General features: G+C 38.1%; 1 long non-coding RNA gene and 1 pseudogene across 1 annotated transcript; one reads left to right on the forward strand and one right to left on the reverse strand.

The window, feature by feature from the left end:
• Positions 1-28,095: 28,095 nt before the first annotated feature.
• LOC123335228 lies at positions 28,096-35,475 on the forward strand. The gene is made up of 3 exons (XR_006553630.2): positions 28,096-28,149; positions 28,972-29,047; positions 34,668-35,475. It is a non-coding gene; the product is annotated as an uncharacterized LOC123335228 (long non-coding RNA).
• Positions 35,476-35,867: 392 nt separating this feature from the next.
• Positions 35,868-37,297, reverse strand: LOC102404695 (annotated as a pseudogene).
• Between the last annotated feature and the right edge of the window lie 24,280 nt (positions 37,298-61,577).

The following is a 61,577-nucleotide window of genomic DNA, read 5'->3' on the forward strand; positions in this document are numbered from 1 at the left end:
GATTTTATTTTTTTGGGCTCCAAAATCACTGCAGATGGTGATTGCAGCCATGAAATTAAAAGACGCTTACTCCTTGGATGGAAAGTTATGACCAACCTAGACAGCATATTCAAAAGCAGAGATACTACTTTGCCAACAAAGGTCCGTCTAGTCAAGGCTATGGTTTTCCCAGTGGTCATGTATGAATGTGAGAGTTGGACTGTGAAGAAAGCTGAGCGCTGAAGAATTGATGCTTTTGAACTGTGGTGTTGGAGAAGACTCTTGGCGGGTCCCTTGGACTGCAAGGAGATCCAACCAGTCCATCCTAAAGGAGATCAGCCCTGGGTGTTCTTTGGAAGGAATGATGCTAAGGCTAAAGCTCCAGTACTTTGGCCACCTGATGCGAAGAGTTGACTCATTGGAAAAGACTCTGATGCTGGGAGGGATTGGGGGCAGGAGGAGAAGGGGATGACAGAGGATGAGATGGCTGGATGGCATCACAGACTCTATGGATGTGAGTCTGAGTGAACTCTGGGAGTTGGTGATAGACAGGGAGGCCTGGCGCGCTGCGATTCATGGGGTCCCAAAGAGTCAGACACGACTGAGTGACTGAACTGAACTGAACTGAACTGATCACTGGCTTGGTATTGAGTAAATGCTAGCCAAATAAGATGAGATTGGAAATGTTGCCCTCTCTTTCATGTTTTGGAAGAGTTTGAGAAGAATTGGCTGACATTACTTCTTATTTAAATGTTTGGTAGAATTTTTTGGGTAAACCATCCTTTGGTTTATTGGGGAAACCATCAATTTGTTGGGAGATTTTTGATTACCAATTTAATACTTACTAATTATTTACTGTTCATATTTTCTATTTCTTCATGATTCAGTTATGGTAGGTTGTACAATTATAGGAATTTATTCATTTTTTCTAGGTTTCCAAATGTTTTGATGTACAATTGTTTACAGTATAGTCTCTTATGATTCTTTGTATTTCAGTGGTATTAGTTGTAATGCCCTTTTATTTCTGATTTTATTTAGTTCTTTTCATTTTTCTTTATTGGTGAACCTAGCTAAAGGTTTTGTTTTTTCAGAAAACCAGCTATTAGTTTCACTGATCTTTTTTGTTGTCATTTTAGTCTATACTTCATTTCTTTTTGCTCTGATCTTTGTTATTCCTTTCTTCTACTAACTTTGGGTTTCATTTGTTCTTCTTTTAGTTCCTTGAGGTATTAAGTTAGTTTGTTTATTTGAAATCTATCTTGCTTCTTCTGTAGGTGTTTGTTACTAAAACCTCTCTTAGCACTGCTTTTGCAGAATTCCATATATTTTGGTATGTTTTGTTGTCATTTTCATTTATTTCATAATTTTTTTATTTTCCTTTTGATCTTATTTTTTTATTCATTGGTTCTTAAGTGTGTTAATTTTCACATATTTGTGAATTTTCCAACTTTCCTTTTTATTGATTTTTAACTTTGTATTATTATGGTTGGGAAACATACTTAGTATGATTTCAGTCTTCTTAAATTTGCTAAGACTTGTTTTGTTACCTATCACATAATATATCCTGAAGAATGCTCCACGTGAGCTTGTGAAGAATGTGTACTCTGCGGCTGTTGGATGCCATGTTTCATATATGCCTGTTAGGTCCACTTGGTTTAAAGTATGCTGTAAGTTTCCTTCTGATTTTCTTTTCCTATTCATTTTTGATGGTGGGGTATTGAGGTCCTCTCTTATTATTGTATATGTCTCCCTTCAGATATATTACTATTTGCTTAATATATTGAAATGTTCGGATGTTGGTGCATATGTTATTTATGATTGTTACATCATCTTGATGAATTGACTTATCATTATATAATGATATTCTTTGTCTCATTATAGTTTTTGGTTTAAAATGTACTTTGCCTGGTACATGTATAGCCATGCCTACTCTTTCAACTTCCACTTTCATGGAATACGTTTTTCTATTCCTTCACTTTGTGCCTAAGTGTGTCCTTAAATCTGAAGCAAACCTTTTACAGGCTGTATATAGTTGGGTCTTGTTTTTTAAATCAATCAGCCACTCTATGCATTTTGTTTGGTGAATTTAATCTTTTTACATTAAGATTAATTATTGATAGATAAGCTTCCCTGGTGGCTCAGACAGTAAAGACTCTGACTGCAATGAGGAGATCCAGGTTCAATCCCTGAGTTTGATAGATAAAGACTTACTAATGTCATCTTATTCATTGTTTTCTGGCTTTTTAATTCTTCCATTGTTCCTTTCTCCCTCCAGCTGCTTTCTTTTTGAATTGATTTTTAACAGATTTTAAAGATAACAAGTTAACTTTTTGCATCAAAACTCAAGTTTTAAAATTCTCCTTTCCATTTATGTCTTCGATGCCATCATTTTCCTCTTTTTATATTGTATGTTTAGTAACAAATTATTGTAGCTGTAGTTATTTTGAATCTTATTGTCCTTTAAGCTTTGTGCTAGAATTAAGTGTCTAACATCACAGTGCAATAGTATTCTGAATTTGACTATATATTTACCTTTACTGGTGTGTTATATATTTTCATATGCTTTCACTTCAATGTGAAGAATTGTTTTCAGTATTTCTTATAAGGCAGGTTTAATGGTGATGAAAGAGGAGAGTGAAAAAGTTGGCTTAAAACTCAACATTCAGAAAACGAAGATCATGGATGGCATCTGGTCCCATCACTTAATGGCAAATAGATGGGGAAACAGTGGAAACAGTGACAGACTTATTTTGGGGGGCTCCAAAATCACTGCAGATGCTGACTGCAGCCATGAAACTAAAAGACACTTGCTCCTTGGAAGAAAAGCTATGACCAACCTAGACAGCATATTGAAAAGCAGAGACATTACTTTGCCAACAAAGGTCCATCTAGTCAAAGCTATGGTTTTCTAGTAGTCAGGTATGGATGTGAGAGTTGGACTATAAATAAAGCTGAGCACCAAAGAATGGATGCTTTTGAACTGTGGTGTTGGAGAAGACTCTTGAGAGTCCTTTGGATGGCAAGAAGATCCAGCTAGTCCATCTTAAAGGATATCAGTCCTGAATATTCATTGGACGGACTGATGCTAAAGCTGAAACTCCAATACTTTGGCCACCTGATGCAAATAACTGACTCATTTGAAAAGACCCTGTTGCTGGGAAAGATTGAAGGCAGGAGGAGAAAGGGACAAGAGAGGATGAGATGCTTGGATGGCATCACTGACTCAATGGACATGAGTTTTAGTAAACTCCAGGAGCTGGTGATCAGGGAGGCCTGGCATGCTGCAGTCTATGGGGTAGCAAAGAGTGGTACATGACCGAGCGACTGAACTGAACTGAATGGTGATTAACTCCCTTCAGTTTTTGTTTGTTTGGAAAGTCTTTATTTCTTCTTCATTTCAGAAGGACAGCTTTTCTGGGAAAAGTATTCTTGTTTGGCAGTTTTTTTTCTTTTAGCACTTTGGATATATTATCCCACTCTCTCCTGGCCTAAATAATTTTTGCTTGATTCATTGATTGCCTGATGGGAGGTTCCCTTGTAAATCACAATTCCTTTTACTATTTTTAAGAAACTCTCTTTTGTCTCTGATATTTGATGGTTATTTTAACATGGTTTAGAGAATATCTCTTGTTCTCCCTTGTAATTCATAGATCACCTTTTCAGCTTGATCTAGTCTGCTGTTGACTCTGTGTATTGCATTTTTTAAAAAAATTTCATTCATTGTATTCTTCAGCTCCAGAATTATTGTTTGGTTCTTTTTATGATTTCAGTCTCTTAAATTTCTCATTTTGTTCATGTATTGATTTCCTAATTTGTCAAAATGTCTTTCCATGTTGCTTATAGCTTTTTGATCTTCCTTCAAACAACTCTTTTCAATTTTTTAACTCTGTGTCTTTTAGGATGGTTGGTGGATGATTATTGTGATATTTTGGTGGTCATGTTATCTTGATTTTTTTTTCCATGTTACTTGTAGTCTTCTGTTACTGTCTCTTTTTTTTAACTTTTTTAAAATTGGAGGATAATTGCTTTACAGTGTTGTGTTAGTTTCTGCCATACAACATGAATCAACCATAGGTATACATATGTCTTTTCCCTCTTGAACCTCCCTCCCATCCCTGGCCCCATCCCACCCTCTAGATTGTCATAGAGACCAAGTTGAGCTCCCTGCGTCATACAGCAAATTCCCACTGGCTCTTTGTTTTACATATGGATGTGTTTATGTTTCAATACTACTTTCTCATTCTGTTGTTGTTTTTTTTATTTACATTTTAGTCATGTCCTCCACCCATCTTTCCTAATAGCCTCTGGGAAATGAATACCTTGCATTAGCTCTACTAAGGAATTATGAGGCTTTCTCAGACCTTCTATGGATATTCCTGCTCCACACTTATTTCCTCTTGTGTCAGAATTCTTAAGCATGTATGGTTTCTGTCCATCCTGAAAAACACCAGGCAAGATGCTGACAGCCTTCCTATTGCCTTCCCAAGGGCCAGACTAAGCTCAGATTTATGGTCTCTCTCTGGCTCACAGATCGAGGTCAGCTTTCTCTGTATGCTCACTAACCATCTTCCAGATCTGCTGCCACCATCTCAGTATTCACAGAGAGTCAGCCTCAGGGTGGGGATGTGTGTTAGTGAGGCACCCAGGACACCAAGGATGCCCATGGCTTAATTGTGGGTTTTTTGTAAATGAGACATCTCCAGTGTCTCATTGGCGAGCTTCCTGATATAGTTTGTGATGTGGTTGGGTAGATGTATATCCATTTAATGCCCTCTGAGAGTTTTATCTGCAGCTCTCTCAGCTTTTTCCCTCCCATAGTTATGCAGCTCATGACTTTGTATTCAGAATGGAGTGAGAGAAAAATGGGCTTTTATGGCAACATCACATGTAACTGGGGAAGCTGGATACTCATCTACATGCTCTCAGTTTTCCTTGTGGGAGAAATCATGGACCTAGCAGGTTTCAGTTGGTACACTGAGCTCTGTCACTCTGGGGGAGGCATGACATGGATAAAGGGGAACTTTTCTTCCAATCTTCTTCAGTGTATCTAAACTCTTTTTTTTTTTTTTTTCCCCTCAAACAGTGTGCTGGAATTCCATTTTTAGAAACTTTGACTTCTGCAAGGCCTCTGTTGTCTGTTCATGTTTGTGCAAGGCAGTGCCCTCCAAGGCCTGTTAGAGAGAAAGGTGGGCGGAGAGGGCAGGAAGTTGATGGCTTTGCAAAGCTAAACTCCATATACGTTAGCCATGATGATTGCTGTCCTTATTGCTATGGTTCTTTTACCATATGATCAGACTATTGACATTCTTCCTTTGGAGTTGGAGCCAGTAGCTTTTCTTTGGTTATATGAATTTGATGATGATAGGAAGCTCTGATTTCTATATGCTTATTCTTTGATGACTGCCATACTTAAGGGAAAGTTTTCACCCAGACCAAAGGTCCATCTGGTAGTCTCTAAGGAGCCCAACAGCAGATCTCAGGTTGTTTCTAGGACCTCAGGATTCTGAGTTTTCCAAAAGAACAGTGTGCCCTTGCCAGGGAGAACAATGGGTCAGTCTGTTGGCCTCCATACCGTCTGTTCTCCTAACCTTGACATGATTAAGGTCCTGATCCCTTATCATTTTTGCTGAAGAAGTGTGAATCTTAAATTTCTCATGTTATCCTGTATTACTTGAAGGGTGACACATTTTATATTCTCTCAGCTGTGAAGCTAAAACTGCTCTTAAAAATAAAGTCTAGTATTAAAAAAATGTATTCCACATAATTGCAATCTGACAGGTGGCTATACTGAGTCTCCACTCTTGAATAACTGGCTCCTTTTAATCCTCATTTTTAGTCCTGACAGTATATGAACTTGGACTCTCTTTTTTCCCCCACTTCTACTGAAGCTTTGGCATTAAAAGATAAAAATACAAGCATCTAGACACTCATAATGATATTTTGAAGTTAAAACATGATATGCATTTTCATAAATATTCAAGTACCAACTATTTATTTATTCAATGAATATTTATTAAGTACACACTAAGTGCTTGGAGATGTTTAGTAATGAAAACACAAAATAGAGCTGTTTTTGTGGTACTTGTGTTCTGATGATACATAGGGTAGGGGTGGGATCTAGACGTAATACTTCTCTAAAGTTCATGTAAGCAGGTCCCTGTCCTGAGCCTTATGTGTAAGAGAATCACATTTAGCCCTATCCAGCACATCCCTCCATACTGGCCATGGTGTCCAAATGGCCCAGAGAGGCTGCTGACATGCTCCTCTTTTGAAATCATAAACCAGATAACTAGCGCCCTAAATTTCCTGACCACACCATGCCCAGCCCACTTCTAGAGAATACACAAGCCTATTTCCTGGATCCCTTCTCATAGATCAGAGTATGACACTGTTGTGCTCCCTTCTCTAAGTGTGAGGAGTGGCCAGGGCATGGCTCTTTGCCTGGGAGGAGGGCCTGGAGATGAGACGTGGCTGAATGGGCTGGTGTGCTTTGTATGTCAATGTGAGGTCTTTTTCTGGGTGGGACAGTGTCAAGGGGTGGGAGGCAGGGCCGTGAGCTCAGGTTTGCTCCCCTCTCCATGCTGTGCTGTACTTGCACAGCACATCAAGCAGTCTGAGCGTTCTGAATTTGAACTTGGTCTTTCATTACTAAACCCTTTTTATGAAAGGTAGGAAGATAGAATATATTTTATCTAGCAGGTTTTTTTCAGCTTGATTTAAAACTTTTAAATATTTCAGCATGCCCATATTCATGGGCATTGCAAATCTTAGGGGTGGACTTGTTGAACAGGCGGCTAATCAATAGGTAAGCAAATACTTGAAAACAATTATTTTAGACAGTGATAAACGTGTGACTGAAGAAAGACAGGGAGTTGAGAGTGAATTCGGGAGTAGCTGCTCCTTTAGACTGGATGTTGATAGTAAGCCTCTTTTGAACATGTGGCAAAGAACTGAGCTGAATAAGAAGGTGCTCATTACAAAAACTCTGGGCAGGCCATTCTCTTAGGAGAAAAAGCAGATTCAAAGGCTCTAAAGAAAAGAGGCACTTGTTTCACCCAAAGAGTAGAAAGGCCAGTGTGGTTCACATACAGTGGACCTGGATGCAAAGCATGAGTTGACATTCGAGAGGTCTGCAGGAATCAGAACCCTGTATAAGGCCTAAAGATCATAGTTTGAAACGTGGATTAATTCTCAGTGCAGTGAAAGCATTGGAATGATTTTTACAAGGGAACAGAACAAATCTGATTTAAATTTTACAATGATAACTCTGGCCATTCTGTGATGAATGAGCTTGTAGAAACAGAGATGGAAGCAGTAAAACCACAGAAAAGGTTATTGCAGTTGTCCAACTTAATATTGATGGCAGCTTAGATAATGTTTCAGACCATGGTAGACATTCAGTGCAAAAATAATTTGGTAGAACATGTACTTAGAACTATTATTTAAAGTTCTATGAAACTTCTAGCAGTTAATCACTTGTTCAGTTCCTTTTGTGACAATTCCTGTTGTGACATCACTCAGCAAACTCATTATTGTTTCAAGAGTCCTCCTCTTTCACATGGAACCACTTGTGATCCTAAGAGCATTGGAAAATCAAAACAAATTATTTTAAACACCTTTTGACAGTGGAACATAGGGAGTTGCAGTAGAGGGTAGGTTCAGTGATGGCTGAAGGGTTAACAGGTAATAATGGGAAATGATTAGGAAAGAACAGGAAAGATTATGAGAAAATGGCACAGTTAAATATATTCTAATTTCCTGTCAGATGGCATGAAAGCTGAAATACTCAGCTCATTATTGAAATTGTGGTGTAACATGCAAGGCCTTTGCATAAGGAATGACTAAGCAATGTTTTCAGCTTATGCTGTTGAATTATTAAAAACAGAGAGAGGAGTTTACAAGGCCACAAATGTTGGTTTACCCAACAAGTAATTCCTGAAAGCTTGCTATGTGCAGATGCTGGACCAAGGAATCCGGAGGAAATTTTAGGTTTTGACTTCCAGAACGCCAGAGTTTAGTGAAGGTTTTGCATTTTAAACTTCTCTAGCCTACTTTTACAATTTTTTAGAAAACTTTACAGTTTAAAAAATTACCCACTCTGTCTTATTTAATATTTTCTGTAGATTGCAAATGTTGAGAAAGGTGAGCCTGTGAATTTTACTAGAATTTTCTTTAACACAGTGCCATTCCATGGATGCCTTTCATAGTCAGTGAAAATGTTGCTAGTCTGGATTCTTTGTCTTTAGAATAAATTGCTCCCTAGGTTATTTTAAGGTTCTGCTGCTGCTGCTAAGTCGCTTCAGTTGTGTCTGACTCTGTGCGACCCCACAGATGGCAGCCCACCAGGCTCCCCCGTCCCTGGGATTCTCCAAGCAAGAACACTGGTCCCCATGAAATGCAGTTAGCCTTCCTCTTGCTTTTATTTGTGCAAAGAAGCCAGTTACCATTAAACTAGATCTTGATTCTATGATTGGATGGCGAAGCACTTAGATAAAAGGAATAATGTCTGCCACAAGTAGGTGTCATTTTAAAATAACAGAGTACTTTTTTTTGTCACAGTGTCAGTTTCATTGTGCTTATGGTATCTTTTTAGAAACTGAGAATCTGCTTGCTTTGAAATCATTCTTGACTTTTTTAGACTTTCACAAAAGTTACATTTGCAAATTACTTTTACAAAAGCAAATTCCTAAAGCCCACAGTATTGCTCATAATATTAAGGATAAATAAGACTTATTCAGTGTTTATTGCTAGGCTGGAGAAGGGATTTATATATCCTATTTTGTGTAATTTTTATGATAACCTATAACATAAGTATAACAAAGATCTTATAAAAAATCTGCATTTTACAAAACTGCATTGTTCACTCCTGTTTTGAAAAATCACCATGTGAATATAAACCCTAGGAAGCCAGAGTTTACATCTGCCTGTTTCTCTATTATACTCCAGTAGCTTCCCAGGTAGCTTATCTGGTAAAGAATCTGCCTGCAATGCAGAAGACCCCAGTTCGATTTCTGGGTTGGGAGGTTCCCCTGGAGAAGGGATAGACTATCCCCTCCAGTGTTGTTGGGCTTCCCTTGGGGCTCAGATGGTAAAGAATCTGCCTGTGATGTGGGAGATGTGGGTTACATCCCTGGGTTGGTAAGATCCCCTGGGGGAAGGGCATGGCCACCCACTCCAGTATTCTTACCTGGAGAATCCCCATGGACCAAGGAGCCTGGCGGGCTAGTCAATGAGTTGCAAAGAGGCAGATACGACTGAATGACTAAGCACAGCACAGCTTGCATGATGCCTGATCCACAGTCAATTATTAATAAACATTTAACTGTCTTCTAAATAAATGGCAACCAGAGTTTAAATAGCTTGCACAAGGTCATAAATCTAGCATAGTCCTGTCTTACTCAAAAAGAGTATGTTCTTAGAGCTCTTGATGAAGTTTCAAGGAGGAATTCATTGGCCTGCTGGGTTGGATATTAGGAATTTCTTATATAATTTAGATTTATCTAATATAATTGTATAGCTAGAGATTGCTGCACTTGGTATTAGTTCATTTGGGAAATTTTATTCTCAGATTAACAGCCTCGGGTGCCTATTAAAACACTAAATGGCTCACTTTGAAGCTTTTCTTTTTCTTATCATAGTAACATTTTCCCATCATGTTCCAATTTAGTTCTAAAGGAAGTTAACTGAATGAGTGTAAAGTCCCTGTTTTTCAGATTACCCATATAAATTTATTAAGTTTTTCTTAGGCTCTCTAATTTGTCTCCTATCCCACCCTCAGTGAGTTTAGAAATAGTAGATTCTCCTTTCTCAGCAAATTATTAATTTTGATATCATTGTTCAAATAGCAAGCTTTGGGTTGATTTCACATGTCCTGCTGAATTGACTTACAGCTTCTCTGCTGGGCATTTAAAATGCTTCCTTTCCTCATACACTTTTCCAAACCTTGAAATCCAATGATATCTTCTGGTAGGACTCCCAGAAAATTCTCCTGATGCTTTCTAATGCAGCAGACTGAAGGCTGGCTCTGTCTTTGCCATAGTCTGGCATCCTTTAGATCTGTACCTTTGTGTGAGCTCCTGTCACATCATCATGCCTTTCTTCCTGCATCTCTATTTATATGAAGCTTGCCCTCTCCTTTGGGCAGAACAAAGGCAAACTCTCCTTTTGCAACTTGTGTCTTCCTTATGACTCTCTTCAGTGGACCAGAACCATAGTGTACAGTATTCTGCCTCAAAGTGTGGGCCTTTTATGACAGGGACCAAGGCTCCATCTTTCTGAGGGCCCAAAGTAATTCCCACTGCATAGACTGAACAGAAGGGTACACAGCAGAGGGTTCTGTTTCCTCCCTCGTTTCCCACACCCCCTTGTTCTTTCTCTGAATCTACTTTCTTTCATAAAAGGTCAGGATCCTGAGTATCAACTGAGGAGGATTTACATTGTTTTGGATTGACACATCAGCATAAAAATGAAATTTCTCTTCCTAATATCAAATATCCTTTAACTCTACCCTAGCAAAGACTTTCCTCCAAGGAAGGGGTGAGGGGGAAGAAGAACGAGTTCTTCAAACGTGAACTCTGATTATGGTTATAATATGTGAAAGGGTGTTGATATAAGTGTTAGTTGCTCAGTTGTATCTGACTCTTTGTGACCCCGTGGACTGTAGCCTGCCAGGCTCCTCTGTCCATGGGATTCTCCAGGCAAGAATACTGAAGCCATTCTCTTCTCCAGGGGATCTTCCTGACCCAGGGATCGAATGAACCTGGGTCTTCTGCGTTGCATGCAGATTCTTTACATCTGAGCCACCAGGGAAGCCCTGTTTATATATTCATTATCCAAAAGAAAAGGGTACACAGCAGTCCTTGACTTATCCATTAAATAGTTTGTCAATCCATCTTGAAGAGGAACCATGGCTTTCCCTTCTTTGTCTGATATCTCCCTCCCTTTTTTCAATTCATTTGTCCTTTTGTTTTCTTCTACTTCGCTGGTGTGTGAGTTTCATATTGGGGAGGTACTTCCAAGTCTTCCCTCCATCCTCCCCTGTGCGTTGCAGGACTGGGTTCTTAATAGTCTTTAGGGTGGAACACAAAGAGAAACACACCTTTCTTTGGGTAATAAAGAATTTTTCATGAAATAATTTTGATGAATCATCTAGAATGTAAAACATGTGTGCTATGTGGGCAGGACTTTATTAACTCACTATGGCATTATCAGTACTTAGTAAGTTCTCAGGAACTAATTGTTAAATGTATGAATAAAAAATGTTATTGTTCTAAGAATCTTTACCCCTTTACTCTGTTTACCAATACTTAATGAGGGATGGTGGAGAAGGCAATGGCACCCCACTCCAGTACTCTTGCCTGGAAAATCCCATGGATGGAGGAGCCTGGTAGGCTGCAGTCCATGGGGTCGCTAAGAGTCGGACACAACTGAGTGACTTCACTTTCACTTTTCATTTTCATACATTGGAGAAGGAAATGGCAACCCACTCCAGTGTTCTTGCCTGGAGAATCCCAGGGACGGGGGAGCCTGGTGGGCTTCCGTCTGTGGGGTCACACAGAGTTGGACACGATTGAAGTGACTTAGCAGCAGCAGTAGCAATGAGGGATGGGGCTTCCTTGGTGGCTCAGTGGTAAAGAACCTGCCTGTAGTAGACACGTGTTTGATCCCTGGGTTGGGAAGATCTCCTGGAGAAGTGAATGACAACCCACTCCAGTATTCTTACCTGGAAAATTCCATGGCCAGAGGAACCTGGCAGGCTATAGTCCATGTGGTTGCAAGAGTTGGATGTGCCTTAAGGACTAAACTACAACAATGAGGGATGAAAGTGGAGTGGGATGCAAAAAAGGAATTCTGAGACAAGGAGAGAAATTCTCATCCTGCTGCAAATAAGAGAGGAACTGAATTTTTAATGTTTCTTTAGTATTGTCAAACCTACCTCTGTTAGGGACCTCTCTTATTTTTCCTTCAAATAGAGCATAAGGAATTTAACCTCTCACAATGTCATTTTGAAAGGCTTTGCTTTTTGAGGACAAGGAGCTCAAGTCTTGTCCCCTGTCTGTTTTGTTTAGGGTGAGTTTAATAGCATGATGGGGCTTTCCTGGTGGCTCAGACAGTAAAGAATCTATCTGCAATGAGGGAGACCTGGGTTCTGTCCTTGGTTTGGCAAGATCCCCTGGAGGAGGGAATGGCTACCCACTCCAGTGTTCTGGCCTGGAGAATTCCATGGACAGAGGAGCATGGCAAGCTGCAGTCCATGGGGTCGCAAAGAGTTGGACATGACTGAGCAGCTTTCACTTTCACTTTAATAGCATGATATAAGAAGTACCACAATTTACTTACCTACCTGCAATTTGAACCTTTTAATGACCATTCCTGGTTAATTTTTTATTCAGAGAACTCTCAGTATAAATTTTCCTTTCTTGTGATGAGATCCATGAAACTTTCTTTGGGCTTCTTGAAATCATAGCTGAATGTTTGGCAGATGTTAAAATATCTCCATTACTTTTGGCATTATCTGATTTGAATATTTCAATACCATTGCAGTTTCCCCACCTGACTTTGCACTAAAGCCATAGCTCACATGTTTTACTGACAAAATATATTGTATTGTACATATGTCTCAGGACAGAAAAGGAAACTGTCAAACTGTTATTAGTACATGTGGAAGGAAACAGAAATTTGGCCTTCACCAGTAGAAGCTAAGATAAACCAGTTCATCTAGCTTCCCATGTATATCTCTGAAGAGCTTTTGTAGATTTTCATAGTACACTTACCTTTTTTTTTTTTTCTGTTGCTGTTGTTAAAGCTATTATATAGTTGGATTGCAGCTAAAATATTCCTTTCAAGAAGTCATATCTGACCTCATTCTATTTTACCTCCTCAAGATCTTATTTTCTTCATCCTTCTGTGATTTCTGGCTTGAACCTGAGAAAATTTGTCCATCTTATCTTCCCTCCTATGTTCCAAGCTACTTAAGAACAGGGAATACTTCTTTTACAGTTTTAAAATTTCTGCAATATATAGATACTCTGCTCTGTACCTGCATTTAAAAGTAAAGGCATGCTCTGATGATAGGCAAGAAGGACTTCCATCATTTGGCTCTTTTTTTTCACTTCACCTGTTCCTTATACCAGTTTCCGTTCTATATATAACACCCCAGAAATACTGCCTTTCTTTGAGTTCTACACCACATCAAATTATTTCCCACTCTGAGTCTTCCCACGGGCCTGTGATCTTTTCCGGTACTGCTTTTCATTCCCTGTTCTCCATCCTGTTTGCACTTTACCTGGCTCACTCCTCTGTCTTTTCGGTCTCAGTTCAAATGTGATTCCTTAGAGAGGATGTCTGCCACCCACATGTAAATCACATAAATTTGATTCTACCCATTATTCCCATTTATAGTTTTCCCTTTATGTTACACTCTCACAGTGTAAAACTATGTCAATTCATTTTAGATAAAATTCCTTATTAAGGTCAAAACTGCAGTTAGCTGCTATGTTGACAAAGCCCTGCATTATGCTTGGTACATAGTAAATGTTACTAAATATTTTTTTAAAGTGTGTGAGCTACCAGAGAAGACTAAGGATAGATTGGAGCCTAAACTATACAAGTCATAGGAAGGGTTTGTTTGTTCTTGGTATAAAATTGAAATGATACATTTGAAAGAAATTTATGCAGAGAGTTTTCTCTTCTCTATGAACATCGATGTATGTTCTTTATAGAGATCAGATGGAGTCGTTTAAAAATGATAAACATGTCCCTAGATTTTTCCCATGCTACTTATTCACTCTGGTCTGCTATCCCTATATTTGCAGCAGCTGGAACAGTGCCTGGCACATGCTATTTGCTGCTGTTTAGTTGCTAAGTCGTGTCTGATTCTTTGCGACCCCATGGACTGTAGCCTGCCAGGCTCCTCTTTCCATAGGATTTTCCAGGCAAGACTACTGGAGCAGGTAGCCATTCCCTTTTCCAGGGGATCTTCCTAACCCAGGGATCAAACCTGGGTCTCCTGCTTGGCAGGCTGATTCTCTGCTGCTGACATCTGGGAAGAGAAACTGCTTGCCAGTACAGGAGACGAAGAGACATGAGTTCAGTCCCTGGCTTAGAAGATCCCCTGGAGGAGGAAATGGCAGCCCACTCCAGTATTCTTGATGGGAGAATCCCATGGATAGAGGAGAGTGGCAGGCAACCACCAGTCTATAGGATCGCAAAAGTCAGACATGACTTAGCGACTAAACAACAACCACTACGATGTTATCCCTACAGCTGCCACTTCCTTTTTCACTCTCTTTTTCACATTCCCCATTTTTTGAGTTGGTCCCTTCCATTTTATCTTCTAGATCACAGTTTAAACTTGCCTTCTCAGGGAGACATTTCCTGTCCCTAAATAAGGCTAAATCTCTTGTTATATACTCTTAAGGTACTCTGCCCTTCTATTTTCATAAAGTTCCTCATATTTTATTCACTGAGTTTTTAGCAGATATTTATGTGCAATAAAGGATTAACTCATTAGAGTTGGGTTGTTCAAGCCCTGCACATTTCAAAGAAAGGACTGGCCCTTGACTGGCTCCTGAGAGATAATATCTAAGCCATTGGAATATACTGACTGATAGGAATATCTTTGCACACCTGGGGCCTTGGGCCACAGCAGAGTTTATGCTAAGAATGTGATTCATGGTGCACCCTTTAGCAGTGTTGTGTTAGCTTGATCTCTAAAGGGGCAGGAGACTGAGTAACCAATGTCAGTGTTTCCTGCCTATGTGATTGACCTCCAGTGATAAACCCTGGACAACAGGCTCAGGCGAGCTACTTGGTTGGAAATATGCAATGCCTGTTGTACATCATTGCTAGGAAAATTAAGTGCTGTTTGTATGACTCCACTGGGAGAGGAAAACTAGAAGCTTGTGCTTAGTCTTTCCTGATCTCTGCTACATGCATCTTTTTCCTTTGTTGATATCAATCTTTATCCTTTTGCTGTAATAAACAATACCATGAACATAGCATTTCTAAATGCTGTGAGTCCTTCTAGTGAATCATTGAAACTAAGGATGGTTTGGGACCACAGACATAGTCTATTACTTAACTAATATGCCAGACATCTGTTAGGCACAAGATTTACCATGAAGAATGAAGTAGACAAGTACTTTCTTTGTGGGTGTATCAGCTGATGTTGGAGAAGCCAGATTACAAACAAGTAAGCAGGCAACTAGAAAAATACAAATAAAAAGTAAGTCCCATGAACAAATGAGCAAAACAGAATAAAAGTGTTGTAGAAGAGTCTGTGTTTTTTGCCACAACCAAATTCTATAAGAGGGACTAAGTATATGCATTTAATTTACCATTTATCTTCAAAATATAACAGGCTCCTGGCAGAAAATACACAGTAAATGCTTGTAAACTTTAGTTGAATGCCAACTCCCTTTCCCACAGCTGTCCGTTTCCTTGTGGAAATTTTCCTGAGCAAAGTGAAAAAAATTTAGGATGTTAAAATGTATGGAACATAGCTAGATTACATATTAAATATGATGTGTGTATGTGTATTTTCTCTAATAATAGAGAAGACTAAACTGACTTTTGAAAATGAAAATCTTCTCTAGTTTGCTGATTTGGGTTTTTAAAATTTTGTTGTTACTTCTGACTAATCATAAGTAACTTTATGTGAGAAATCCATTTACTTGATTTAAGAATAAATTTAATAAGAAGATGTCTGCAAGTGTTTTATTGCATGAGTGTTGCATAATGTTAAACACACAAAATAGTTATTGTGCTTTGAAGACTACATAAGGCCCCAACAGGTTTTCCTTTGGATCCTAATATCTAACATATGCTATATGTTGAGTAATTTCTATCTTAAACTCTGTATTAAGAGATTAAGAGATTTTATGAAATAATTATCTGTAACAGGTTGAAACTTCAGTTCAGTTCAGTCACTCAATCGTGTCTGACTCTGCGATCCTAGGGACCAGAGCACGCCAAGCCTTCCTGTCCATTACCAACTCCCAGAGCCTACCCAAACTCATGTCCATTGAGTCAGTGATGCCATCCAACCATCTCATTCTCTGTCGTCCCCTTCTCATCCACCTTCAGTCTTTCCCAGCATCAGGGTCTTTTCAAAAGAGTCAGTTTTTTGCATCAGGTGGCCCAAGTATTGGAGTTTCAGCTTCAGCATCAGTCCTTCCAATGAATATTCAGGACTGATTTCCTTTAGGATGGACTGGGTGGATCTCCTTGCAGTCCAAGGGACTCTCAAGAGTTTTCTCCAACACCACAGTTCAAAGCATCAATTTGTTGGAACTCAGCTTTCTTTAAGTCTAATTATCACATCCACAAATGACTACTGGAAAAACCATAGCCTTGACTAGCTGGACCTTTGTTTGCAAAGTAACGTCTCTGCTTTTTACTACGCTGTCTAGGTTGGTCATAACTTTTCTTCCAAGGAGCAAGCGTCTTTTAATTTCATGGCTGCAATCACCATCTGCAGTGATTTTAAAGCCCCCCATTTCCCCATCTATTTGCCATGAAAAGATGGGACCAGATGCCATGATCTTAGTTTTCTGAATGTTGAGTTTTAAGCCAACTTTTTCACTCTCCTCTTTCCCTTTCATCAAGAGCCTCTGTAGTTCTTCTTTGCTTTCTGCCATAAGGGTGGTGTCATCTGCATATCTGAGGATATTGATATTTCTCCCGGCAATCTTGATTCCAGCTTTTGCTTCATCCAACCCAGCATTCCTCATGATGTACTTTGCATAAAAGTTAAATAAGAAGGGTGACAGTATATAGCCTTGACATACTCCTTTCCCAATTCGGAACCAGTCTGTTGTTCCATGTCCAGTTCTAACTGTTGTTTTGTGATCTGCAAACAGATTTCTCAAGAGGCAGGTCAGGTGGTCTAATATTCCCATCTCTTGAAGAATTTTCCAGAGTTTGTTGTGGTCCACACAGTCAAAGGCTTTGGCATAGTCAATAAAGTAGAAATAGATATTTTTCTAGAACTCTCTTGCTTTTTCAATGATCCAACGGATGTTGGCAATTTGATCTCTAGTTCCTCTGCCCTTTCTACATCCAGCTTGAACATCTGGAAGTTCATGGGTTCACACACTGTTGAAGCCTGGCTTGGAGAATTTTGAGCATTACTTTACTAGCCTGTGAGATGAGTGCAATTGTGTAGTAGTTTGAATATTCTTTGGCATTGCCTTTCTTAGGGACTGAAATGAAAACTGATTTTTTCCAGTCCTGTGGCCACTGCTGATTTTTCCAAATTTGCTGGCATATTGAGTGCAGCACTTTCACAGCATCATCTTTCAGGATTTGGAATAGCTCAACTGGAATTCCATCACCTCCACTAGCTTTGTTTGTAGTGATGCTTCCTAAGGCCCACTTGACTTCGCATTCCAGGATGTCTGACTCTAGGTTGGTGATCACACCATCGTGATTATCTTGGTTGTGAAGATCATTTTTGTATAGTTCTTCTGTGTATTCTTGCTACCTCTTCTTAATCTCTTCTGCTTCTGTTAGGTCCATACCATTTCTGTCCTTTATTGTGCCCATCTTTGCATGCAATGTTCCCTTGGTATCTCTAATTTTCTTGAAGAGATCTCTAGTCTTTCCCATTCTCTTGTTTTTCTCTATTTCTTTGCATCCATCGCTGAGGAAGGCTTTCTTAGCTGTCCTTGCTATTCTTTGGAACTCTGCATTCAAATGGAAACATATCACTTCTTTATTTCTTTAAGAGTTTTTTTTTTCCCAGCACTGCATTCTGGATATTCCCATCTGTGTTGATTGTGCACATTTCAGAGCTGATGCAAGTGTAGACACTGATTGTGTTTGTTTATTGATCCCTTCTCAAGGAACTAGGCTGAACAGCACTCCTTCAAATCCTGTTCTGTACTTTTTGGTCATGTTAGAAATTACCAAGTAAGTGTTGCCATGTAGACATTATATATGGTAACAGTACTGATATGATGTGTTGTTTTACAGTTGAAGCATTATGATGGAACATTCTCCATGGTTGTGTCGGTTGACCAGACATAAATCTTTCCTTCATAGAAGTGCTAACACTAAATGCAAGGATGTGCAATGGGGGTGGCAGTGGTTATCAAGTGTATCTATGTGTATGTGTGTGTCAAAGAATGTTAGTGATAGATTAACCAGAGATAGCTGAGAACTTTTTTATGAGGTGTTTGCCTAAAATTGTGGGTGGATTTCCTGGGTGTAATATTATCCCTTTTAAGAAAATCACTTATTTGATATTTATATTTTTCTTAAAAGGGAGATATATTAATTATTTTCATTGTATATACTTCCCATTTGAAGGGGGACAAATGTTGCAATATGACATAATAGGAAAAATGAGCTTTGGATTCAGACAACCAAAAGTTTTAAATCTAATGATAAAATTTAGTAATTATATGAACTTGTGAAAGGCAACTTTATTTCTGTAGTCTCAGTTTTCTGCATCGGTAAAATGACAGGGCAATTTGACAGTAGAAAATAAGATTTAGCTTAATTTAAAGGCCTGATTTTATATTTTAAAATAATACCTTTCACAGCATTTTCACAGTTTTTTTTTTTACATGCTGTTTTAATCATATCCTTGTTCATGATGGAAAGATTGTACTATGGGATTGTGAGGATGGCTGAACGCATGACATCCAACATTGGACAGATGAGATTGACAGTAGTGAATTAGTCACATATATTGTTATTTACAGGCTTCCCAGGTGGTGCTAATGGTAAAGAACCTGCCTGCCAATGCAGGAGACTTAAACGATACTGATTGGATCCCTGGGTCAGGAAGAGCCTCTGGAGGAGGGCATGGCAACCCACTCCAGTATTCTTGACTGGAGAATCCCACAGACAGAGGAGCCTGGCGGGCTGCAGTCCATAGGGTTGCAAAGAATCAGACATGACTGAAGGGACTTAGTGTGCACACATTGTTATTTACAGCCTGGGAGGGCAGGGAACTGAAATCTGTTACTTAGGGATAAGCAGATCATCCTCCCTTGATAAGGAAGGATAGTTAGCTAGGGGACCTTACCCTCAGGAGAAAAATCAGGAGGGAAACTTGCCGTTAGGCCAGATGAAGCCCTCCTGATTTCTCTCAGATGTCAGAGTAGCATGTAACATTGTACTTTAATTTTTTAAATTTAATTTTTATAAGGGTATAGTTGATTTACAATGTTGTGTTAGTTTCATGTGTATAGCAAAGTGAATGTGTTCATATATACATATTAACCTTTTTTTTTAAGGTTGTTACTTCATATAGGCCATTACAGAGTATCAAGTAGAGTTCCCTGTGCTGTATGGTAGGTCCTTATTAGTTATCTATTTTATATATAGTAGTGTGTGTATGTCAATCCCAATCCTCCAATTTATCCCTCCCCTCACTCCCTGATACCCATAAGTTTCTTTTCTACATTTGTAATTCTGTTTCTGTTTTGTAAATAAATTTATTTTTGCATGAACTTTAATTAATTTAGACCTTAAACCATACACGCTTTGTTTGTCTGTCATAAGACTGTGAAATAGGAAATGTTGATGCAAAATTTTGAAATGGTGATCATAGAGGTGGTTGCATATTATCATATTTTAAAAAATGGGCTAAAACACGAGAGGTGAGAATATACACGTGTGAAATATCATGGGTGAGTACTTATAAGTTTAAATATCTGTGTGCATGTAAATGCATTGATATTTCAGAAGGAACTCTTCCTTTGTTCATTCAGTAAAATAGGAAAACATTTCTCTTCACAGTTACCTGGGTTTAACGCTTGATAAAGTGAAGTCTTGGTAAAATGAAGATAGACTTTGACCAATAAAACATCTTAACTGCTACAACCCTACATCTTTTCACACCAGACTTTGCTTAAAAATCTTTCGTTGTTTTTCTTTGTTCTCAGGGTAGAGATGAAAACTTTAACAATGTCTGTTGAATCTCATATGATGAAGGCTTCCCTCACTTTCCTCATTCCATTCACACTGATCGTCCTTCAGCCATGTCAGCTCCGCATGCTCACTCCAGTCACAGAGCTTTGTCCGTGTTTTTCCACATGCCTGTGATGCTTTCTCTCTTCTGTTGTTGTTCAGTTGCCAAGTTGTGTCTGACTCTTTGTGACCCCATGGACTGCGGCATGCTAGGCTTCCCTGTCCCTCACCATCTCCCAGAGTTTGCCCAAGTTCATGTCCATTGAATCATTGATGCCATCCAACCATCTCATCCTCTGTCATACTTTTATCTTTCTACCTTCAATCTTTCCCAGCAGCAGGGTCTTTTCCAGTGAGTCATCTCTTCTTATCAGGTGGCCAAGGTATAGGAGCTTCAGCTTCAGCATCAGTCTTTCTAAAGAGTATTCAGGATTGATTTCCTTTAAAATTGACTGGTTTGATCTCTTTGCTTTCCAAGGGATTCTCAAGAGTCTTCTTCAGAACCCACAGTTCAAAAACATAAATTTGTTGATGCTTTACCTTCTTTATTATCCAGCTCTCATATCTGTATATCTATACAGGGGCTTCCTTGGTAGCTCAGCTAATAAAGAATCTGCCTACAATGCAGGAGACCCTGGTTTGATTCCTGGTCAGGAAGATTTCCTGGAGAAGGGATAGACTACCCACTCCAGCATTCTTGAACTTCCTGGTGGTTCAGATGGTAAAGAATCTGCCTGCAATGTGGGAGACCTGGGTTGGGAAGATCCCCTGGAGGAGGACATGGCAACCCACTCCATATTCTTGTCTGGAGAATCCCCATGGACAGTGGAGCCTCATGGGCTATAGTCCATGGGGCCGCATAGAGTAGTCAGACATGACTGAGTGACTAAGCATAGCACATATCCGTATATGACTACTGGAAACACCATAGCCTTGAGTATACAGACTTTTGTTGGCAATGTGATGTCTTAACTTTCCCACTACGTTAGCTTAATCTCATACTTTTGAATGACGTTTTTTCTGGGAATCTTTTCCTGGTATCTAGGTTAAACTGTGTCTTCCTATCTTAAGCTCCTAAAGAACTCTCTGTTTTTCCTTCATAAGACTTATCACAATAATTTGTTTATATGATATTTTAATTAATTACTGATTTCATTACAAGTCAACATTTTTAGGAAGAGAAATGCAAAGTAAAATTAAAGCATCAGGGTTTAATTTGCACTACTGGGTAATGGGTTGCTTCTAGAGGATCACATTAGTCAGCCAATTCAAGAAAAGGAAAAAAAGTCCATTAACAATTTGTAGAAATGGTCAGGTGACTTTTTAAAGTGACTGTTTGCTTCCAGTAGATATTTAGAAGCCCACACCATTAGCCTTCTATCAACTCAGCATGGTTAGGCATGGCGAGTATAATAGTTAAGAGATTATTATCAAATATACTGAATTAGCAATCTCAGGAGTTAATTCCTCTGCACGTTCTGATTATGTTTCTGAAACAAGGAACAGGTTCTGCAGGCATCCCAACCTAGGGTGTTAGAGAAGCTAGGGCAGGAAGTGAGAGGGTCCCAGTCCAGTTTGGAGGCCAAGAGCCATGACTCTAATGATGACTGGATTAAAAGATTAGGCAGAAAATATTTGAAACAATGCCCACCATGTCCGTTTCCAGTTTATAGTAATTTCTGATCTTATAGTAATTTCCGATCATATAGTAATTTTATAGAAAAGAACAGTTAGTTTTCCTTTCTCTGTGTCTTGGTGTCAACTTACCATGAGCAGAGTATCTGCTAATCTTTGACACCTAAGTAGAAATGTGAGTTTTGTATTACAAATTGATATACTGCTTTGTTTCTAGAATTTATTCACTAAGCTTTTAAATACTATGAAAAAGATATTATGTGTTGCTTAGAGGGAGATAAAAAGTAAATGACTGAAAACATTTTCTCATAGTTTTAAGCCAGTAAGTTCAGAGAATACCAGAGTATAGAATTTATTGTAGGCGATTGGGAAAGTTTTAAAATAGGATTAAAAAACCCCCCAACATATAAATGGATAATTTCTGCACTTTACACATCAGAATTCTTTTCATTGCAGGACCCAGAAACCCAGCAATGACTATTTTAAATAAGAAAGATAGATATATTGTGTCATTTATCTGGGATTGGTTTACTCACATTTTAGTCCAAATGCTTAAATAATGTCATTAGCATTTTTTGTTTCCGTCTTCCATCTCTCAATTTTGATACCTTCTATATGGCCACCTTTTGTGCTTTCCAAATGGACTTTATGTAGCCAGGGAAAATGGTGGCCAAAAACTCTAGTTTCATTTTGGCCTTAATGCATTTATTTCATATAACATTCTTTTTATTTCTTAATAAAACAAAATGTTTACTAGTAAAGGTGGACAGATAAGCCCAGCTACAACTTAGTATCTACCAATGAAAATACAGTTCTTAAGAACTCTTCTTCCATGCTATACACCTATGATGTTGAGCATAGTGATTGACAGACATGTCACATGATCGCACTGACTTTACAGTTTCATGAAAATCACATGCACTTAAAGAGGGATGTTGAGGTAATATATATGCATTACAAGGGCTGAGCTTTAAGAAGTTTAGAGGGTATGAGAAGGAGAAGGAGATGGCAACCCACTCCAGTGTTCTTGCCTGGAGAATCCCAGGGTTGGGGGATCCTGGTGGGCTGCTGTCTCTGGGGTCGCGCAGAGTTGGACGCGACTGAAGAGACTTAGCAGCAGCAGCAGAAGGAAAAAATGTATGCCTAGTGACTATGCTTTCTTTGATTAATGAAAAATTAAGTTCATCTAAATGGGAATGAATTTATACATTGAACTAACCAAGGCTTTGAGGGCCATATTAGACATGCTTCCTAAAATATCATAAAAATATTAAGAGTTAAAATATAAAAAGAATCTACTCTAATGCCTTTATTTGACATTGAAGAATGATTGAGATTCAGAGAAAGAAGTAACTTTTTCAAAGGTATACATAAAATGTTATTGGCATGCATGTTGGGGAGGGGTGGGAAAGCATAAACATAGACACCAGTAAACAAATTTGTGCAAGTGAGTGAGATTAACTTTATATTTCATAAAGCTCCTAAAATGGAAGACTAATGAATAAAACACATACTTGAAGCTTAAAAGTTACAAAACTTCAGAATCAAGTTTTTGAATTAAAAAAAAATTTGGTTCAAATAATGTTTTTTTCATTAGGGAAACAGTAAAGACATTACAGAAATTTATAAAATTACATAAATATAAAAAATATAAGCATCTCATACTTACTCATTATTATCACAGTTGCAGTTAATGAATTGTATCAATAGTATATAATATGTATTTGTTGTTGTCGTTCAGTTGCTGAGTTGTGTACGACTTTTTGTGACCCCATGGACTGCAGCATGCCAGGCTTCCCTGTCCTTCACCATCTCTCAGGGCTTGCTCAAACTCATATCCATCAAGTTGGTGATGCCATCCAGCCATCTCATCCTCTGTCATCCCCTTCTTCTCCTTCCTTCAATCTTTTCCAGCATCAGGGTCTTTTCAAATGAGTCAGTTCTTCACATCAGGTGGCCAAAGTATTGGAGCTTCAGCATCAGTCCTGAAAATTCAGGACTGATTTCCTTTGAGACTGACTGCTTTGATCTCTTTGCAGTCCAAGAGACTCTCAAGAGTCTTTTCCAACACCACAGTTCAAAAGCATCAATTCTTCAATGCTTTATGGTGCAACTCTCACATCCACACATGACTACTGGAAAAAGCATAGCTTTGACTGGACAGACCTTTGTTGGCAAAGTAACGTTTCTGCTTATTAATGTACTGTCTAGGTTTGTCACAGCTTTTCTTCCAAGGAGCAAGTGTCTTTGAATTTTGTGGCTGCAGTCACACCATCTGCAGTGATTTTGAAGTCTAAGAAAATAGTCTGTCACTGTTTCCATTGTTTCCCCATCTATTTGCCATAAAGTGATGGGACTGGATGCCATGATCTTTGTTTTTTGAGTGTTGAGTTTTAAGCCAGCTTTTAAAAAGCCAGCCACTCTCCTCTTTCCCCTTCATCAAGAAGCTCTTTAGTTCCTCTTCACTTTATATCATAAGGGTGATATCATCTCCACATCTGAGATTATTGATATTTCTCCTGACAATCTTAATTCCAGCTTGTGCTTCATCCAGCTTGACATTTTGCATGATGTACTCTGTATATAAGTTAAATAAGCAGCGATCAGTCATATCTGACTCTTTGCAACCTCATGGACTGTAACTCAGCTGACTTCTCTATCCATGGAATTTCCTAGGACAGAATACTGGAGTGGATTGCCATTTCTTTCTCCAGGAGATCTTCCCAACCCAGGGATTGAACCCACATCTCCTGTGGCTCCTGCATTGTAGGGGAATAGTTTATCTGCTGAGCCACTGGAGAAGCCCATAATATGTATTAATATTATAATAATGTATTATATATATGTTAAGAGTATATATTTAATATATAGAGAGACACACATATATGCACTATATTTAAATCTATTTTCTGATTTTTTTCTAGTTGTTTTACTATTATAAACAATGTTTCTAACACACTTCTATACATCTATGTGCAAGTTCTTAACTATTGCTTAAGAAAAATTGGTGAAGAATTTGTAAGACAGAGAGAGTCATAATTATTTAAGAATCTTGTTTTTATTTTTAAGTAAAATTGGAAGTAAAGTATCCTTATAGCTTTTTTTTTTTTTTTTGGCAAAAAAACCAAGAAAAAGAAAAGTGAGGTCATTCCAGCCCTCATTATTTTCAAAGCCAGATATCTCTTTAGCAGCAGTGGTCCTGTAACATTTATGTCTTGCTCAAGGGTAATCAGCTGAAATGGATGTCTTTGAAATTAATATCCCATCGAGAGCACATTTCATAGCAAGTCTTAAGAATTTCAGTGCAGTTAATGACCTTTTACATTTGTCAAAATTTATTTATGATTTTGAAAAGTAAAAACATTTAGTGGTACATTCAACCAGTAAAACAGTAAATCCAGTATTTAATAGATATTGAATAAGATACTGAAGTCTTCTATAAACATGGATTTTTCAGATTGTTGTGCAGTAATCGAAATACTATTCGTAGTTACTTCAGTTGATATTTCAAATAATTATATTTAAACAATTGCTGGGTGTTGGAATGTTTTAAAAATTCACTGCCTGGCACATTGCTTTGTACATCATAGGTTTTTAATACTTGTTTGAATGAATGAGTGAGTGAATGAATGTAGTCTTTCCTACTTGTACATGAATGAGTTATATACATTATACATAATTCTTATTAAAATTCATAGGTTGAGAGAGTAGATTCAAATAAAATAGATTTAAAAATTATGAATATTGATTATTCTGATAGCAGATAATCAGAGACAATTGATCTGTGGTATATCCAAATTTGCTGCTTCTTAGCTGCAAATGTATGTGTGTACATATATATATATATATATATATGTATATAAACACTAGACACATAAAATAACCAAATGAAAAGTACAGGATCATTCCTACTGAGTGAAGTAATTGGTAACTCATTTTACATTGTCTTTTTGCATCCCTGTTTGAGATAGTTTTTTGGATGCAATCTTAGCAGAGCCTCTTGCTTGGGAAAACAAGAAGTTTTAAAATAATTTTCTTAGGAACATGGAACTATCAACCACGTAGATTCTGGTGTAAGAGTCTGAGTATGGCATATGGAAAGTAACCTGACTTGTGAGAGTACTCGCACATCATTTCTTACTGTTTGGAAAACAGTAACAGTTACTTTAAGGATAATGAAAGATTTCTTGAGAGGCATTTGAATTTAGTTATTTATTTTTTTCATTTGTGTATGTTTTAGGGTCCAATAACTTGTGTTTAGAGCTGTTTTAAACTCCACTTAGCTTTGTTAAATTGGCAATGGCTTCTGGGAGTCTGAAATGTGAAACAGTTAAAAATATTTACCCAGAGAGCTCTAGTTTCAGGACCATGGACAGCGTGTCCTCCCGCCCCGCCCCAACCAGCCTGCCGCTGTTTTCTCTTTTTGGCAAGAGAAAGCAAGTAAGATTGTGTTGTTGGAGTGGTATCAGTGCTCTAAGTGAAGAGAAATGTTTCATGGATTGTGCTTTGTTCATGAGTGTTGGATTTACACAGAGTCTGCATATCCTTTGGATATAATGCATTTGAATATTTAGAGATTTTTTTTAATACATTTATATTCCACAATGAAACACATCGTGTATTCAACAAGTGTGTGTTAAATACCCATTGAATGAAAGGCATTGCTATAAGCAGAGATGAATGAAGTAGATGTGTCTTCTTTTGTCATTATTGACTGTGGAGTTCTCTGTTACTCATATGTTGTTTCTTCTCCTTTTCTTTCTCAAGATAAATATTATGTTTTTTAAAGGCAGCGAGTTTGCTCTATATTAGTCCTTTATAATATTTTCAATGTTAGAATGCACTGTGTTTTAAAATAGGCTATAAGTATCTGAAAGTAATACTATAGAGTCAAAAGTTCAAGGTTTAGAGCCAGACTTGAGTACAAATTAGCTAATGCTACATGGTAGCTACACAGCTTTGGGAATAAATCTTAGCCTCTCTGGACCTCAATTTCCTCACCTGTAAATTGAGGGTTATGACGCTTATCTTGCAGTGTTATTGTAAGAAATAGAGAGCATACCCGTCTCTTCTCAATATATGATAATTCCTTGAACTAACTATTAATTTGAATGACTGATGTCATATAAGTATTTTTACCTTTCATGGGAGGTCTTTTTCTGGGACTTTTGAAATTTTAACTGTTTTTTAGAGATAACATGTCTTTACTGATGTTATAAAAATTAAAAAGTAAAATACATGCTTTATAATAAGAAAAAATTGCCCATGCCTTTGCAGTCTAGTTTAAGGTTGACAGTTTTATAAATACTTTTTCATACTTTTCTAGTATTAAAAAATGCTGTACATTTATTAGAGAGTGATTTTGTTCATCTCTTAAAATAGGATTATTTTCTAATTTTCTTTCTCACTTACCAGTGTAACTTGGAAAGTTTTCATACTTATATACATAATTTTTTTCATAACTGTATTATGTTCTACAATTTTGGGGCTTGTTCATATATTCCTCTCTTGGAGAATAAAGGGTTTTCCTTTTCTATTTTAAGTGCTGTTGCTATACAGCACTTTAAGATGATCATACAAAGATCATCTTAAATACTTTTCCATTTTTGTCAAAACAAAATCAAGTCACTTAAGCTGGGCTGCTGCTGCTAAGTCACCTCGTGTCCGACTCTGTGCGACCCCTTAGACGGCAGCCCACCAGGCTCCCCCGTCCCTGGGATTCTCCAGGCAAGAACACTGGAGTGGGTTGCCATTTCCTTCTCCACTGCATGAAAGTGAAAAGTCAAAGTGAAGTCGCTCAGTCGTGTCCAACTCTTAGTGACCCCATGGACTGCAGCCCACCAGGCTCCTCCGCAGAGAGGAAGAAAAGTGTCTTTAATGTGCTAATGCCAATGGCCATGATATGAACAATACTCATTTTCAGCAATGACCATCAGAGTTAATGATGTTTCTGAATTACAATGATTTTTTTATACAAATGCATATACAAGTAGATAGCATAATCAGTGCCTAGAGTTTATTAATCAAATTCATAGACACTGCTTTAAAAATTAATGACAGGATTTAGGTTTTTAATTCTTAAGGGTATCATTAAACATGGTTGTTTGGAATGAGTGTTGATGAATGCTATTTATTAATTGAATTTATTTAAAGATACATATGCACAAGTATTTTAGAATTACTGTCATTAAATGATATGTGCCAGTTAATTCACATTTTTATGTATTATATATGCTCTAATATTTTTTATTTCTCTTGTTTCATAATGTGTCAGTAAAATTTTGTCAACTGTGGCAGACATCTGTGTGACAGTCCCATGGATATAAAGATGAGACTAGATTCAAACAGACAGCCTCACTTGAGAATACAAAACTCTGAGTCTTGGTTTCTACAACTTACTCATCCTTTACAACTTTCCAGACCACCAGAAACTTTAGGAATTTTTAAACTGCTTTGTTGAGGTGTAATTGACATATGATAAACTATACTTATTTATAGAGCACAATTTGAGACTGTTATATACACACACACACATATATATCTCCTCTTGTTTCAGGTAATCACTGAAACAAGAGGTTTCCAAGAGGTTACCTTCTGCTCCTCTTAATTCAGGTAACCACTAATCCTCTTTCCTTATTTATAGATTAGTTTTTTCTATGATTTTATATAAGTGGAAAGTGAAAGTGAAAGTTGCTCAGTCATGTCCAACTCTTTTCAACCCCATGGACTGTATAGTCCATGGAATTCTCCAGGCCAGAATACTGGAGTGGGTAGCCTTTCCCTTCTCCAGGGGATCTTCCCAACCCATGGATCAACCCAGGTCTCCCGCACTGCAGGCAGATTCTTTACCAGCTGAGCCACAAGGGGAGCCCATATAAGTGGAATAATACTGTATTATATAAGTGGAATAATACAGTATTTATCATTTCATCTGTTCTTCTAAATCTACATAATTATTTTCAGTTTCTTCATGCTTTTGCATGTATCAAGAATTAATTCCTTTATTTTGCTAAGTAGTATTCCATTGTATGCCTGTATTATAGTTTGTTTATACTTTCATCTTGTGATGGACAATTGTTTGTTTCCACTTTTGACTATAACAATTAAAACTGCTGTGATCATTGGCATACCTATCTTTGCACGGAGAAGGGGACAGCAGAGGATGAGATGGTTGGATGGCATCACTGACTAAATAGACATGAGTTTGAATAAACTCCAGGAGTTGGTGATAGATGGGGAGGCCTGGCGTGCTGCAGTCCATGGGGTCGCAGAGTCGGACACGACTGAGTGACTGAACTGAACTTTGCACGAATATGTTTTCAGTTCTCTTGGATTGAATTGGAATATCTGGACTGTAGGGTAGACATATGTTTCACTTTTCCAAAAACTATCAAATTATTCTGACTCAATTGTTCCATTTTATATTTCCTCCAGTGGTAAATGAGTTCCAGTTTTTCCACATCCTTGCCAGTATTTGATGCTGTCAGTCTTTTAAACTTCAGCCAATTTAGTAAGTGTGTAGTGATATTTACTGTTATTTGTTCACTAAGTTGTGTTTGAGTCTTTGCAACCCCGTGGACTGTAGCATGCCAGACTTCCCTGTCTTTCACCATCTCCCAGAGCTTGCTCACACTCATGTCCATTGGTTCAGTAATGCAATCCAACCATCTCATCCTCTGTCTTCCCTTTCCCCTCCTGCCTTCAATATTTCCCAGCATCAGGGTCTTTTCCAGTGAGTTATCTCTTTGCATCAGATTGCCAAATTATTGGAGTTTCAGCTCTGGCATCAGTCCTTCCAATGAATGTTCAAGGTTAATTTCCTTTAGGATTGATTGGTTTGATCTCCTTGCAGTCCAGAGGACTCTTAAGAGTCTTCTCCAGAACCACAGTTGAAAAGCATCAATTCTTTGGTGCTCAGCCTTCTTTATAGTTCAACTCTCACATCCATACATGACTACTGGAAAAACCATAGCTTTGACTAGATGGACCTTTGTTGGCAAAGTAACATCTCTGTTTTTTAATATGCTGTATAGGCTTGTTATAGCTTTTCTTCCAGGGAGTAAGCGTCTTTCAATTTCATTGCTGCAGTCACCATCTGCAGTGATTTTGGAGTCCAAGAAAATAAAGTCTGTCACTGTTTCCATTGTTTCCACATCTATTTGCCATGAAGTGATGGGACTGGATGCCATGATCTTTGTTTTTTGAATGTTGAGTTTTAAGTCAGCTTTTCACTCTCATCTTTCACTTTCATCAAGAGGCTCTTTTGTTCCTCTTTGCTTTCTGCTGTAAGGTTGGTGTCAGCTGCATATTCGAGGTTATTGATATTTCTTCTGGCAATCTTGATTCCAGCTTGTGAATTTCACATGATGTAATCTGCATTTAATTTAAATAAGCAGGGAACTCTGGTCAACCACTTGTAAAAGAATGAAACTATAACACTTTCTAACACCATACACAAAAATAAACTCAAAATGGATTAAAGATCTAAACGTAAGACCAGAAACTATAAAACTCCTAGAGGAGAACATAGGCAAAACACTCTCTGACATACATCACAGCAGGATCCTCTATGACCCACCTCCCAGAATATTGGAAATAAAAGCAAAAATAAACAAATGGGACCTAATTAACCTTAAAAGCTTCTGCACATCAAAGGAAACTATTAGCAAGGTGAAAAGACAGCCTTCAGAATGGGAGAAGATAATAGCAAATGAAGCAACTGACAAACAACTAATCTCGAGAATATACAAGCAACTCCTACAGCTCAACTCCAGAAAAATAAATGACCCAATCCAAAAATGGGCCAAAGAACTAAATAGACATTTCTCCAAAGAAGACATACAGATGGCTAACAAACACATGAGAAGATGCTCAACATCACTCATTATCAGAGAAATGCAAATCAAAACCACTATGAGGTACCATTTCACACCAGTCAGAATGGCTGCAATCCAAAAGTCTACAAGTAATAAATGCTGGAGAGGGTGTGGAGAAAAGGGAACCCTCTTACACTGTTGGTGGGAATGCAAACTAGTACAGCCACTATGGAGAACAGTGTGGAGATTCCTTAAAAAACTGGAAATAGACATGCCTTATGATCCAGCAATCCCACTGCTGGGCATACACACTGAGAAAACCAGAAGGGAAAGAGACACGAGTACCCCAATGTTCATCGCAGCACTGTTTATAATAGCCAGGACATGGAAGCAACCTAGATGTCCATCAGCAGATGAATGGATAAGAAAGCAGTGGTACATATACACAATGGAGTATTATTCAGCCATTAAAAAGAATACATTTGAATCAGTTCTAATGAGGTGGATGAAACTGGAGCCTATTATACAGAGTGAAGTAAGCCAGAAAGAAAAACACCAATCCAGTATACTAACGCATATGTATGGAATTTAGAAAGATGGTAACAATAACCCTGTGTACGAGACAGCAAAAGAGACACTGATGTATAGAACAGTCTTATGGACTCTGTGGGAGAGGGAGAGGGTGGGAAGATTTGGGAGAATGGCATTGAAACATGTAAAATATCATGTATGAAATGAGTTGCCAGTCCAGGTTCGATGCACGATACTGGATGCTTGGGGCTGGTGTACTGGGACGACCCAGAGGGATGGAATGGGGAGGGAGGAGGGAGGAGGGTTCAGGATGGGGAACACATGTAAACCTGTGGCGGATTCATTTTGATATTTGGCAAATCTAATACAGTTATGTAAAGTTTAAAAATAAAATAAAATTAAAAAAAAATAAAAATCACAGGTCTATTTAGTAAAAAATAAATAAATAAATAAATAAATAAATAAGCAGGGTAACACTATACAACCTTGATGTACTCCTTTCCCAATTTTGAACCTGTCTGCTGTTCCACATCCAGTTCTAACTGTTGCTTCTTGAACTGCATACAGATTTCTCAGGAGGCAAGTAAGGTGGTCTGGTATTCCCATCTCTTTAAAAATTTACCACGGTTTGTTGAGATCCACAAAGTGAGAGGCTTTAGTGTGGTCAATGAAGCAGAAGTAGATGTTTTTCTGTAATTCCCTTGCTTTTTCTATGATCCAGCGGATGTTGGCAATTTTATCACTGGTTCCTCTGTCTTTTCTGAATCCAGCTTGAACATGTGGAAGTTCTCCGTTCATGTACTGTTGAAGTCTAGCTTCTATATGGGTTAAAACTTTAAATTTAAACAATAGAACAAAAAAAATTTTACAAGAATGATAGGAGATAATATCTGTATCTACAGTCTCAGGGTATAAAAACTTTCTGAATCAAGGGCAAAAATGTTAAAGAAAAGAAAAACAGGAAAAAAGGTAAAAGTATTTAAATGTATAAAATAGAAATATTTTCATTGTAAAAATATATAAATATATTATTGTAAATAACAATAAAACTTAAATTTTAAAAATTAGAACATACAAGAACAACTTCCTAAAATCTTAGTAGGGGAATGGATGTGGAAAAAGGATATACTCTTGTTTTGCTGTTGAAATGTAAAGAGCTACAGCTTTTGTTCTTGGTAATATTTATTTAAATTAAAAATGTATAATTTTGACCCTATTATTCTAACTGTTGGCGTCAATCTCATAGAAATATAAATAAATCTTTAGGTACAGACATATATTATACAAGAATATAGCAACATTACTCAAAGTGGCAAAAAGTGAAAAAAAAATTCTATTAATAAGGGTATGACTGAAAATATATTTGAGTTGTTCAGAGCAATATCGTACACAATTGACAAAAAGAAAATAGAGCTTTATCATTTTTTAACCTTTATCATTTGAATAGAAAGAATCCCTCACATCATTGTTGCATGAGGAAAAAAGGTACATAAATATGTTTTTTATGATCTTATTTAAATAGCACAATGATGACCAATGCTTCTCCCTCCCCCATATTGCATGTATACATTTGTATTTATATTTGGGAAACCTGAGTCATTCTTTTTAGAAACATATATTCAGAATCTGCTATACCGCACATTATTCTAAGGGATGGGTTGAAGGTACACTGGCCAGAAAAGTCTTCTCTTTGGGAATTTGTATTCAAAGGAGAGACTGACAGAAAAAAAAAAAAAAAGATCAAAGAATAAGGCAGGGATTAGATGGTAAGTGTAGTATAGGTAGAGTTTGGTCTTGAGTCTCAATACAGTGTGAAGTCACTGTAGGGTTTTGTTCAGCATAGTGGCATGAATTGATACTCTGTTTCAAAAAGATTACTCTGGCAACTACTTGGAAAATGGTTTGGAGAAGGGGCAAGAATAAAAGCAGTGATCTACTGCAGAGACTGCTGCAGTGTGCTGGACAAGAGACGATGGTGGTTTGGACTAGCATGGTAGCAGTGTGGGTGGAGAGAAGTATGTACCTTGGAATTACGTTCTATAGGTAAGACGTACAAGGATTGCATGGAGAGAATGAGGGAAGGCAACGGGTCTGGGACAATTTGTGGATTCTTACACGTATGCCATAGAGTAGATGGTAGCCCTTTTTCACTCCATTGAGGGGGAAAATTATTAGAGAAGTTTATTTGACTTTTGGAGGTATTAATTGACTTTTGGAAATATGAAGTTTAAACTGTTCATTAGATATCTGTCCAAGTGTAAAGTTGAAATTAGCAGTTGAATGAGTGGATATGGAGTCCAGTGGAGAGCACCAACCTTGAGAAATAAACTTGAGAGACAACAGCAGCACACAATTGGTATTCAGAGATTTAGGACTGGATTAGCCGACCCAGAAGGAGAGTGTAGAATAGAAAAGGGCATGAGCCTGAGCTCTCACTGTTGATATCATGTTTAAGTTTATTAAAAACTTTAAACTTTCATGATGTTGAATGTGGATGATTCACTATAAAAAATGAAGCTCAGTTAAAGTGCATTAAGGTAGGCATAATTAATTATTGATAAATTCAATGTAGATGATTACTCGGTCTTCTGAATAATTAAGGACATGCTTCAGGGCATGCCGTTTTTTTTAATGCTAAGACTAATCCTATAGTCCTGTGGTATTGTTCTTGGTGTTTCTCCATCATCAATGTAATAATTACCTTGTGGTGATAAAAAACCTGCATAACATACTGATACTTCCTAGCATAGAGAAGTTTTAGAGGTTGCATTTTTTTTCAGGCCATATGACAATTTAGAGAAATCTGGGGAATTGGAAAAATATTTGAAATTTTAGTGAGAAGATTCTCAAAGGTAGAAGACCTGTTATTTTCAATGGGGAATTGCTCAGAATGAGAAATGAAACATGATTCCCCACCACACCCCAGAATAGCTGGAATGACTTTCTTTTAGTTCAGTTCAGTTGCTCAGTCCTGTCTGACGCTTTGTGACTCTTTGCTACATGGACTGTAGCACACCAGGCTTCCCTGTTCTTCACCAGCTTCCAGAGTTTGCTCAAACTCATGTCTATCAAGTCAGTGATGCCATCCAGCCATCTCATCCTCTGTCGTCCCCTTCTCCTCCTGCCTTCAATCTTTCCCAGCAACAAGGTCTTTTCCAGTGAGTCGTTTCTTTACATCAGGTGGCCAAAGTATTTGAACTTCAGCTTCAGCATCAGTCCTTCCAATGTATATTCAGGACTGATTTCCTTTAGGATTGACTAGTTTGATTTCCTTGTGGTCCAAGGGACTCTTCTCTAACACCACAGTTGAAAAGCATCAATTCTTTGGCTCTTAGCTTTCTTTATGGTCCAACTCTCACATCCATACCTGACTACTGGAAAAACTATAACTTTGACTAGACAGACCTTTGTCAGCAAAGTAATGTCTCGGCTTTTTAATATGCTGTCTAGGTTGGTCATAGCTTTTCTTCCAGGGAGCAAGCGTCTTTTAATTTCATGACTGTAGTCACCATTCACAGTGATTTTGGAGCCCAAGAAATAGTCTGTCACTGTTTCCATTGTTTTCCCATCGATTTGCCATGAAGTTATGAGACCAGATGCCATGATCTTTGTTTTTTGAATGTTGAGTTTTGTTGTTTTTTTTTTTGCCGGGGGGCGGTGGGGGTGTTTAAAAATTGTTTTATTTTGGAAAAGTGCATCCTACAAAAGGGCAGCTGAAAAATGCAGAGATCTATGCAACAATTACTGTTTTTTTTTTTTTTTTTTTTTTTTTTTTTCTGAAAGTGAGTGATATCCGCGGCATCACAGCAGTCGATGGACATGCTCGGGGCACCTCCAAGTTATTTTCGGGAAATAGAGCAACAAAACACAACGCTAAAATTTCCGATCGAAGAATTCTTCTAACAATTTAACATTAGCTTTTTGCTTATCTTCTGGATTACCACCCTCTGTTTCCCCCTTTAGTGGAAAAGCCTGACTTACTATACTGCCAAAAAATGACTCCACTACAGGAAACACCTTAGAACATAGTTTTGAATCACACTATCTAACTGCAAACTTGGGGATGGAATGAGGCAAATACCTACAAAAAAGGAAGCAAAAACCTGACAAGAAATGCCTGAAATGAGGACAAAGGTTGGTCAGAAAGTGCCTGGACTGAGAAGTCCAGGAGATCAAACGTTAAACGCAACTCTGGACCCAAGTTAGGTTGTGTTAATACATGGGATAACCAGATAGTTTGCACTTCTATGGCTAAGCCCATTTCTCTGTTTATACAGACAGAGCTAGCACTGCTCTGTTAACAGCTACCAATAAACTGCTTTGTCCTTTAAGATCTATTTGCCACATGAGGCTGAAACCACTAAATGGAGTTTTTGCGCTAAGGCTACTAACACTGCGTCTATGCAAGGATGGGAAGCTTGTCACACACTCACACTCACACGTCCCAAGTCCGTCAGCCTTGGGGAGTCAGCTTCCAACTCTGCATTATTTTCTTCCACTCTCATCTTTTTATATGTGTTCCCTCACAATTTTCCTATCACACTAAAGATGGTAAAAATCTCAAATACATTCACACCTGGTTCTGGTTACCCAGTAGTATTACTTGTGTACAATAAAACGAGAGACCAAAACTACAGGATGAGTGCACAGGGCAGGGATGACAGGCCAGGGACCAGATGGAACACAGAGGTGTAAAGCAGATTCTACCAGAAACCAAGTACCCACTGCTCAAGTCTAGAGCAGAAGGCTGCTACTTGTTACAGTTCAGATTCTTTTCCCATCACCCCGATTCCTGCACCCCCGAAGCAGGGACCAATGTTGTAACTTCTGAACCCAGGGTCCTCAGAAATGAAGCCTGGAAATCCAGATACGCTCCCCTCGAACTGTGTGGATCTGGTGGAAAACATGACTGCAACAAACCTACATGAACTATCTGATAGTTAAATTCATTTTACAGAAAAACTGACTTTCAGATTTATTTTGGTAACTTTTTTAAACAGAGAAAACAACATGCTCCTTGGGGAAAGGTGAGGGATTGAGAAGACAGGCCCTGGGTAAAAATGATTAGGACAGCACCTGGAGTTGCAGGCCCGCCTAGGAGAGCTGCGGGGTACGGCTGCCGTCCCCGATGCCTGCTGCCGTCTGAGGTTTGGCAGACCACAGTTCACCTGCCCCGCCAAGTTGCTATACATCCAAGTCATAAAAATCTTCCAGCTCATCGTGAAAGGAGTCCCACTCATCTTCAGAGTCTTGTCAGGTCGTTGTCCCCACCTGCAGCCAAAAGCATAAGCGACATCTTGGCCAGCTCAAAGGTGACAACTTCCTCTTTGTTGTCAAAAGGGTTGCTGTTCTCTGGTTCCTCAATGAGCTTCCTGAAGTGGTTCCTTCGTTGGGCCAGATATCTGCTTGATGTTCCCACTTTCTGTTCTGTGGCTCTTCTACGGCCATCAGGATACGTATGCTTGTAAAAACAGTTCCCTCCAAATGGGCGGCTCCCACGGCCTTCATCAAAATACCTGCACACCTTGTTGCTCATTGCCTCCTTGTATTTCTGAATGAGTTTCTGCTTCTCTTCTTTCTCCTCCACCCAGTACTCACTTTGAATGACAAAGTTAGATGTGATCAGGCATTCTGGACAGGACTTTATGATCTTGCTCTCAAGTTGGTTAGCACTCCTCCACTTGCGAATACACTTGAGACAGCAGTTGGAGAGGATCCCGAAATGGCGCTCACTGGGGTTGGCTCTCTCGTAGACCACCTCCATGCAGATGCCGCACATCATGTCCTTGCTGTGCTACACCACGAACGAGAGCTCCATGTCCTTCTCATGGGCCTCGATGCAGGATTTTATATGCTGTGACCTCTGGGCAGCATCCAGGGGATGGAGGACCTGCAGCTGGCACTTTGCACAGGTGTCTCCGTGCAGGCATGCACAGTTCTCCCCATAGTGGCACTCCCCCACCGCGGCATAGGGTCAGAGCTGCTGCTTGGTCTCCACTGCACTTGGCTCCTTCTCTGCATCTTCCTGGGTCATTGAGCCCTTCAGGGGGCTTCAGCGGAGGAAGGGGCAGTCTGGCCACAGTAGGGTTGCCCCAGAACACACTCGATGGTATGTACCTGGTCTTCTGAACTGGCGCCTACAGTTGCAAACGTTGAATTTCTTGACTCAGCCTCACCCATGTTCATTTCAGCAGTCATTCCAACTGATGACTTGTGGAAGCAGCAAGGGCTGACTTTGCAGTTAGGTCTGTAGCAGTTGCTTCTTCCTGTTTCAGTGGCTTGCTATGTTCATATCTGTGGCGGTCTCTGTAAATAGAGTACCCTCACTGAAAATACTTGCACACTACACCATATGGACTGTCAGAGAGGCCGTGTGAATAGTGAGTTATCTCCTTCCAAAGCCCATGCATGAAATACCTCTTAGTGTCCTTCCTTTCCATAGAGTCCAAACTCTATCTGCTTGCTGATGACAGGCCGATAAACTGAGAGATGAGGTTTAGAGGCCAGGAATAGGAAAGTATCACCAGTGGACCTAGGTAATAGCAGGCTAGGTGTCTGAAACATCATCCTCTAATGTTGAGTTTAAAGTCAGCTTTTTCACTCTCATCTTTCACTTTCATCAAGAGGCTCTTTAGTTCCTCTTTACTTTCTGCCATAAGGGTGTTGTTATCTACATATCTGAGGTTATTGACAGTTCTCCTGGCAATCTTGATTCCAGCTTGTGCTTCATCCGGCCCTGCATTTCGCATGATGTACTCTGTATATATGTTATATAAGCAGGGTGACAATATACAGCCTGACAAAACGTGGTCCACTGGAGAAGGGCCTGGCAAACCACTTCAGAATTCTTGCCTTGAGAACCCCATGAACAATACGATTTTCTTGAGCAGACATGAAAAATAAATGGATGTCTTTGTCTCTGAATTATAATTCTCTTAACCTGACTGTTGTGTCAGAGTTAATGTTGTGTAATCCACACAGACATTCTTCCCATGGGATCCAAAGAAACCTTTATTTAAAGAGTTAGGGATTTTCAAATATGGCTGTAATTGGAAAAGCCATTGCCCCTGGCTCTTGGGAGAAAAACAAACCCAGGACACAGGTTTGAATATCAGGTAGAAATTTAATTGAGATCTGTAATGTTTATCTGAGCAAACTTTGTGAGGGAAGTTTTTTAAGAATCTGGATTTTCAGTGTGGTTGTCTCTTTCCCCCCAAATTGTTGCATTTCTTTTAAATGTATTTGTCAGTAATAAGATCTTGAGCAGTAAGATGACTGCATGATAATTTACCCTTTACTCATTCAGAAATTCAGAGCCAGTGGTAATTTGAATTTACTTCAATTTAGAAAATGCTATCTTATGAAGATTACTGTGGGGATAATGTTTCATCTTAGAGAATAATTTTGTTCAGGATCTTAAAACTATATTGGCACACATTTACCTACTTAAAATTAATAGAATAAATTTAATATTTTTAATATTTCTTCACCTAGGAAGTGATAAGATCTCTATTAGGGAGTTCTTGTCTATCCTACTTTGGAGTAAGCACAAATAATAAAACTGTAATTATTTTAAAATATTCTACATATGGGTATTTAAAAATCAGAACTTTAAAAAACTACTTGAGAAATAGAATTTCATCATACTATTCATAGAAATATATATTTTTTATGAAGCAAATTTAGCAACTTTATTCAGTTTTTCTAGAATTCCTAGCATTTGGAAGAATTATCTTTTCTTGATTATTTCTTGAATAAATATTTAGCTGTGAGTCCCTGTTAAAACTGCTGGGCAATAAGTCTCTGTCCTTCTTTAAGTATTTCAAGATTTTACTTTCATGTAAAATTCTGTTATTTCTGAAACATTCAACTTTTTTTGCTTGATGGTGATATTGGATTCCATGTTGCATGTGCCTGAATAAAAGACCTGATGAGAATCCAAAATCCGACAGGCTTAGTATATGCTTCATGGGGTTTCCCCATGGACTGTAGCCTATCAGGCTCCTCCGTCCATGGGATTTTCCAGGCAAGAGTGCTGGAGTGGATTGCCATTTCCTTCTCCAGGGGATCTTCCCGACCCAGGAATTGAACCTGGGTCTCCCGCATTGCAGGCAGATGCTTTACCGTCTGAGCCACCAGGGAAGGTTCCTTCCCAGGCAACCCACTGGTAAACAATCTGCCTGCCAAATAGGAGACTCAGATTTCATCCTTGGGTTGGGCAGATCCCCTGGATAAGGAAATGGCAACCCACTCCAGTATTTTTGCTTGGAGAATCCCATGGACTGGTGGCCTACAGTCCCATGAGTTTGCAAAAGAAATATACTTTGTACCACTCCTCTGTTTGAAATTAGCTAAGTTGTGAAGAATAAGATAAACTATGCTTCTGATTTGTAAAAAAAAAAGCAACTGAGAATATAGGTGAGATATGCAGAATTAATTTAAATTTCAGTTCAAGGTATACTTTATATATTTTGCCAATGAATTTCCAAGATTTTGAAATAAAACTTAAAGTACTGATATTTTTGATAATGTATTTTATAATTTGAAAAAAAGTGCCAGCCTCTACCCTCCCCACTCCCCTAAAAAAATAAAAGGGAGGTTGATACTTTGGCTAAAAATTTTTATTTAAGTTCTACAAGACATATATATATATATAAGTAGCCATGCATCTTGGATGTTTAATGTAAGGTTCAGGTGATTTTGAAATCTTAGGATTCAGAATCAATGCTTCTAAACCTAATTCTGATAAAAAGTAGAAATCATTCTCCCTCACCTATGCAGACATTGCTAATCAATTATGATGCTATGTACCACCTCTAGATCTCCCATAATCCTTTTGAACACAGTCCTCTGGGAAGCTACTCCAGTATTAGACTTTGTACATAAGATGAAATCTGTTAGCCTATTCCTAAAGCACACACATAGAAAGAATTTTTTTTTTACTGTGTAAAAGTACAAAAATAAAGGTAACCATTGAAAAAGAAAATTACCTCAGTGAAAAGTATTATTAAAAAAGATTTAAAGATAAATTATAGGCTTGATACAATATGACTAACAACTTCCTTTGCCACAGAGAGGCTGTGAAATAGTTTGCCTACTTCTAGATTTTTCTGGGTAGAAGAGATTTTAGACATTATCTAATCTAATTCTCTTCAGTTCAAAGGAGGAAAAGCTGGTACAGAGATGTTAAATGAGTCAGACAAGTGTCATAAAGCCAGTTAAAAGCAATGACTCCAGTACCCAAGGGTACAGGGTTGCTTGCAGTGTTCCTGTTCTGCATACCTTCTTGCAGCCTCTTCTTTCCTGCCCCCTCCCCCTTGAGCATACAACCTAGAAGGACTCGGGAAGGAAGTAGACATCAAGATAGAGCCAGAGTGGGAGTGTTGCCCAAACTCGACCAAGTCACATACAACTACATGATTTTGTCTTACCTGTACTTTATTCGTCCTCAGACTTAGACCAGGCTCAAGACTTTTACATAGTTCACAGAGGCATTCTGTTTGTGTTAGTAATAGAAGTGTTAGTCACTCAGTTGTGTCCGACTCTTTGCAGCCCCATGGATTGTAGCCCACCAGGCTCCTTTGTCCATTGAATTCTCCAGACAAGAATACTGGAGTGGATTGCCATTCTCTTCGCCAGAGGATTTTCCTAAGCCAGGGATCAAATGTGGGTCTCCTGCATTGCAGGCAGATTTATTTACCATCTGAGCTACAGGGTAATGTGATATTTTAGAAACAATTTCAAAAATATAAAAAAATCAAAATATTGAGCAGCTCTAGACCTAAATTCTCAAAGGGAATGGTAAGATAGGACTGGGAACACCTTTGGTGAGATATGGGGTCTTCATTTTGCCTCAGTCCAAATGCTTTCCTCTCGTTTCTGACACTACTGAACATTTGCTATTCATGATCACACTTATATACATTTTTATCTTCTCTCTATCTCTATCAAAAGATTAATAAAAAAAAAACACATAGGCCAAGATGGCCATGTAATTTTTCTCCACTTTACTTCTTGACTATACCTGTCTGGTCCCTGAAAGTCATTTGTGTTGACAGTACTTGGTCAGATTCTGGTATACCTATGTGACTGCAGTATGTATTAGAAATTATATTTGAAGGCATTAGACTACAAATCTTTCTTAAATTACCCATATTGAAGTAAATAAATAACAAAATTGGTTAGCCATTTCCTTTACTCCTATTATTGCTGTCAGGTACATAATTATTTTCTGTATAGCATTTGTGCACCAAAGACATGACTTAAAATAAATCTTATTTTGAAATTCAGTATATATTGTAAATTTGGCAATCTTCATAATATTGCTAAATGTCAAAAGATAGAGAAACACATGGCAAAGTCGTTTCTCAGCGGTAGATGAATTCTACAGCCCAAAGATAAGAATTGCTATTTTACCTGTGATGATTGGAGATGCATTTTTTTCCAGCAGAACAGGAAATCTTTGCCTCAGTCATTTTGCCCTTTGCAGAATCACCTGACAGGGTATACTGTGGATATCAGATACTTCTTCTTTCCACAGCTGATTCCATTATTATGAACATTTTCATATGAATTCTAGACTACCTTGGCAAGTCATGGATTGATATTCTAGCTGTGGCCTAATAAAACCATAGAGAACCATTCTGGCCTTTTTATTTCCTGACTTTCATATAACTCCGGTATTGATTTACACAGCATGTCATTTATTTCCAAAGAAATAATCTGATTAATTGATTTTTATATTTTAAGATCCAAAGATTATACCTTTACTTCCAAATATGAAGAAATAGAATTACAAAAATAGTCAGCATCTCTCTTCATTCCTTTTTCATAAATGATAGTGTAGCTTATTTCCTTATCTAATCATCCAGCCTTCACTGTGGCACACGGCTTTTTGTCTAAATTTTTCTCTGACAGATTTCTAATATGAATTTCATTAAAAAATAACAATGCTATAATTCCTTCAAAAAAAGAGAATTCCAGAACTGTTTTGTAGGTATGAGGATGTTAGCAATGGACATATGAATGTTCCCTCCCTCCTGTCCCCACCCCCACCCCCCCTCCCCCGTTTTGCAGCAAAGATGAAAAGATGGCACACATATTCTCATTTTCTTCCTGCTGCATTTTTTTTTCCTATTCAATGAGTAGGGGGAAAAAAAACAAAAAATACAGGAGCAGTCAGGCGTTTTTCAGTATCTCTAGATTCTATTGTCAGCTTGGTGGATGAGAGATCATTCTTATTAAGAGCCACCTTCTGAAAGTTCTCCTGTTTCCTGTGCAGGGTGAAATGCTAAGTGGCGTTCTGTAAAAGCAGACTAGGTTTGGGATTTTATATCTATTATTGCCCACTGCCTCCCTTTCTATGTGCTACTTTTCCTCTTTTGTCCTTTACTCCACATTTATTTTTATTGTTTGCAATCTAGCTATCTTCTTTGGTCCTTACAGAATATAATATCATATAATTATAATATCACAGAATATGTTATCACATAACATCACATAATTATGGGTTTGAATCTCAGCCCCTCTGGTTATAGCTACTATGTGACCTATTGTAAATATTTGAGTTTCTGATTTCGAAATTGAAAATAAGACGGATAATAGTTCTTTTTTCATGCTGTTATTCACTTTAGCCTAATGCCTGGCATATAATAATTACTCAATTACATAATTATAAAAGAGCCTTTGATAGATTTCTTGGAGTTAAGAGATTGGGGAATTGCTAAATACTGAGGAAATACTTTCACTTTTCTGAGAATTGTAGGTAAAAGGAAAGTGTAATTTCTTTAGTTTCTTTTCTGAAAAGGATTTTGGTCAGTTGATATATAGTTCTCTAACTTTCTGCTCAGCCCAAATCCACTTTTAATCAAAAATCCGGTCAGCATGGTGTTTTCAGAACTAGAAGAAAATAAAATGGGATGACCCAAGGACAGGAAATAAATTCCCTAGGGGCATGCAGTTCTCTTCCCTGACTTCCTTTATTTCTGAATCTCTTGTACTTCAGAGACTTCTTTTTTTTCCCCAAAAAGGAAGGAAAAAAGACATGAATTTTACAGGAAACATTGAAAGAGATTAAAAATGAGAATAGATGAAGAGATTGGATATCAAGAACTAAATTGTCAAAAAATGAAAATAAAGAACTAAACTGTCATAGTGATCAAGCATGAAACCTAATTAACCTGTTGTTTTGTTGATTTGTATTGCTCAGTATTTTTACGCCAACACTTAAGAATATTTTATATGAATATTTGAATTTTTGGTTCATCTTTAAAAATCAGTTTTACCTTCCAAGACTGATATGTGTTGATTTCCCAATTTTAAGATAAATGGTGACACTGTCATGGGTGCTCAATAGATAGTTAAACACATTAAGGAATGATTATCCTAAGCAAAGAATGCGGAGTGATTGCCATTGCCTAAGTCACGCCCATGGGGTTTTAGGTTTCGCGCAGAGGATACAAGAGAGAAAGCCGATGGGATGATCTGTTTCTTTCCATACTGAAACATCTTTGCAAAGTGACTCACCTATACTAAATCTTTAAGAAATGCATATTGGACATCCTGGGTGATTTTTTTCCCCAAAATGTTACAGGGGCACAAAATAAGCTCCTGCAGTCTATCACCTTTAACTTCCTTGCTCTTTTCTAATTGCATTCTTATAATTTCAAATGGCAATCAGTTAGCTAGTCAAATCTAATGATATCCTCTCAACTCTTAGGCCCTTTGACTTTTTGTATTATATTATTTGATAGTTTTTTCCCTCTTATTTTTGGATTCTTGCCACTAGAATTTTGCAAATGTTTATTGGGAATTCACTTTTTGCTGGGCACTAGTATAGCCTTGAATACTTATTTACTCTTTGTGAAAACCTCATGAAAATATTTATTCTTCCCCTTTGCAGGATGGGGAAATTTGACCATGGTCTCTCAATTAGAACATCGGAGAGAAAGAATCTGACTCCAGGCACTGAGTCCAGAGCACACCTTCTCATCACTGTTAAAATGGTGACAACATAATGACCAGTCTTCTTAGACCACTTCTCTGTGTCTTTCGTCAGCTTGGCTTACTGGTTCTGCTTGACCATCTGCCCCAGCTTCCCTGGTGATTCAGATGGTAAAGAATCTGCCTGCAATGTGGGAGACCTGGGATCAGTCCCTGGTTTGGGAAGATCTCCTAGAGGAGGAAATGGCAACCCCACTCCAGTATTCTTGCCTGGAGAATCCCCATGGACAGAGGGGCCTGGTGGGCTACAGTCCTTCAGGTCACAAGGAGTCAGACTAAGCACACATACAGCTCTCCTTAAGGGGCTTCCCCAATGGCTCAGCAGGTAAAAATATTTCCTTACAATGCAGGAGCCACAGGAGATGCAGATTCAATTCCTGGGTTGGGAAGATCCCCTGGAGAAGGAAATGGCAACCCACTCCAGTATTCTTGCCTAGGAAATCCCATGGACTGAGGAGCCTGGTGGGCTACAGTTCATGGGGTAGCAGAGTCAGATATGACTGAGCACATGAAGACCTCTCCTAAATAATGATGATGATAACAACAAAACAAAACAGTGGTTGCCCTCATTCTATTTTATCCTTTAAAGTTAGTGTTCTTTGATCACATCCCATGAATTGCTTCCCTGATAGCTCAGTTGGTAAAGAATCCACCTGCCATGCAGAAGACCCCAGTTCAATTCCTGGGTCAGGAATATCTCTTGGAGAAGGGATAGGCTAACCACTCCAATATTCTTGGGCTTCCCTTGTGGCTCAGCTGGTAAAGAATCCACCTGCAATGTGGGAGACCTGGGTTCGATCCCTGGGTTGGGAAGATCCCCTGGAGAAGTGGGAAAGGCTTCCCACTCCAGTATTCTGGCCTGGAGAATGCCATGGACTATATAGTCCATGGTGTCGCAGAAAGTTGGACATGACGGAGCAACTTTCATTTCACTTCATGAATTGTGGAACAAAGGGTTTTTCATGGTGATTTTTTTTTCAGCAATTGAGATTTTTATTTACTTCTTGCTTCAAAAGAAGTAGAGCAGAGTGTTTTTAAATATCTGTGGGGCTAGATACAGTTTTTACCCTTGATTTCTATTGATCTTTTAAACTGCAGTTGATTTATACTATTGTTTTAGTTTTCAGGTATACAGTAAAGTGTTACAGTTACATATATCAGGAGGTCCTTATTATTTATGTAATATATATACATATATATATATATATGTATATATATAAAATATCTGTTAATCCAAAGCTCTTAATTTATGTCTCCCTCCACCCTTTCCTCTTTGGTAACCATAAATTTGTTTTCAGTACCTGAGTCTGTTTTGTAAATTAGTTTCTATTGCTTTTTAAAATCAGACTTATAGTCATTGAATATCATTTGTATGCTTTTCGTTTTAAAAAGTTAATTTTTTCCTTGTGGCCAAATATATGATCAAAATTTGATTAATGTTTCATGAATATTTGAAAAGAAAATATGCTTCCCCCTACCCAGAGTACTGTGTTTAGTTTTGGTTCTTATTAATTTTCTTTTATTCAGCTCTCTATGTCACTTTTGATACCCAGAGATTTTGACCCGAAGTATTTTGTTGCTATTGTCATCTGCCCATAGATAAACCACAGTTACATCTCCGCTGTATGTTGTACTCTTCACCCTTATAAGGATATGCTCTACTTGATGCATAATATTAACTATTATTTCAACTTTTAAAACAATATAGTAACTCCTGCATATTTAGACATGTATCATGTATTATTTCAGAGGAGGCAATGGCAAGCCACTCCAGTGCTGTTGCCTGGACAATCTCATGGATGGAGGGGCTTGGTGGGCTGCCGTCCATGGGGTCGCTACTAGTCAGACAAGGCTCAGCGACTTCACTTTCACTTTTCACTTCCACACCTTGGAGAAGGAAATGGCAACCCACTCCAGTGTTCTTGCCTGGAGAATCCCAGGGATGGCGGAGCCTGGTGGGCTGCCATCTATGGGGTCCCACAGAGTCGGACACAACTGAAGTGACTTAGCAGCAGCAGCATGTATTATTTAATCCCAGAGGGAAACCTCAAATACCTGACACAGTTGGTACTAATATAATGTAATGTAAAGTGGATACAAATTAGTTTACTGAGTTACACATATGGTTTCTTCAGTCTATTGATAGGCACAAGAGCAAAATTATAAAAATAAGTCACTGAATTTAGCTTTTAGAAAACATCTCTAATAGCCCACAATTTGTCACTAAAAGATTGTCTAAACTTTTCAAAATCCATTATTTTGGATCAATATTTCTTCTGTTTTTACAAATAATTTTTGTTTGAAGTATAACTTATCTTCCCAAATGAATTCAACAATTTTAAGGTGTTAAAATAATTGGTCTTGGTTGATAATGAGTGTTAAAAATGTTTATTATAACAGTATTATCTCAAGTGGGAGGCAAGGTCATTCTTTGTATTGAGCTTTACTTCTCTACATTTCCAATGTTTTACTATTTAAAAAGATTTCTTCAACCTGAGTTTGCTCTTATGTGCAATGTTATTTGTCTAAACCATTAATATCACAGCACTCTATCAACTATGCCTCATCCTATAAACCTGGACTAAATTCCTTATGCTTTGTTTGATCATGGTGTATTTGTATCTCTGGATTTTGCTATCAAATGATGAGGCAAGACTTTAAAAAAAAGACTCCTTTTACCTCATTTCAAATGAAAATGAAAAATTACTTGGGATGTGGTCCTTGTAAGGTTTTTTATATTTTGATATGTGCGTTTTCCCCTTAAACCTTTTCTTGATCTCAAATATTAACATTATTGGATGTAAATACATTTGATTTTAAATATAACTTTTTAAGTATTATAATTTTCTGATGAATTTGAACATATATTAAAATAGAACAAAAAAATCTCCCCACAAGTACTTACAATGGAACACTAGACCACCACACATATAATTACTTTTATACCTGTAGTTATTTTTAGCTTAAAATTATTCCATGCAAGCTGGGGATTTACATATCTACTTTACCAACCAGGAAGAGCAGAATAATTATATTAGACTCACTGCGGTTATGGGTGCAATGTAATAGTGAGAGGTTTAGTGGATATGAGAGTTGAGTGGGTCTTCATGGTCCTTCTACTTTAGTTTAAACATCTGTCAGAGATGTCTTTTCTTCTTATTTCAAGGACTTTCTAATTTTTACAAGACTCAGACAATTAAACGAGTTCCAGTTCATTTATACTTGTTTTCTGTCAGACTGATATGAGTTTATATTTTGTTTTTAATAGTTGAAATATAGAGAGGTATTTTAATAGTCCTTTCAAATAATTGTGAATGTTCTTCCTTCATACTGTATCAGTTCTCAGTACAGTAAGTTCAGCTTGGTTCTCTGTGATGACCTAGATGAGTAAAATCAGGTGGAGGAAGGGAGGTCCAATGAAGAGGGGATATATGTATACATACAGCTGATTTACTTCATTGTACATCAGGCTTCCCTGGTGGCTCAGTGATAAAGAATCTGCCTGCAATGCAGGAGACTCAGGTTTGAGCCCTGTGTCAGGAAGATCCTCTGGAGAAAGAACTGGCACCTACTCCAGTATTCTTGCTTGGAGAATCCCACCAGAGAAGGCTGGCAGGCTACAGTCCATGGGATCGCAGAAGAGCTGGACACGACTGGGCGACTAACACATACTCACACTCCTGATAGATATAAAACTATAAATATACAAAAAATATTAGAATCAAAGCACCTTAACATAGCATTTAGAGTATGCACGTGTTTCTATGATTTAAAATGTATCATAAAATATAATGCAGATATTTGGAGGTAAAAATACAACTTTGCTTCTGCAATTTTGTTGTAACTTGGGCCTGGTTTTGTTTGCTTAAACATGATGCCTCTGGTCAGTCTTGTTCCCTATAGCCCCATTTTTAATCTATGTACATTCATTAATGATGAACCCCAGTGTTAGATGTTACAGAGACATCACCACATTCCCGGCCTTGCCGCCCCTCTGTTTGTTTTATTTTTATATTTGTGAAAGCATGTTATATCTTTAAAATTGTGCTCAGGGTGGGCTTAAGCTTGTGATCCAGTACTGACAATCCACATTTTTTTTCACAAGGACCAAATTCATTTGAGAAAAGAGGGTAATCACAGTTAGGCCAAATATGATAGTTCAAATGCAATTTTAATGAAAAGGAACTGTGGCCCAGTTTCTTTTCCCCTGACTCAGGCCATGGAGCTGTGGGATGAGTTTAAGATTTACAAAATCTTAACTATTCTATTTTCTTCTCTTTGTCTCTTCTGTCTCTGTCTATCTGTCTCTATGCAATATATACGTGAATGGTATCTATGGTTATCTCTTTGTTGCTATATCAATATGCACATATTTATTTGTATGTATAGTAGTCATGTATGGATGTGAGAGTTGGACTATAAAGAAAGCTGAATGCTGAAGAATTGATGCTTTTGAACTGTGGTGTTGGAGAAGACCCTTGAGAGTCCCTTGGACTGCAAGGAGATCCAACCAGTCCATCCTAAAGGAGATCCGTCCTAGATGTTCATTGGAAGGACTGATGTTGAAGCTGACACTCCAATACTTTGGCCACCTGATGTGGAGAGCTGATTCATTTGAAAAGACCCTGATCCTGGAAAAGATTGAAGGTGGGAGGAGAAAGGGACGACAGAGGATGAGATGGTTGGATGGCATCACTGACTCAATGGATATGAGTTTGAGTAAACTTTGGGAGTTGGTGATGGACAGGGAGGCCTGGCGTGCTGCAGTCCATGGGGTTGCAAAGAGTCGGACATGACTGAGCGACTGAACTGAACTGAACTGATTTCTTTTATATCTTATATATCTATGTATCTTTCTATATAAACTTATTTAACACAAAACATACATTATATATGTGTATGTGTATGTGTTTGTGTATATATATATATATATATATATATATAGAGAGAGAGAGAGAGAGAGAGAGAAATTCTGATTCCTTCATAGGATGGCAGTTTGGTTAAGTATCCCATGAAGTGAAGTCTCAGTTTGGAATATTATAGAGTTAAACAGTGCACTTTGTCTCTAATGATTTTTATTATTGGATTCTTATTATTGGATTCTTACATCTCTGTGTTTATTCTTTTCTTTCCCTTAACATTTTAATATCTGCCTTGCTTTTGTTTCATTTAGGCACATGAAGGACAGACTCATGCTTATAGCAAATGCTCAATACATATGACTCTTGTTATTATTCCTTGTCTCTTTATGTTCTGGAATGTATCTAGGACATGGAATATAAAGTTAAACTCCTCTTCTTCCTTTCACTTTTATGTTTCTTTGAGCCAGTTTCACTTCAAAATACTCTCACTTCTGTCACTTTGGGTGAAAGTTGAACCAAAGATGATTTTCTCTTAGTAAAATAGAGGTAAATCATCTTGTTTTATCTTTTCCACTTTTAATTTCACCCAAGTTTATAGCTGAGAGTGGAATAGTATTTCTAGGATTATGTTCTCAGTTTGCACTCACAAAATTGAATGTTCAAACATTGGTATTTGTTTTGGTCAGCTCTTCTCTTGGATTTGGAGTGATCATCTTTGCATACAGAAACATCAAACTTGGCATTGCTTGATCTCTTACCATGGCTCACTGGTAATCGCCTGCTAGTGTTCTGTTCCATCCACAGTTAAAAAAGGAATGAAATAAAACTAGCTGGAAGAATTAATCATCAGCAGTCCCTCTAACATTTGACTCAAAGCTGTTCAGCCATTACCCATAAAAGATTTCAGGTCTAGTTTTAGTGCCTTGAAGTGACACTTAGGTGCTGAGAGTCCCTCAAGGCCAACATTCACTGTTTCAGTTTTTCCTCGTAAAATTTTAGAATGTTAAGTTTTAGACATGTAGTGTATATAAAGTTGTTGGATCAGAGGACAATATCACTAAAAGTATGTGAACCAATACTTTAGAAATATGCTGAAATTTTAGATAATCTCATGATTTATAACAGGCTCAGATGGTAATGAATCTGCCTGCAATGCAGGACACCTGGGTTGGATCCCTGGATTGGGAAGATCCCCCTGGAGAAGGGAATGGCTACCCACTCCAATATTCCTGTGTGGAGAATCCCATGGACAGAGGAGCCTGGTGGGTTATAGTCCTTGGAGTCACAAAGAGTCAGGCATGATTGAATCACTTTCACTTTGGGCTTTCCTTGTGGCTCAGATGGTAAAAAATCTGCCTGCAATGCAGGAGACCCAAGTTTGACCCCTGGATCAGGACAATCCCCTGGAGAAGGGAATGGCAACCAGTATTCTTGCCTGGAGAATTCCATGGGCAGAGGAGTCTGGGGGCCTACAGTCCATGGGGTCTTAAAGAGTCAGACACAACTGAGTGACTAACACTGTCATTTATAACAGATGGTATAAAAATGAATTCTAATTTGTAACAGTTTTTTATGACTAAAATCTGAATACTGGACAATATATTAAATTTAAGCAATGGATGCCTTGTTAATGTGCCATTCTAACAGAACAATCAGAAATCTATAGGTCTGTTCTCACTAAATTTGAACCATAATAGGCTGTGAAAGAGTGACAGCAAGTGTGCAGCTCACCTTGTTTGCCTGTTACAAGGCAGAGCTGTTTGTTGGGTGACATGCTCAGTTGGTTAACCTAGAGCCATCTTTAGATCTGTATTTCAGAAAACCTAGAAAGAGCTAAGGTATAATTCTCAAAAATAATTATGTAAAACCTACATTTTTAGCTTTATAAGAGAACTCAGCTTTACAATATTGACTTCTGGTAGAATCATTTTTACCCAGATCATCATATTGAGATTTTAAAAGCAACATGGCCCCTCATTTTAAATATATTTATATTTTAAATACAAGCCAATAGCTTGTTCCATACATTAGACATAGAAAGGCCCTTTAACAATTTATTTTGATAAAAATATTCAAGCCAAGAGTGTCTGTGATAAAGTCCCCTTTTAAATTCAATTAACAAGACCTAAATAGCCCTTAAATGACTGACATGAGAATTATCAACCACGTTTTAATAGCAAAGGTATCATAGATTTTGGTTGGAAACATTTTCAGAGTTGTTACAGTGCTTTATGCTCACATCATTTCACATCATCTTTTTTGGAGTTAGGTTAATAATTTTATTCTGAGTAGGAAGAAATTTGCTGAGGTTCACTTATGGTGGATCAAGAAACATCTGCAATATGCTGCAGCTAGATTAGTAAACTTGCAATTTAGGACTGAAAATATCAATTGCATTTTTCTCCTCTTGCACTTTCTGCTTTCCTTTTTAATAGCTTCTTACTCATTATGTTTAATTTAGGCAAGGTTACAGCCACTGAAGGGTGGAGTAACCATTATCTTCAGAGACAACATTCTAGGGTGAACTCATTTTTTCTTTACTGAAATTATTTATGTTTAAACAATATTTTGTCCTCCAGAAAGATTTCAAATTCATGCAAAGATAATTAGGAGTTATATGCATTCTGTTTTTTCTGTAAACTTTATCATTCAGAGATTTATACTACACCATTTTTAATTGCTTTGGGTTTTAACACAGCTTCTAAATGTAGTCAAATCACCCAGAGATGATATTTAAAAGATTTTTTAGCTTGAACTAGCAAAACATAAATGAGAAACATTACTATGTATGATTAGAAGTGTGTCTGATTAAAAGAAGGAAAACAGGGAAAAAGAAAATAAACGTAATAGAGAGAGAATTCAATGGTTGAATAAAGCCATGTACACAAAAATAAAAACATGATTTGGGCTGGAAATCAGGAGATTTAAAATAACAGCCCTACGGTAGTGGGTTTTCCTGTCTTGGCATCAATTTCATCATGTGCAGACACCCAATTTGGAGTAGGAAATCACAACCCACTCCTGTATTCTTGCTTGGAGAATCCCCATGGACACAAGAACCTGGTGGGCTACAGTCCATGGGCTCACAAAGAGTTGGACAAGACCGAGCTGCTAATGAGCTGCTAAGCAGAAGCCCAGATTAGGCAATTGTACTGATTACTTTCAGTGCCATTTATGTGATAACAAAAGGTAACTAGTGTTGGAAGAGGTAGGTGTCCTGAAGGGTGATTTTTGCTCTTAGAGGAAAGAGAAAGCTGTTTAGCAAAGATATTTGTAAAGCCAAAGATATATAGATCATTAACCATTCCATTTTTATGTGTAATTTTAATACAAAAAAGAGCTTTTATATGTGTTAAATTTAAAGACAGTGGTCCTCAAAGTGGAATCTAAGGACCCCTAGGGAATTCTGAGATTCTTTCAGGGATCCACAAGCTCAAAAACATTTTTGTAATAACACTAAAACATTATATGCTCTTTTAGTGTTTGAAATTTGCCATAATTATACAAAAAGGAATAGTAGATAAAATTGCTGCTGCCTTAGTACAAATCAATTCAGTGGCGGCAAACTATACTAGCAGTTGTTATATTCTTTACAAAGCACTCATGGCTTAAAAAAAAAAAAAAAAAAGGCTTCCAGTTCCACACATAAGGATCTTTTTAAGTCACAACTTATTTTAACAACAAGCAAAAAGATCAGCAAAGTAAAATATCTGCAACCCTTCTTGGATCTCTAAGAGAGGGGAGAACACAGGAAAAATTACTGGCCCCAAGGATGGAGAGACAGACAAATACAAAGAGTCACACCTTACTGGAGGAGAGGCTCAAGATCAGAGATTAGAACTGGGGTAGGAAAACCTGAACTGTAATTGATGAGTTGCTAGAGGCTGAGTGTGGACCAGTGTTTCCCAGGTAGTGCTAGTGGTAAAGAACTCACCTGCCAATGCAAAAGATGCAAGAGATGCTAGTTCAATCCCTGGGTCAGGAAGGTCTCCTGGTGAAGGAAATGGAAACCCCCTCCAGTATTCTTGCCTGGGAAATCCCATGGACAGAGGAACCTGGCAGGCTACAGTCCACTGGGTCACAAAAAGTTGGACATGACTGAAGCTACTTGGATCACTCTGAAAGTGTGGGGAAAAAATTCCAGGGGAACCCACATGCTTCAGGCAGGAGGGGAAAAAAAACAATTTTGAAATACACAGGGCTCTCTTAACAAGATCAAACTGACCTGGGGAAAGTGAAAGTGAAAGTCGCTCAGTCGTGTCCTACTCTTTGTGACCCCATGGACTATACAGTCCTTGGAATTCTCCAGGCAGCAATACTGGAGTGGGTAGCCTTTCCCTTCTCCAGGGAATCTTCCCAACCCAGGGATTGAACCCAGGTTTCCCACATTGCAGGTGGATTCTTTACCAGCTGAGCCATAAGGGAAGCCCAAGAATACTGGAGTGGGTAGTCATTCCCTTCTCCAGGGGATTTTCCCAACCCAGGAATTGAACTGTGGTCTCCTGCATTGCAGGCAGTTTCTTACCAACTGAGCTATCAGGGAAGCTAACCTGGGGAAGGGAAAACCCAACTCCAGCCCCCTCAAGCTTTTCATGATGAAGGAAAGGAAATATCAAATTCCAGCCCAGTCTAGTTATTCTTTCCCACCTAACAGGAAAAAATACCTGAGTAATATATTTCAGAAGTACAGGCTCAGTAAAAGAATGAGACCTAATCCTCACATCATTGATTTCTTTTCCTCCCCAGCACCCTACTGCCATATTACTAAAGGTTTATTTACAGCAGTTCCTTTTACCTGGTAGAATATGTCCAGCCAGCAAGAAAAATAATTATAAGGTATACTAAAAGACAAAACCCATGATTTAAGGAGATAGAGCAAGCATTGAAACCAGATATGGCAGGGATATTGGAATTTCTAGACCAGGAATTTAAAACAACTGTGCTTAATATGCTAAGGCCTCTAATGGATAAAGTAGGTGATACATAAGAACAGATGAAGTATAAGCCGAGAGGTGGAAATCCTAAGAAATAACCCAAAAGAAATGCTAGAGATCTAAAACATCATATTATAAAGAATGCTTTTGATGAGTTTATTCATAGACTGGACACAGCTAAAAAAAGAATCACTGAGCTTGAGGATATATCATTAGAAACTTTGCAAATTGAAAAGCAAAGGAAATAAATACTGAAAAAAGTAGAATAGAATATTCAAATACTGTGAGACAACTACAAATGTTTTAACATTTGTGTAATAAGAATACCAGAAAAAGAGGAAGAAATAGAAATATTTGAAGCAATAATGACTGAGAAATTTTCCAAATTAATATCCGAGATCAAACAACATATCCAGGAAGCTCAGATAACATCAAGTACATACATGCCACCCTCAAAACAAATGAACACATAGACATAGCATTATCAAACTACAGAAAATCAAAGATAAATAGAAAATCCCTAAAGAAACCAGAGGAAAGACACATGACAGCAGTGATATAAGGGACAAGAGGGATAAATAGATTAATTTTGGTATTATATACCTGTGAGGTGGTATAGTGTTATGTGAAAGTAGGTTTGGACTGATGGTAAATCTATGCTGCAAACTTTAGGGGAAACATTAGACATAGGAAAAAAGTATAATTGATATGCTAAAAAAAGACAGAAAATTAAATCATAATTGTCAATTAACAATACAAAAGATAGGAAAAGAGTGAAAGACAAAAATAAGAACAAAGAACAAGGGCAACAACCAGACAGTAATAATAAAGTATGGTAGGTGTTAATCCAACTATTAATGTATCAGTAGTCACTTTGAACATCAATGATCTAAATGTACTAATAAAAAGATTATCCGTTGATCAAAAAATAAGACCAAACTGTATACTACCTATGAGAAACCCACAAAACTATAAATATAAAGGCATATAAACATTAAAAGCAAGTATATGGAGAAAATTATAATATGCCAACAGTAATTGAAACATAGTAGGAGTAACTACACAGGCACATGTTATTTTGCACCTTGCTTTATTGAACCTGACATTGCAATTTTTTTTTTGTTTGCTTTTTGTTTTTTACAATTTGAAGTATTGTGGAAACCATGCACTGTCAGATCATGGTTAGCAATTTTTTTTAGCAATAAAGTATTTTAAAGTAATATGAGTGAGTGAGTGAAGTCGCTCAGTCGTGTCCGACTCTTTGTGACCCCATGGGCCGTAGCCTACAAGTCTCCTCTGTCCATGAAATTTTCCAGGCAAGAGTACTGGAGTGGGTTGCCATTTCCTTCTCCAAGTAATATATGTACTTTTAAAAGTCATGATGCTATTGCATACTAATAGAGTACAGTATAATGTAAGGATATTTTTATATGTACTTGAAACCAAAAAAATTCATGTAACTTACTTTATTGTGGTAGACTGTAACTGAACCTACATTATCTCCAAAATGTGCCCTTATTAATTCCAGAAAGAAAAGACTTCTAAGCAAGGAAAGTTATCAGGGATAAAGAAGGGCATTGTATAATTATAAAGGGATTAATTCTCCAAGAAAACATAGCAATCTTTAATGCAGATGCAATTAACAACAGATCATCAAAGTACATGAGACCATAAGTAATCAAATTGTAAGGATATATATAGATGAGTACACTTCTGTAGTTGAAGACTTCAACACTCTTCTACCATAAATGGAAAGATTCAGCAGTCAGAAAATCAGTAAGGACATAATTGAACTTAACACCAGCAGTCAAATGGATACAAATGACATCTATACAGTACTTTGTCCAGGAACAGCAGAGTACACATACTACTCAAAATCATATGGAATATTTATCCAAATAAATGAAATTCTGTGCCATAAATCACACCTTAATAAATATAAAGGAATAGAAACTATGAAGTATCAGGTTTCAAGCTATAATGGAACTAAATTCATAATCAGTGACTGAAAGATAACTGGAAATTTTTTAAATACATGGAGATTAAACAGTTCTAAATAACACATGAAGCTCAAAGAAGAAATTTCAAGAAAAATAATATTTTTAACTAAATGAGAATGAAAACAAACCTTATCAAACTTTGTGTGATTTAGTGCTGAGAGAGAATTTACACAATTGGATGCATATATTATAAAAGAAGAAAAATCTTGTAGAATCAATAATCTAATATTCTACCTTAGTACACTGCTGCTGCTGCTGCTAAGTCACTTCAGTCGTGTCCGACTCTGTGTGACCCCATAGACGGCAGCCCACCAGGCTCCCCCGTCCCTGGGATTCTCCAGGCAAGAACACTGGAGTGGGTTGCCATTTCCTTCTCCAATGCATCAAAGTGAAAAGTGAAAGTGAAGTCTCTCAGTTGTGTTCGATCCTCAGCAACCCAAAGGACTGCAGCCTACCAGGCTCCTCCATCCATGGGATTTTCCAGGCAGGAGTACTGGAGTGGGGTGCCATCGCCTTCTCCACCTTAGTACACTAGAAGAAGAATAAATCAAATCTAGAATAAGCAGATATAAGGAAATAAGTGTTTGAACAGAAATGAATAAAATTGAACACAGAAAATGAATAGAGAAAATAAATAAAACCAAAAGCTTGTTTTTCAAAAAGACCAACAACATTGATTAACTTTCTGCCAGGCTAACTAAGAAAAAAAGAGAGAGATGATACCAATTACTAAAACAGAAATGAAAGTAGAAACATTTCTTCAGATCTTACAAACATTAAAAGGATATTTAAATGAATTCTATGAACAACTCTTTTCTCACATTTGGATAGCCTAGATAGAATGAACCAATTCTTAGAAAAACATAATTTGCCAAAACTCACAAAAGACAAAATAGGCAAACTAAATGTATATCTATTAAGGAAATTAAATCAATAATTAATAACCTTCCAAAATAACACTAGGCGCAGATGGGTGAGAGGGTAACAGGCAGGAAGGCCAGGGTCTCCAAATGGAGGAAATAGGCTGTAAGTGTAGACATTTTTTACCTCTCTCTTAAGCAGCAGGAGGAAACAAATTAGTGTTATATTTTTTTCCCCTTCTCTATACAAATTTAAAAAGAGGTTTGTCTTAAAATTCTGTGTTGCCATAATGACACCTGGTTCCACCTGAACTTAACATTTCTCAAATCTTGAGCTAACCAATGCATGTTTCTTATGGAAATGTTTGTCTTAAGCTATGTTAATGTACTATGTATTTACTCTAGACTGTCTTCAAGTCACTTCAGCCTAAAGGCTCAGAACAGACTTGACAAAGCAGTGTGCTATACTCATACATGTTCTCCTCAGTTCAGTTCAGTTCAGTCACTCACTAGTATCTGACTCTTTGCGACGCCATGAATTGCAGCACGCCAGGCCTCCTGGTCCATCACCAACTCCCAGAGTTCACTCAAACTGACGTCCATTGAGTCAGTGATGCCATCCAGCCATCTCATCCTCTGTCGTCCCCTTCTCCTCCTGCCCCCAATCCCTCCCAGCATCAGAGTCTTTTCCAATGAGTCAACTCTTCGCATGAGGTGGCCAAAGTACTGGAGTTTCAACTTTAGCATCATTCCTTCCAAAGAACACCCAGGACTGTCTATGTTAATCAAACTATATATTTGCTTGGAAATCTGCCTTTACTTCAAGATTCATGTCAATCGTTTTATGGCCCAGGATAACTCACCTGGTGCCAAGGTTATCTCAATGCATGTTGTGGGTGAGGGGCCTGGTGCCATTCTCTTGAGTTTTGAGACATTTCCTTTCTTTAATTAGCAGACTGCTAGTCTGCTATATAACATCCGGCTAAAGACTAGCAAGGGGGTTATTCTTTCTGGCTGCTTCTGATGTCTATGTCAGAATCTTTCTCTTTTTACTTTAATAAAACTTTATTACACAAAAGCTCCAAGTGATCAAGGCTCGTCACAGGCCCCAGATTGAATTCTTCTCCTCTGAAGGCCAAGAATCCCAGCGTCTTTTGTGGTTCAGCAACAACCTTTCATGGGTTTATTGGTGAATTCTACTAAACATTTAAGGAAAAAATGATACCAGTTCTCTACAGTATTAGAGGATGGAGCAGGTGGTATACTTCTTAACTTGTTCTTTGAGACCCATATTCAGTTCAGTTCAGTAGCTCAGTCGTGTCTGACTCTTTGTGACCCCATGAATCGCAGCATGCCAGGGCTCCCTGTCCATCACTAACTCCCAGAGTTCACTCAGACTCATGTTCATCGAGTCAGTGATGCCATCCAGCCATCTCATCCTCTGTCGTCCCCTTCTCCTCCTGCCCCCAATCCCTCCCAGCATCGGAGTCTTTTCCAATGAGTCAACTCTTTGCATGAGGTGGCCAAAGTACTGGAGTTTCAGCTTTAGCATCATTCCTCCCAAAGAAATCCCAGGGCTGATCTCCTTCAGAATGGACTGATTGGATCTCCTTGCAGTCCAAGGGACTCTCAAAAGTCTTCTCCAACACCACAGTTCAAAAGCATCAATTCTTCAGCACTCAGCCTTCTTCACAGTCCAACTCTCACATCCATACATGACCACTGGAAAAAAACAGTGGTTTTTGACTAGACAGACCTTTGTTGGCAAAATAATGTCTCTGCTTTTCAATATGCTATCTAGGTTGGTCATAACTTTTCTTCCAAGGAGTAAGCGAGATCCATATTACCTAATACCAAAACCAGGAAAGACATTACAAGAAAAGAAAATTGCAGAGCAATATCTCTTACGAATGCAAGTGCAAACTATGGAAATAATAAAAAGATCAATGACTTCCAGAGCCTGACTGTGCAGGGAGGAAGGAATTGGTAGGACACAGAAGGTATTTGTTGTTTTAGTCACTAAGTTGTATCTGACTCTTTTGTCACACTATGGACTGTAGACCACCAGGTTCCTCTGTCCATGGGATTTTCCAGGCAAGAATACTGGAGTCGGTTTCATTCTCCTCTTCAGGGGATCTTCCCAATCCAAGGACTGAACCAGTGTCTCCTACATTGGCAGGTGAATTCTTTACCACTGAACCACTTGTGGTAAACCCGAGCCACCACTGAAAACCACAATCACAGAAAACTAACCAATTGGATCACATGGACCACAGCCTTGTCTAACGCAATGAAACTATGAACCATGCCATGTAGGGCCACCCAAGATGGATGGATCATGGTTGAGAGTTCTGACAAAACGTGGCCCATGGGAGAAGAGAATGGAAAACCACTTCAGTGTTCTTACCTTGAGAACCCCATGAACAGTATGAAAAGGCAAAAAGATAAGGCACTGAAAGATGAACTCTACAGGTTGGTAGGTGCCCAGTATGCTACTGGAGATCAGTGGAGAAATAACTCCAGAAAGAATGAAGAGATGGAGCCAAAGCCAAAACACCACCCAATTGTGGATGTGACTTGTGATGGAAGTATAGTCCGATGCTGTAAAGAGCAATATTACATAGGAACCTGGAATGTTAGGTCCATGAATCAAAGCAAATTGGAAGTGGTCAAATGAGAAGGCAAGAGTGAACATGACATTTTAGGAATCAGCAAACTAAAATGGACTAGAATGGGTGAATTTAACTCAGATGACCATTGTATCTACTACTGTGGGCAAGAATCCCTTAGCCATCATAGTCAACAAAAGAGTTCAAAATGCAGTACTTGGATGCAATCGCAAAAATGACAGGCAAACCATTCTTATCACAGTAATTCAAGACTATACCCTGAATGGTTCTATGAAGACCTACAAGACCTTCTAGAACTAACACCCAGAAAAGATGTCCTTTTCATTATAGGGGACTGGAATGCAAAAGTAGGAAGTCAAGCGTAACAGGCAAATTTGGCCTTGGAGTACAGAAAGAAGCAGGGCAAAGGCTAGTAGAGTTTTGCCAAGAGAATGCACTGGTCATAGCAAACACCCTCTTCCAAAAACACAAGAGAAGACTCGGTATACACATGGACATCACCAGATGGTCAACACTGAAATCAGATTGATTATATTCTTTGCAGCCAAAGATGGAGAAGCTCTAGACAGTCAGCAAAACAAGACGGGAGCTGACTGTTGCTCATATCATGAATTCCTTAGTGCCAAATTCAGACTTAAATTGAAGAAAGTAGGGAAAACCACTAGACCATTCAGGTATGACCTAAATCAAATCCCTTATGGTTATACAGTGGAAGTGAAAAATAGATTCAAGGGATTAGATCTGATAGAGTGCCTGAAGAACTGTGGACAGAGGTTCATGACATTGTACAAGAGACAGGGAACAAGACAGTCTCAAGGAAAAAAATGCAAAAAAGGCAAAACGGTTGTCTGAGGAGGCCTTACAAATAGTTGTGAAAAGGAGAGAAGTGAAAGGCAAAGGAGAAAAGGAAAGATATAGCCATTTGAATGCAGCGTTCCAAAGAATAGCAAGGAGAGAAAAGAAAGCCTTCCTCAGTGATCAATGCAAAGAAAGGAAAACAATAGAATGGGAAAGACTAGAGGTCTCTTCAAGAAAATTAGAGATACCAAAGAATATTTCATTCAAAGATGGATACAATAAAAGACAGAAATTATACGGACCTAACAGAAGCAGAAGATATTAAGAAGAGATGGAAAAAATACACAGAAAAACTATACAAAAAAGATTTTCATGACCCACATAACCAGGATGGTGTAATCACTCGCCTAGAGCAAGATATCCTGGAATGCAGAGTCCAGCCGGCCTTAGGAAGCATCACTATGAACAAAGCTAGTGGAGATGATGGAATTCCAGTTGAGCTATTTCAAATCCTAAAAGATGATGCTGTGAAAGTGCTGCACTCAATATGCCAGAAAATTTGGAAAAGTCTGCAGTGGCCACAGGACTGGAAAATGTCAGTTTTCATGTTAATCTTAAAGAAAGGCAATGCCAATAAATGCTCAAACTACTGCACAATTACATTCAACTCACATGCTAGCAAAGTAATGCTCAAAATTCTTCAACAGTACATGAACCGTGAACTTCCCAATGTTCAAGCTGGATTTAGAAAAGGCAGAGGAACCAGAGATCAAATTGCCAACATCCGTTGGATTATCAAGAAAGCAAGAAAGTTCCAGAAAAACATCTGCTTCTGCTTTATTGACTATGCCAAAGCCTTTGACTATGTGGATCACAACAAACTGGAAAATTCTGAAAGAGATTGGAATACCAAACCAGCTGACCTGCTTCTAAGAAATCTGTATGCAGATCAGGAAGCAACATTTAGAACTGGACATGGAAAAACAGACTGGTTCCAAATAGGGAAAGGGGTATGTCAAAGCTGTATATTGTCACACTGAGTATTTAACTTATATGCAGAGTACATCATGAGAAACACTGAGCTGGATGAAGTACAAGCTGGAATCACGATTGCTGGGAGAAATATCAATAACCTCAGATATACAGATGACACCACCCTTATGGCAGAAAGTGAAGAAGAACTCAAGAGCCTCTTGGTGAAAGTGAAAGAGGAGAGTGAAAAAGTTGGCTTAAAACTCAACATTCAGAAAACTAATATCATGGCAAATAGATGGGGAAACAGCGGCTGACTATTTTTTTTGGGCTCCAAAATCACTGCAGATGGTGACTGCAGCCATGAAATTAAAAGATGCTTACTCCTTGGAAGGAAAGTTATAACCAACCTAGACAGCATATTAAAAAGCACAGTCTTTACTTTGTCAACAAAGGTCCATCTAGTCAAGGCTTGGTTTTTCCAGGGGTCATGTATGGATGTGAGAGTTGGACTATAAAGAAAGCTGAGCATGGAAGAATTGATGCTTTTGAACTGTGGTGTTGGAGAAGACTCTTGAGAGTCCCTTGGACTGCCCACAGATCCAACCAGTCCATCCTAAAGGAGATCAGTCCTG

Source organism: Bubalus bubalis, chromosome 9 (genome assembly GCF_019923935.1).
Source record: "Bubalus bubalis isolate 160015118507 breed Murrah chromosome 9, NDDB_SH_1, whole genome shotgun sequence".
Lineage (NCBI taxonomy): Eukaryota > Metazoa > Chordata > Mammalia > Artiodactyla > Bovidae > Bubalus > Bubalus bubalis.